This window comes from Vulpes lagopus, chromosome 12 (assembly GCF_018345385.1).
Source record: "Vulpes lagopus strain Blue_001 chromosome 12, ASM1834538v1, whole genome shotgun sequence".
NCBI lineage: Eukaryota > Metazoa > Chordata > Mammalia > Carnivora > Canidae > Vulpes > Vulpes lagopus.
Window position 1 is genome coordinate 33,427,321 of NC_054835.1, and position 72,089 is coordinate 33,499,409.

Genomic DNA, 72,089 nt, shown 5'->3' on the forward strand with positions numbered 1-72,089 from the left:
TCTAATCTGGATTAAAGGACATAAAAATTTACTTTAAAAAATTGACCAGTTGCCCTTTTTAAGTGGCATAGTATTTGAGCAAATTTACTAAACAGGTATCTATGAATATTAACTGAAGTTGCTATGAAGTCTGAGTATCACCCTTCTCTTTATCAACTTGAAAATTTTAATATAGTTGAAATCAGTAAGCAAAAATGCCTTATGAAGTAGTTGAATTTTTGAAAATGTAAAATTATCATTGATATTATGAACCTGGACACCTGAACATACAAATAAAAACTGATTTCAGGAGGACAATGGTATATTTATGCCAGAGGAACAGTGGAGAACATTGAATCATTATCAAACTCCAGAGAACAAAAATCTCCAGGGTTTAAGGAAGATAATTAGGTTTAGACAATGTGTGAAAAGGAGAAAAGCATTCTTTTCGCATATGCATGCTGTCAGCTGGCCATCAAAAGATAATTTACTTCCTTCTTTCAACACAAGCTGATGCATGTGAAATGCACATCATCTTTTGCCTGTACTGTAAACCTTTCGGTCTTTGTCAAGTTCTTAAGACAGAAATAATGGAAACAGAACTTTGAAGCTTCAGTACAATATGATTTGAGATATGGAAAGCAGACAAACTACCAAAGTATGGCTCACTTGAGCTAGCCATGAAAAGAACTTTTAATACAATAAACAATAGTAGAATATTCTATACCTGCCATGAAAAAAAACAAAGAATCTTTGTTATTTCTTCTTTTCTCGTTTAAAAAGTCCTTTAAAAAAAAGATGCTGTTTTGACCTATAGTGACATATAACCCATAAAACTTTCATTTAAACATCAATGGGAATCTCTCAAAGAATGATAGTAAAACCAGGCAAACAAAACCTATATTTTGAAGGAAAAATCAATCATGACACTTCTAGCTACTCTTAAAGAAACATTGCTCTTCCGTGCTGCCATTCCTTTGCTAGTATTATCACTGATTTCTAGAATGTCTGGAATTCTGGACTAAAATTTCAATTTCTGGATTTTCCTTTCTTCTTTTCCTGAAGCCCAATTTCAAATGTTTCCTGCTCTGATTTATCATAAATTTTATTATTATAAATTATTATTATGTATAAATTTATTAGTATAAGTTATTATAAATAGTCCTAGTCTCTCCTCAATGAGGCTTCTGCATTCAGACAAATTCCACACTTGCCATACTAGATTAGAATTATTTGTTTATGTTTCTGTATCACTTCACTTGCGTCAGATTGGACGCTGTGACCACAATTGCATTTCAGTATCTCAGACATGCTAGGCTGAAGCCCCTGTTCACTGAATGAAATGATTTCTCAAATTTAGAGTAGTTTAATAGTCATTCAACTACTTTAATGAGGAGTCTGCACTAAAAATGGCTGATTTTAGATTTTAAAATTTACTTTAATTATTTTTTAGGGTCATAAAATACTCTCAAACCTCTTGGTCTCAAAAACCTTTGTATTCTTCAAACTAACTAAAGACCCCAAAAGCCCCTATTTATGTGGGCTATGTCTATCAATATTTGCCATATTGGAAATTAAAACTGAGAAATTGTTCAAAGATGAACAATACACCTTCCATGATGTATTGCAGTGATGATGTCATCACAGATCACACAGCTTCCAGGAAACTCCACTGTTCACTCATGAAGGAATGAGAGTGAGTGAAACAAACACCTTAAATTTATTGTGAAAATAATTTGGCTTCATGGACCATCATAAAAGGGTTTTAGGAAACCCTCGAGGTCCCTAGACCATGCTTTGAGAAATCGGTGCAATAGGCTAATAAAACCAATAGGTAATAACTAATATTTTCATACCATTTTACAGTTTCACAATACTTTTTGTATCATCCCATGTGGGGGTCATAGCAATTCAGGAAAGGCATATAACAAACTGGAAAATCAAAGATTGGGCAAGACAGCTCACCTAAGAACACACTACAAAAATCAGAACCACACTTTAAAAGGAAGGTTTCTGATTTCAAATCCTTTATCCTTCATATAAGATTAAACAGTGCCTTTCATCATGGAGAAATCCTTAGGATATTAATGAGTAGGGCGTTCTTTTTTAATTTACTAAATTTATTTTTAGTTTTACTTATTTTGTTCTTTGGATTATAACTCAATACTGTATGTACGTATGTATGTATGCATAGCATTTTCTTACTTTTTTGGCATTGTACTCCATGCTTATCCTGTATTTTCTGTGCCATCCCCACTAATATCAGCCACTTCTTCAAGGAGCTCTGACTTCTCTGATTAGAGTATGGTGTTTAGAAATCAAGACCCAGGTGTTGAATGTGCTTGTTTCTACTGAGCTAGCACTGTTTCTAGGCCTCCTCAGTAGACAGACCTAAGAAACACACACACACACACACACACACACACACACTAATCCATGTATCCACACATAGCTATATCTATCCATCTTTCTATATTTATCTATAAATATGGGTTTATACTGACATTTCTTTTTTCTTTCTTCTTTCTTTCCTTTTTTAAATTTTTTTTTAGAGAAAGAGAAAGTGGAGGAGGAGGAGCAGAGGGAGAGAAAGAATCTTAAGTAGGCTCCCTGCTGGGAGCCCAACTCAGTCTCACAACCATGACCTGAGCCAAAATCAAGAGTCAGATGCTTAACTGACTGAGCCACCCAAACACCCCTATACTGACATTTCTGACTGCTACCCAGTGCCAAAGGGATTATTCTGGCCTTCTCCTCTTGCTCCTTTGTAAGTTCTCTAACAGTAAGAAACCTGTTGAGTCTGTATTTTTAACCATATGATATATCTTTCCAATTTACATAGGTGTGTTCTAAAAATTGACTTTGGAATCTGGGCTGCATTTTCCCATGGACAATAACAATTGTGGACATGGTACTCTATTTTATGTTGGAGATGGGTCCCCAGGCTCAACTACAGAAACCTAATAAGCTCTGGTACAGGATTGAGGACTCTCTGTCCATAGCTCAATTTACAGTGTGCTATCATACTTCAGTGAGTGCTATCCCCATTAATACTATTAATTACTACCACATTGTACTATTGAATAAAACTTATCATTTCAGAAAGTGCTTGCACATATACTATCTCGTCTAATCCTCATAAAAATCTCAAGAGCTTTGTAATTTCTACTATGTTAGAAACAGGAAACATGAGAATCAGAGTAAAAGATTAATTCTTAATCAGAGAAAATATTATATCTGTTTGCTATATATTCTACTAAGTTAACTGATACTTAACATCATTTGTGTGCAAAATTAGCAGACAATGATGCAGTAGCACTTTAGAACAGTACTACTCAGTGTACTCATCAGACCAGCAACAATATTTCCTGAGCACCTGTTGGAAATGCAACTATTTGGATTTCACTCTTGGCCTATTGAATCAAAATGGCTAGATTTGGGACCATGAATCCACATTTTAGCAAATTTTCTAGGCAACTTTGATGCTCACTAAAGGTTGAGAACCATTTGCTTTATATTTAGATAAACTTGCTAGGGGCTAGAAATCAAGATTCATTAGAATAGGGCTTAAGCTGGGCTTTCTTCAAGTCAGGGAGGGTTTTCTCATATTCTATTAGGTTTTTGGTTAGGTCATTCTTGACATATTTAAGATTATTTCAGACATTTTTAAGGATTTTAGAAAGCAAGTAGAAATTAAGTGTTCCTTTCCAGGCAGGCCTGCCTTGGTACAAAGAGGATTGAAAACACTCCTGGTGGGCTGGTAAATGTGTGATTCCTATTTATAAGGCTGGTCTATATTATCTTGGCTTTTCTAAAAGAAAAAAATCATTTTTATTGTTACCTATAATCATCCTGAAAAATGAGTCATGGATCTGAAAAAGAGTATTCCTGGATCTGAAGCTTAAGAGAAGGAAGATCCTGGTAGTCAATGGAGCTCATCCTATGAAATATCTAAATGCCCTCATTAGTATTCCCCAAACCCAATGAGCAGTACTTCCGAACACAGACTTTAAATCAAAAGCTTTGCTCAAAATTCTCATCTCTTTGCAAATCACAATGAATATCAATGATGAAAAAAATTACAGCATAGAAGATTGCAAATGGGTCTCAGAAATCATCTGGTCCAACTCTGTCACTTTACAAATGAGGAGCCTGAGATATAGAGAGATTCATTCGTTTGTCCATGGTCATACAGAATCAGTGGCCATGCTAGGACCAGACTGTGGCTTTCCTGCTTTCTGGGGCTGCTGTGGATATTTAAATCAGATCCTAAAACAGAATTTTCCTCAAGTGTCTCATCTAGCTTATCACTCACAACATAGCAATATTCTTTTTTTTTTTCATAGCAATATTCTTAAAAGAAAGGCTTTCTTAGATGCCTTCACATTATTGCTAGGCTGCTTGGAAAATAATGTAAGATAATACAGATGACAGGAAAGCCAGAGACCCTAGAGGATTCACATACACGGAACAAGCTGGAAATAGCACAGAAAGCTGGTGTTTGTGAATATCCTGAATCATTTTGCTGTAGTTCAACTCATTTTAGGTGAGTATACATATAAACATAGTTGGTTTAAGTTTTCATGGTCAAGTATTTATTTGAGAGTGAAATGAGAGTTGCAGGATTTTTTATAAGAATGTACCAAAGAGAGTGCTAGAGAATTAAGGGGCAGAGTACTTCACAGAGAAATATATGGGCACAGAAAATAACTCTCCAGAGACAAAAGGATTTAAAGGAATAAGGAAACATAACAATTGTTGGCAAAGTGGGTTTGATTCTTGCCATTCCGGCAGGACAATCAAGAATTCATTGATAGGAAGCTGCAAGTTGAAGAAAAACCATATCAGCAGCCTGAAATAATGACATGAATCATCAAATCCTGAAAGCTCATAATTGAACTTGACCAAAGCACAAATATTCAAAAGACTAGCCGCGTATGTTCTGGGAATATCTAAACCTTCAGAAAAACATTAATGTACAAACTTTAAATTCTGCATGTAGATGAGGTGATTTTAGAGGCTGAAGTTGCTCAGAAACCATTAGTGTCTATATATAGCCCATATGCTTAATATTAAATAAATGTGTTATTTAATATTTCTGGTTAATTAAATGCCTTAATGTAGGTTTATGTTAAGAGTACTTACACTATATTGAACCTCTTCAGTAGTCCTGTAAAAATTTTATATACCAGACAATATCCCATGAAAATAACAACCTGATAGAATTCATGTAAATGTGCATAGAAGGATGTGCTACAAAAATAAACAACTCTCCCTGGGCCTAAACATTGGGTTTCCTGTCTCCTTAGACAGCTGTAGATATTTAAATCAGAATCAGACTTTAAAAACAAGACCCTAAAGGCAATTTTCTGAACCTTATAACATTTTTATTTTATTTAGAATGGACTATATGCCTATCACTTTCCCAGGCTCTGCAAGAGATTAAGAGAAAAATAGGATACAAATGAGCACATATGAGTTGAATTGCACAATCATGAAAAACTTTGAATCCTGAAATTCAGTTCTTATCTACTAAGTTAGGAGAAAGATTGAACATGAAACAAGGAAAAACCAAGAAAAGTGCTAAACTAGGCACAGGAAATGAAAAGATTAGCATGGCCCGGATAGACAAAGAATGTTTCACAGAGATAGTATAGAGGTTGGTTCTTAAGGGTAAATAGGATCCGGGTAGGTGAATAAAAGAGTTGGTGCCATTTAGGCTAGGAAAAGATCACTGGCCTGTTTGTATGGGAGATGGAGGAAGATGGTGGAAATTATGAGGGAAATGGCCTGTCCAAATTATGGGGATCATGCTGGAGAGCAATCATAATGGTAAATCTAATTTGTCAACTTGCTTGAGCCACAATTTGCCCAGGTAACTGGTTAAACGCTATTTCTGGGTGTCAGTGAGGGTATCTCTAGAAGAGATTAGCATTTGAATTCGTGGACTGGGTAAAGCAGATGATCCTCCCCAGTGTGAGTTGGCATTATCCAATCCATTGAGAAAACCAGATGAGTTTGGAATTTACTTTCTGCCCCACTGCCTAAGATGGGACATCTATCATTTGCCCACAGCATTCCTGGTCCTCAGGCCTTTAGATCCACACTGAGATTTACACTGTCAGCTATCTGGCTCTCAGGCCTTTGAACTACACCACCAGCTCTCCTAGGTCTCCAGCTTGCAGACAGCAGATGCATTCATAGTCATGTGAGCTGACACAATAGAATAAACCTCTTTCTAAATAGAGATGTAGATGTTAGAGACAAACCTAGACATAGACATTCTATTGGTTTTGTTTCTCTGAAGAGTCCTGACTACTACAGCAATGGAAGGTCAAGTCCTCTGGGTGGTATGGGACGAGATTATGCAAGATTCTGAGGTCCTTGAGAATTCAGGCTTGATCCTGAGAAAAACATGCAGGGGAGAGAAGTAAAGGAAACATTGCTTTAAGAAGACATTTCCAGAAAAACAAAACAGGATAAACTGAAAAGAGAAATGATATAATGAGATATCTGAAGTAATACGAGCAAAAGTTTATGACTAGGTAGTCAAAGACAGCAATACTGAACATGTATGACTCATATTTTAAAAGAAAAAAATAATAAATTTTGGTGTCAAATTTTATGTAAGGAATAAAGTAGAATGACTTGTTAAAGATAATGTTTTTAATCTTGAGATACTTACGAAAAAGTAGTGGAAGACTATTGGAAATAGTTTGTAATAATTGGTTAACTATAGTTTGGAAGGGAAGACGATGAATTAGATTTGAGTTAGGTTGGACTTTAGAGAGAATGTTGTAGTAGAAAAAATATTGTTTCCTCTGGTGCTTACATGAAGACTACATTTATAGTCTCCCTCAAGTTAGGCTGGGATCATGTGACTGGGTTCTGGCCAATCAGATGTGGTTGGAAGAGATGTATGCCGCTTCCACCTCTGGTCTGGGTTGGATACCATATGTTTAAAAATGAAAGGATCTGGGGACACCTGGGTGGCTCAGAGGTTGAGCATCTACCTTTAGCTCAGGGCGTGGTCCCAGAATCCTGGGATCAAGTCCCATATCGGGCTCCCCTCAAGGAGCCTACTTCTCTCTCTGCCTGTTTCTCTGCCTCTGTGTGTGTGTGTGTCACTCATGAATAAATACATTAAAATCTTTTTTAAAAGATAATAAATAAATAAAAAGGGAAGGGTCTGGATCCTTGAGTTTCTGCTTAAAAGAAAGCAATTGGCTCCACATTAGGTGTGACATGAGCAGCAATAAAATTTCACTGTATTGTCACTAATTTGCCAGGTTTATTTTTTTGTGCAACAGTCTGTCCTGCCCTGACTACTATAGATGTGCCATCTATCCAGACATATCCTATAGACAGTGCTAGATATGTATAAACAGTCAATATGCTCATCAGGATGGACAGTAAATAATAAGATCCATGGTTTGAGATTTAGATTTGGAACCCATTTTCCAGGGAGTAATAGTTTAGAAAACAATAATGGATAAGTTTCTGAGGAAGTGAGTGCCCAGAAATAAAGGCATGAAAGATAGGGTGTGAGTAGACATTAATAGCTAATAGTAGACATTAACAGCTAAGTAATATTAAGGTAGGGGAATCTGAAAGTTCTGTCCACCCAAATCCCTCAATAGACACCGAACTGTCCAGTTGGAACTATGTATTTATTAAAATGGCTGAACAGAAAGCAGCCCTCCTATAAAAGAATTCTAAAAGACAAACCTAAGCTAAGATGTTCTTTTGATCACTTGGAGACTTCCAGGTTGAGATTGGCCCACACGGTGCCTTCCACCTGCAGCTGTCCTCCTGACAAGTTTCTTTAGAGCACACACTTCCTGAAAATGACTTAGTTCTAATCATTGTATTCTCTCATCTATCCAAAAGCAGGTTGGTGATTTTTTTTCCTTTTTCATCTTCCAATTCCATCAATGTGAAAAGACATCTTATCTTATGCTAGATGCAGCTAAACAGATCCATTCATTTTAATCCCAGACTTTGCCACATCTAAGCTGTCTTTGAGGGACTTGGTATAATCATGTCTTTGTTCTTATCATTCTTGGGCAAATCACATTTCCAAAACTCTGGCAAGCTCTTCAACCCTGTCATATTCTGTACACCAAATTCTGTTTCTCTTCTCTGCTTTGTTATTTAGATACGGTTTCTCTCCCACACATCTGAGGCAAAGTTGAAAGCCTACTGTGTAGGTGGCAGTTTCCAACAGAACAGAAACCTAATTTCACCTGGATACTCAGTATTGTTTACTGGAATGTTATTGTTCAAGTTCAAGTGAATTTTAATAACTGCCTTACAAACATATTAAGGGCTGCCTATCAAAGAATATCACCATTAATATATGTTTGCTTAATTTTAATGCCTTACAAAATTATATTCCCCTTGGACACAAATGCATGAAATTTTTATCCCTCCTTTATATATTCATTTCAGAATAGTCCTAATATGAGTTAGTACCTTGAGAAACGTACAGATTAAAATAAAATTATAGCATTTCAGTATTTTAAGCAACTTAAATTTCATTTAATCTACTTTTTTAAGAATACATCTCTTCTACAAAAATTTTATGCATTGCTTTTAATAGGGTGGTAGAAGCACATAACTAACTTGTTAAATCTGAACTGTTGAAGTCCAAACAAAATGATTATTGATTTATGGATAAATAATATGGTTATCATGCTCACACTCAACAGATAAAAGACCTATTTCTGCTTAGATTGAAATTGGGAAGTAATTCTTTCTACTCAAATTATTCCTCACCATGGTAATAGATGTAGCACTGTGGGACACCATAGTTTGGGATACCATGTATTCCATCTAGACACCAGAGACAAAGAAACTGTACACACAGAGAAGGCTTTTCCAGGTTAACCTAAGTGGGAGCAAGTATTTTTCAGAGAGCTTTACAGGGTGCCAACTTCTCTAGAAATCACTTTATAATGGCTTTCCCTAACATGAATCTTGGGAAAATTCATAAGTAGAAGCTCAGGATATGGCCTTGGTAACAATATCAAAGTAATAGTAAATATTTATTGCCATTTACTAAACACCCAGAGCTGTGTGCAGTGTTTTGCACTTATTATATTATTCAATATCTGTAACAACTCTTAGGGGTAGTAAGATGAAAAAGTAGATCAAATGAAGAAATGGAGGCACAGTGACTTTTAAATTTAACCCAAATGACATAATCAGCAAGTGTCAGAGCTGGGATTTCAACCCAGGTATGTGTTGAGCCTTTGACTCTGCCTCTTGGCCGTTACATTGTTCCACAATGTGGGATGTGACATCCCATTGCAGCCTTATGTAGCACAAGAACAGAATGAGACCCAGAAAAGGATCATCGTAGAACAGGAAAGAGGACCCCAGACAAGACCAGAAGAGAGGCTGTGTGTGGTAGATTAAGGTCAGCCACAAATTCTTTGCCTTTCTTCCTTTAAGAGGTAGAATTATTTTCCCTCTCCTTCAGTCTGGGCTGCTATGTGACTTACTTTGATTGAAAGAATGTGACAAAAGTAATGGTCTGGGACATCTGGGCCCAAGCCTTGAAACCACTGGGAGCTTCCTCTTTCTCTTTCTGGGAAGCCAGGTGCCATGCCTAAAAATCTTGGTTGGGCCAGACTGATGGTTCTCAATCTGGGGGCAAATTTGCCTCAGGATATTTGACTGTCATGATGTGGGGGAGAGGAGGAAGAGCTGCCACGCATCTGGTGGATAGAGGCCAGGGAGGCTGCTACACATCTTATAAAGCACAGAACTGCACCTGGCAGAAAAAAAAATTGTTCAGCCCAAAACATCAGTAGTGCAGGAGCTGAGAAATCCTGGCACAGACTACAAATGAAGAGAACATGAACATGAGAGAGGCCACATGGAGCACATTGGGGCACCGGACTTTGGAGCAGAAGACTTACTGGCCCTTTGTCCTGCCCAGTCGTGGTGCTGGTTGAACACAGCTGAAACAGTGAATCTCCTCAGTGGCTATAACTTAGAGAATCACGCAGCTGAACCCTGACCACATCCTCATCCTACAGAATTGTGGAAAATAGTACATTAAAGCCACCAAGTTTGGGGCTGGTTTTTTACACAGCAGTGGATGGTGGAAACACTATCCTCTCAGCCATTTGTGGATGTATTCACTCATTTGTTAAAAAAGGTTTACACTAAAATGCAGCTGTCCAACCTCCAGACGGTGACATATTCACATGCTTAAATTAGTAACATCATTCAAGTGTATACATTTCATACTACTGTCCTGAATTTAAGTTCATTCATTCCCATTAAAGTGTTTATTTTCTTTGCGACATCCCAAGCTGTGTCATTACTCCGATGACCTTGTTGATTAAAATGTCTAATTTTTCTCAAATGTGGTATTCCTGACACCTATCTGCCCCATTTTCTATTTGAGTAGCTGGTTTTTCAACTCAGATGTAACCGCTAACATTTAGTTCTTTTAAATTCCATGTTGTATCTGCACTGGTGTTGAGCATAACATAAGGTATAAATTTGTCAAATTGTAATGTGATACACCTGAAACCAATTTAATGTTGCATGTCAACTATACTCAAATAAAAAAACCCTTTTTAAAAAAATAAATAAATTCCACTTTGTTTTATTCATATATCATTCCAAGCTGTCAGGTTTCTTTTCTTTTTCCTTTTTTTTCCATATGAAAATATTTTTTTGTAACTCCGAGAGACTCCTGTCATTTGCAAATTTGATTAGCTTTCCTTCAACCTGGTGTAAAACTCCCAAAGAGGTCAGCGCTGTAGACAATACTCTGTATCATGCTCTTAAAAAATGCCTGTCTCCTAGACTGACATTTTGGAATATACCATGTGACAGGCACACACACAGTGGAAAATTATGATACACGGAGAATTTTTAAGGCGCAGGTGCAGCCATTTGGAGAAAAGAGTTGTAAGGGTAAAGTTTTAGAAGGATGCTGTCCTCTTGTGAATTGATCCAAAATAAACAAACGAGCCTAAAGTCATTAATATGAGCATTTCAGGATGATGTTCCGTTGTTAAAACCACAGGTTTCTAGTTTATGATGATTACTTTGGTAATAATGAAAACATCCCATTTAAAGTTGAGTCACATCATCTTCTCAATTAACTCATGTAAATTCTATTGTATTTGCTTGGTCTATGAAGACAAAGGAGAGATTTAAATAGCAAGTGATTCCAACTACTATTCCACTCACTGAGTGCATACCTGACAGTAACTGTGGCAGGGAGGACAAAGATATGTTCCCCTCTATTCTTAACACAGGTTGTTATCCCACCACACAGTGCATTTGTCTGCTATTATGTTGGTAGTGATTTATTGATTCAGTCAGTTAACCAGCATTTTTAAAATGTTTTATGTAACTAATCCCTACCCCCAAAGTGGGGCTCAAACTCACGACCCCAACCAAGATCAAGAGCCACACAATTCTCCATCTGAGCCAGCCAGTCACCCCCTGAACCAGCATTTTCAAATATCTGCTATCTGCTTATTCAGGGTAATTTAGCTTCAAGGAACTCGGTTTTCTCACATGGAATCCCTTGTTGCACACTAGCTTAAGTGGTCTAGAGAATAAGGAGGATTTATACTCAACCTCTGGGGAGACTGATAAGTAAAGGGTTGTTGTACATTCTTTTGCTGCATTGAACTGAAATCACTCAAAGATATGGTCATGCTGCTCCTATTGTCAGGCTGTGGGCCTTCACCTCCTCCTGCTCTTTGTCTTTCACTTCAACATCTATAAAGTTCTCAAGTATCAATTTAAGCAGGAATATATCAAATACATAAACAATGAAAAATAAAGAATGGGAAATAAAGTTATGGACACACATATACCCACCACTTGCTTTAATACTTTATCATTCTGGCACATTTGCTTCAGATCATATTTTTAAGGAAATAACAATGAAAGTGGTTGGATTCCTCCACTCCACCCCTTCCTCCATAGAGGTAAACATGATCTCAAAATTGGTGACTACCCTTTATACCCATGATTTTATATTTTCACTACATATATATCCCCAAACTATACAGAATGTTTTCTTTTTTTAGAGCAAATGCAACATGACACAATTTCAGTATGCCATTTCATTTTTTTTTTTTTGGTCACTCAACATTGTTTTGACATTTATCCTTTGTGCATATTTGTTAATCCATTTTAACTACATGGAATTTCATTGACTAAAAAAATGGAATAATTTATATATTTATCCTTCTATTGACTCCCTGGGTTGTTGCCAAGCCTTCAATATTATAAACATCTTTGTACATGCCTCCTGGAGCATTTAGAAAGGGCTTCTCCAGAGTACATACTTGTTCCATAATAGGTATGCACAGCTTCCCTTGATACAAGGTGTGCTCTTCCACATGGTTGGACCAATTTACATCAGCAATTTGTGCATCACAATTCCATTTACATCACAATTCCATTAGCAATTGTGATAAGTTCTCCTTTACAACATTTCTCCTTTGGTTGGTCTTAGTAGATTTTTAATGTTGCCTTCTGTGGTGAATGTGAAGCATTATCTCCTTGTTTAATTTGCATTTCCCTGCATACCAGTGCTGTTGAGCATCTTCTCTTCTACTAGTTAGCCATTCAGTTCAGGTCTTCTTCTCTGAATTGCCTGTTCATTTTTAAATTCTTTTATTGATTTGGTAAGTGTTCTTTATATAGTCTGGATATGAATTGTATTACTCATTCTTCTTACCTGGAGGCAGAAGAATAGACTCTAGCCAGTTTAAGCAGAAAGCTATATAATAAAAGGATATTGGGCAGCTAATAGGATCTGTGGAAGGACAGAGGTCAGACTTGGAGTGCCTATGGTTCACCCAAGTCACACTGCAGGATTGCCACAGCAAAGGCCTCACTGCTGCACGGCTAGGTTCAAACATTGTGAGTGTGTCCTTAAATGAACCTCAAGACTGAAGGCTGAAAAATTGCTTGCTGTCCTCTACAGTTGGAACTTTGTTCCTGCTCAGAGTCTTGCCTGGTGCATCTGATCACTAACACCTAAGCTCCCTGCCTTTGCCCCCACCTGGTTTCTGCCTTGGAAAAGCAGCACTCACATAATGGGAAATATGCCAAATGTCAGCAAGGACAAGCAAAACATGCCAGGAGGGGTTAATGTCCATCTCGCTAATCATTTATTGCCAATATATGTGGTAAAATACCTATTTCTTTGTCAGTGGCTCAACTTTTCACTGTTTTATTATTTTTTGGTGTGTAGTAGTTTTATATTTTGATTCAGAGTTATCAATCCTTTCCTTTATGTATGGTGCTTCATGTGACATTTATGAAACCTTTCTCCATGTGAATTTTTTTTTCCAAAAATTGAAGTGTTGCTGTTCATATTTCTGTTGTTATTCTATCTGGAATTGATTTTCATGTCTCATTGGAGAAAGAGACTGGAACTTTTCCCCCAATATTCAACCCAGTTGTCCTGGTAACATTTACTGAATGTCCCTGATTTTCTCACTAATCTATGCTGTTATCTGACTCATATACCGATATTCTCTGTTTACATAGATTTCTCTCTGGACGTTCCATTGTGTCCTATTTATCTATGTGGCTATTTTTGCATACTACCGCAAGGTTTTAATTACTAGAGCTTTATAATAGGTCATTGTCTTGCAGAATGAATGCCACTTTTTATTATTTTTCTTGTTTTGGTTATTCTTGGTCCTGCCATATAAATTTCCTTAATATATCAACCCATGATGTGATTTTAGTTGCAACTGTTTTAAATGCATGAACTTATAACAATTTTTATTGTGTAAATTACATCTTTTTATTACTAAATTTTCTAATTGGTTTTTGCTTCTGCATCAGAAAGTCATTGATTTTGACGTATTCAACTTGTATCAGATAAACATGTCAGATCTTTTATTAATTCTGTTCATCATTAGATTCTTGGGGGGTAATTTCTATAAATGCAATTATTTCTCTTCAGATAAAATATATTTTATGTTTTCCTTTCCACTTTTATAACATTTGTTTATTATGTATTAATGGATTGACTATGACTGTAAGGGTGGTAGAGAAGAGAAGCAGCAACAGTGGGCATCCTTGCCTTGTTCCTTCAAGGGAATGCTCTCGACATTTCATAAGAAAGCACAATGCTTGGAGAAAGTTCCTGGTGGTTACCCTCTATCAGATTAAGCATGTTAGATTCTGTTATTAAGAATAGATGTTGGATTTCATCCAGTGCTTTTTTTCCCTATCTCTTTAGGTAATCATATTTTTCTCCTTTCTCCTATTATTGTGATCAGTTATGTTAACAGATTCTTGCTTTCCTAGAATAATTGTATGTGTATGTTTGTGGACCTCTGTATGTAAGGAGACAATCCAGGTTCTATGGGACCTGAAACTTCCACAATTTGGGGGACCCCCTTTAAGAAAAAAGATCCCAAATTAAATTAAAAATCCAAAATTAAATAATATGACCTAGACTGACCCTGAGATTTAAATTTCATTATTACCATGGTAAATCCACTTCTATCTGCGTATAACAACTGGATTCTGTTTGCTCAATACCTATTTAAGACTTTATTGTTAGAAGATGAAATTGGCCTATAATTTGCTTCACTCACATTTTCCTTTGGTTTTAGTATCAAGATCAGACAATCATCATAAGTCAGGTAGCTTTTCATCATTTTTTTCATCTCTACAGCAATTTAAATAAGATTGGAGTTAGCAATTTCTTGAAGTTTTCAGTCTGGAGCTGGTGCTTTCATTAGTCCAATTTTGACAAGAGGTCTATACTTCAAAGAGGATGGGGAAAAGGGGCAGGAGAGCAAGGCAAGAGGGAAGCACATTGTGTGCCATAACTATGTCTTATTCTCAACTTTGGCTTTAACAAGTAATAAAATTCTTCATTTCTCCTTCTTCCTTAATCTTTTGTCTATCTCAATTGATTCAGAACTCAGAAAAAGAGAATGGGCATATCATTTGTCAGCATCCCTACTCCCAAACTCTAATACTTAAGTTCTTACTAGCATGACTCACATTCAGACGCCTGAAATATGGGCATAATCAACTGCATTAACTATGGAAGCTTCTGCATTTCTATAAGTGGCTAGCCAACTAACTGTTTACTAAGAACCTGAAAGAGGGTGGCAGGCTCTCTCTCTTCCTCTTCCTCTGTCCTTCCCCACCATGCCTTCTCTCTCTCAAATAAATAAATAAAATATTTCTAAAAAATAATTAGTAATATTCATTTGAAATATAAGTAATGAATATTATATTAACATAAATATGATCAGTATTCATTACAAAATTAATTTTTTTTTCATCAGTTGCCATTTTTATAGTAAGTTGGTATCCACCACATCCAAAGATGTATAGTAGTTATACGAGGCTGAGTCTAGAATTGAATGAATGAGTAATGGGAGCACAAATACTCATTCACATATAAATATTTATTGAGTTACCATGATGTCCTGAGTAGGAGATATTGGGTAAAACCAAATAAGCATGGTTTTAACCTATCATAGTTTTAACCATTGAGTCTTAACCATTGAGAAAGAGGTCGGATGTATTTTAAATAATCACATGAAAACTACAGAGTAAATGTTTCGAAGGCAGAGCACATGGTAACAGGAGAGAGGAAAGTAGAAAAGACAGTAGATCTTCTCTGGGAAGGACAAGTCTCTCTGTGAGAAAGGGGCACATCATGAGGTGAGAGGTTGGCTAGACATGGCGAAGCAAGTGAAACAGAGACAGGAGCAGTCTGTACAAAGATGCTTAGTCTGGAAGAGAGGAGACGAGGGTATATGAGAGTGGTAGAGAAACTTCAGACAAAATGGAGGAAGAAGAAAGAGTCAGATCATTTGGAATCTTTTGGAGATTACTCTGTGGATAGAGATTGCAAGTCATAAACCCAGTGCCCTTCATTTCTGGGATGGATTGCTTTTTTATGAGGTTTGACCCCTGGCAAGTTTTTTTAATAAATGATTTTACATATTCATAGAGTAGGAAAATATTGATCCTTCTTTCAAGCTCTTCTCCTCACATCACACAGCCAGAAAGTATAATAGAAGGCATCTATAACAGCACATTGTCTAGGACACTTTGTCCACCCCTAAAGGCATATCTATTTCATATAAGCCTGCCACAACATATAACATATCTAATTCTTCCAAGACAATGATGCCCCCCACTGTATGCCAAACTGCCTTACCACAGTCCCAATTTGGGTGCATGATACAAGCTGCAGTGTTAAAACGTATGCTATTGAACAAAATGCCAAATAAAGAATCATTAGACAATAAATGTATGTCTAACAGCAAATCTCAGTCTTGCAATTATCCAGTTAAATATATAATTGACACAGTAATGATATGTAGCATCTCTAACTAGTGTGGGTGTCTTTAGGAGAAAGGCTTTGCTCATAATGTACCAGAGTGATCCAGAACAAACCTTGCTGAGTTGAAGGCTACAGAGGCTGACAGTAAGAACAAGAACAACAAATTCAGCTGGGGAAGAAAAGTTTGATGGATTTCAAAACAAGAGCTACGTGCTGGGGAAGGAGGAAACCAAACTGATGGGCTGTGACCATTTGATGACCAGAGCAAATTTAGTAAAATAACTTTCATAGGCTATTTGGCCCATTTTATTGCTGCTGCTGTTACTGCTGCTGCTGCCACAAAGGACAGGACCAGGGACAAAAGGCAGCATCTTCTGATAAACCCATGTTGCAGCAGCAGAGACAAGGACTTGAATAAAAGTCACTTTAAAAGTCTTAGGGGTAGATAAACCTAAGAGGTCCTCTACTACAAACCTTCTTCTCCACTTTTGGCATATGACAAGTGTGGAGTGGATGAAGATAGATGTCATTTTCAGCTATCATCAGAGAATGTTTGAATTTGGAGGGGCCATCAAAATGCTTGTTCATGAAATGTCCCATCAAAATGCTTGTTCATAAAATGTCCCATTTTATAGGTAGAGAAGGACTAACAGGTGAAATGACTTGCTCAAGGCCACAGCAAGTGAGTGGACCAGAATCAGAATCAGAACTCAACTCTGATCCCCAAACCTAATGTGAGTACATTTACGTGCTACCTTCTGTGGAAAGTTGATACTGTACTCCACAGTTCATGAGATGCTACCTTCAATTATCCTAGAAAGAATATTCACTGGTTTATTATTTCTCCACTTCCATCCCAGATCCAAATGCCCATTACCATCTACCTAGTGTGTCACCCATGACATGGGCCACTTTCCTTTTTCTTTTAAATAATATGATAAACAATGTGATAGAAATATTTGACTATCTCTTATATAAACTGCTCTGTAAACAATTAGTTTTAAGCAAGATTGTGAGGTTATTTGGGATGGATAGGAAAGGAGACTTGGGAAGAACTCATGAAAGGTAGGAGATAGGAAATTTTTCACGTAAGAGTTTCTACTCACTTATCTTACATGACATCATGGATATGAGAATAACATAACCCAATTCTGTGTTAAGTACCCAATATGCTGTCATTTATTCACTTGGCAGAATGATTTCTGGCAAGCCCTAACCCTTCACTGGTTTGAGTTCACTCTAGTATCAAATGAGGGGTCGTGACAGGTCATTGGTTTGCAGACCTCAGGTCCGTCGATATTTGCTTTGTTAGTAGTGTCACCCATTCTTTTAAACAAAAAACAGCTTAAAATGAAGAACCCTGCCATCCCTCAGGTGGCACTGAGGACAACTCTGAGAAACTTCCAGGGATTCATGTGATAGAACTTTGAAATTCTGGGGGAGATGATTCCCATGAGCCTGTTCAGCTATAATACTTTAAAGTGATTAATTCCCAGTCTACTAACGAAAACCAACAATAAAATTCAAGTTGGGGAGAAAATTAAATTGTCATGCCCCCTCTAGGTGTCAGGTGCCCTATTAGCTGCTTTATGCGCATTATCAAATTTAAAGAAAAAGATCACTTCAGAACCACCTTATGAGGTAAGTACTCTACTGCACTTTTACCAACAAAATAACTGTACTCAGAGAGGTTGGTCTCTTCATTTCAAAGGGATTAGATGACTGTGGGGCCATTGGGGTTAGGAAGGTAGCTGAGCCAGAACTGAACCTCGTTCTTGTTGGCTACAAAAGCCCCTGATCTTTCCACCATCATAGTCTGAGTCATGAGTTAAGAGGCTAGTCTCAGTATTAGACATGCCCTATTCATTTTAGCTATCCGGTGGTTTCAGCTGCTGCACCAATAGGGCCATAAGATTAAGCAGACCCTCTGATTTCTCTCAATTTAAAATAAGTCCGAAGTGGTTTAGTAAGCTCCTGAGTGATCTTACCTCCTTATGCATATTTGATTCCACTTCATCCCCATTTCTGAATCAGCTGTTTTTCCCAGGCTCACGAAGGACACAGAGATATAACAAATGTCCTGTCAGAATGTTCCCTTTTTGAAGGAGAAATGAAGGGACATATTTGAGCACCAACCGCCCGCCAGATTTGGAGCTTACATTGATACTATTGCATTTTAGCATCGACAGTGCTGCCATGTAGAAATTCATACGTACAATTAATGGACAAAAGAAATGGAGGCAGCTGAGGTGGCACAGCTGAGAACAGGTGAAGCTGGGACTTCAAATCCAGACCAAACCTGGCTCTAAGCCTAATCCTCTTTTCATTTCTCCATGCTACCTCCCTAATGGTTCCCTGTCTGAGCAAAATCACAATTCAGCTGCTCTTTCATCCCGCTGCTTTAAGGTTTGTATGCTTAACCAGGTTTCAAAATAGTTGCAATACTTGCCTGACTTTTCAAAGAAATGTGTATTTCATCCCGACACCTTTACTCTCATTAGTTCTAAATGCTGTTAAATTAACTGCCAGTTTACTCTGAAATTCTCGTACCACCAGATAATGATCACCAGCGAAGGGTTCAAACCCAGTGACAAAGCAGAAAGATTAATGCGTGGATGTTAATTATGTAGCACGGAGGGTCCCAAATGCTCTTTCATGTCACTGAAAAAGATCATTTCATTTTAAAAGATGAGCCTCTTTCAGGGGAGCACCATATTACTGCCAGAAAGTTGTTGCTTGGTGATATGCAGATGACACAACTCTTGGCAACTGAGGTGCTAGCCTAGGTAGAGGCTCTCAATTCCTGATCACGTGGGTGGATTATGGCTAAGCTCGAGTCTAGAGCTGCGACAATCTGCTTAAAGAAGAAGTATCCACAAGGGTGAAGCTTTCCGATCCTACACGTGTTACTCATTGAAACACCACTCATTGATAGTTTCCTTCTTTAGGCAAATGTTTAACTGCCTGCTGTCTTCCAGGCACTGTGTAGGGGCACTGGAAACACAAAGATGCCTCAGCCATCTGCTTTCAGAAAGTACACCTGCTAGATGAGGGGACAGACAGACACCTGACCGTAATTCCATTAATATGAATAACCTTAATAAAATTCAAGAGCATGGCAAATGTCTTGATGATGCCACAGCTCATGCAGTTTGAAAAATGGAGGGTATGATAAGTAAATAAATCTTTTTAGAAAATGGAGGGGGTGGAGAAGTTTCCAAGGGGTAGGGATCACTGGGCTGGACTGGAAAAGAAGAGAAATTACTCAGTCTTGCAGGACACACGGGAAGGGATCAAAAGGCAGAGAAAACATCATATGTAGGAGACTGGAAAAACCTAAAATGACCTAGAAATAATAATGGTAATGATCTCAGATGACCAGCAGGTTGATTTGGAGACTGAAAGTGTTGGAAGATAAACCCAAAGAGTAGATAGATAACAGATTATGAGAGTCCTTGAATGCCCTACTGAAGCCTGCAGACATTATTACATAGATGTTTGGAAGCTAGTTTCCTTTCTGATCAAGTGTCCCTGTGATCACCAGTGGGAAGGAAGGAGGCGAAGGTCGCCAGGACTTTGGACAGCTGTTTTCAGCTTACACCAATCACCCAGCTCCTGAGCTAGCATCATATATTAGAAAAAAAGACATGATGTTCTCTCCATTTCAATTTTCATTTGCACTAAAATGGATGGCCTTTTTACACACTATCAATAATGCCTGTGCTGGAGGAGCTTTTAATAGGACAAACATTCATCATTTTAAGGTTACTCTTTCCCCAAAAGCATGAGAGCAATCTGTTGGTAAAATGGAAAAACCTTGTGCACTAGGCTGCCCTGCTGCCTTTTTTCCAGGTGGTGCCCACTGATAGGAGAGAGCGGCAGTGAGTGGAGACAAAGTCATATGAATTATCATTTTTCTGAGCCTCCCTCCCTCCAAAGAAGCTGTGCGGTGTAGCAGAAAGGTTCAGCACAAGAGCAGTTGACCAGGGCTCTAACTCCAGCTCTGCTACTGAATAACTGTGTCATCTTAGGTAAATTACTTCCTCTCCTCAAACCCAAACGTCCTTATCTTTAAAGTAGGACTGAACTAGGATTCTCAGTGTCCTCTCATAATCACGAGGTCCCATGCAATCTCGATATTAGTTTAGAAATGAAAAGCACCATGTTCAAAGCTCCTGGTATGTTATGCACAGCACCAGTGCAGCTCACACACCTTACTTGAACAGAACAGCTGCTTTCCAATCATATTATCACTCAGACTGAACACTCTTTCAATTCAAATATACCCAACATTGTTACCATAATGAACTGTGATTCACTCACTTATATTTAATAGAAGAATTGTAGACGGGCTGTCAGTCCAAATCAAAAGACCAAATATATATGGTGCTCAGACATTCTTTACCAATAAGATTTTAAACTCCAATTCCCAGTTAGTCCACTGGGTGGTGACTATGGTGTAGAGAAGGTGCCTTGAGTCAGATCATATAACAGTATAATAGGTGCATTGGATTCAAATTCAATTCACCTTCTCTCCGTCAGCATTTAGAGACTACATGGGGTGTGCTAGACTCTGTGGGAAGTCTTGGTAACCACTGGAAAGGAGCAGAAAACAACATTCCTGACATTAGGGACACTAGAGTCTAGTTTGGAGAGGCAAAACAAACACCCATGAGAAAGAGAGTAAGTCCAAAGCATTCTCTAATGATGCCCCAAGAATTCAAGGTAATAAAGGTCAACAAGGGTTGGAGTTGTCCTGGAGTGCTTCAGCTGAAAGAGATCTTCTTTCTCCCCCCACCCCACATTAAAAAAAAAAAAGCTTCATAACAAGTGTTCCTTTTCAATGGTCCATCCCATTTCTAGCATTATATGATAGTGATTGGTATCTTCTCCTTTTCATGTAAGGGCTCTGAGAGCAGGAACCATACTGTTTTCATTTTAGTGTCCTCCAAATGCCTAGTGAAGTGCATTGCATGCATCAGACATTAAAAAATGGATTTTAAGTTTGTGGTTAAATCAACAAAGAACATGAATTGAGCATTGGAGGATACAGAAGCAGGAGTTACAGTAACAGTAAGGAGGATGGAGAGACTGAAGCAAGGAACCCATTTTGGGGCATCCTGGGAGTCAAGTTTGCGTAGGAAGAAGAGGGCTACCTGAGGAGGGGTTGACAGATGAACATTCAAGCTGAGGGCTTGGCTTTTGAGCTGGCAAAGCTAATAAAGGCTCTTGAGAAGAGAAAAGGTATATGATAAAATGTGTGCATTAGGAAGATCTATATGGCAATCTTGCACATGATGGCTGAGGCAAGAAAATCAACCAGGAGTCTATTACCATAGTACAGATGTAGAAATACTGCCTTTAATATATAGCTTTTGATCTTTAATTTATTAAGACTTATCCTTATTTTCTCTTTTCCTGGCTACTTCTCTAACCTCATGCTTCCTTATCCACCCCATCTCTCCTTTCTACTAATTCCTAGTCACTGGATAGGTCTCATTGTGAATCTTTCCTTAGGGAGATTATCCCAGGTCTCTCAGCGAGGCTGCACACCATGTCCTTTTATCCTCTTAAAGATTTTATATTTGTGTTTGAGAGAGATATTGAGTAAGAGAGAGAGCATGAGCAAGGGGAGGGAGAGGGTGAAGCAGACTCCCCACTGAGCAGGGAGCCCAAAGTGGGATTCGATCCCAGGACCCTGGAGTCATGATCTGAGCCAAAGGCAGACACTTAGCCTATGGAGCCATCCACGTACCGTCAACATACCTTTCTTTATAACAGCATACTTTCCCCCCATTAATATCAATTATTTTAAATTAACATTATATAATCAAAATAACATAAACAGATAGTTATTTCTAAATAATAGGCTTATACTTCTCTCTTATCTCTTGACCTCTTAGGAGGGGAAATGAAGATTTAGCTCTCTTACTCTCTTACACTGCTATTTTTTATTTTTTTGGTGCCCCCTCATCCTCTCAATAGGGTTATAGTATGCATTTTGGTTTGGAAATAAGCAGTATTTGTATTCCTAAGGCTAGACAAAAACTATTAACAGCTGAGCATTATTGGGCACCATGATTACACTTCCTTTTTTAAAAAAATAATAGTCTCATTTTTTTCATTAAAAATTTCTTTGTGTCTATTTACAACTCTTTCCACCTTTTGATAACCTTTCATTATAATTTTCCATCAACTCAATCCTACTAGAGGCTCTATCAGATCTGAGTTTTATTTTTCTCAAAGTCATTTCTCAGATAGACTTCTGGTCTTCTTCCATCCAGGCTGGTTTCTCTCCAGGCCCGGAGAGTAGATGCAGGACACAGCTGTTACCCCAGCTTTCCCTTCTGCTCTTGATTCTGAATTCCCTTAGCCTGTCTCTTAGATTTTATTCTGTTTCCTAGAACTTGGTTTTGATTTTGATTATGTTCTTTTTGTTATTTTCTCTTCCAGGATTTATTTTCTTGTGTTCACAGAGTACTTTCTCTAGTCCATGTCTCAGGTTAAAAAGATGGTAGCATAACAGAGTGGATGAGGATGGCAGCCCTTGGCTCTTGAGTCACGTTCTCCAGATGGACTGGTCACCCTCCATGCCTAGGTCCCAGCTGTCATCTGGTGTTCTCCCTGCACCAACATCCTAGAGGAGCTATTTGCATACTCCTATGTCTCCCTTCTTCTTGCCTTCTTGGGTTACTCATTGTAGTGGAAGTAATCCTCCAGAAGTTTCCAGAGAAAGAGTTCATGGGAGATTATTTCCTAAGATATTAAAAATGCCATTATTCTACCAATACATTTAATTGGTATTTTGGCTAAATAGGATTTTAAATGTGAAATAATCATCTTTTTTCAAAATTTTGAGAACATAGCTCCATTATCTTCATGTTTCCAGCTTTAAGAAAGCTGAAGCCATTTGGAATTCCGTTTTATGTTGTTGCTTTTCCCTCTTTCTTTCCGAAAGCTCATTTGTCCTCTGTACTCTGAAATTATAGAATATTTGCCTTGGTCTGGGGCTATTTTGATCCTTAATTCTGGGCCTTCAGTGATGACTTTCATTTTGAAAATTCAGGTCCTTCAGCTCTATAGACTTACTATAGATAGATGATAGATGATAGATAGATAGATAGATAGATAGATAGATAGATAGATAGATAAACTCTATTCCAAATTCTCAGTCTTCCCCTCCAGAGTGCCTATAATTCAAATGTCCTGAAACTGATTCCCTTTTTTTTAAATTTCTTTCATATTACTCCCTAGCTCTTTTTGCTTTACTTTCTGAGAGATATCTCCAACTTTGTCTTTCAAATCTTCCAGGTAGCTTTTCAATTTTGCAATATATTTTCAATTCCCTAAGTCTTTTTTATTGTTCTCTCTGAACACATCTTTATATATGCATAAATATATTTACACACATAGTTTCTAAATCATGATACATAGAATCTGTGTGTGTACATATATATGTATATTATGTACATTTATATATGGTTTTTAATTCACCCAATTTGTTTTTTGACACCCCTCCCCCTTTTTTTCTTTTTGTCTCCTCTGTTGGAGGCTTTCTTCAGTTGTCTCAGGTATCAATGGATTGTGATCTGCACACAGTTAATAGCAGGCAACTAAAAATCCGATCATGATCTCTGAGGGTGTATGTCATTTGAGTTTCACTTTAGGATGATCCAGGTGGGCTTTGTTGGGGAGCCCTTGATGTTGATGTACTAGACTGCTACATCAGTGACCTCTGATGAATGATGCCTCTTGGAATTATGAATGTCCACAAGGACGCAGGGCTGGGTTTATGACTGATTTCATCAATAGAATATGGCAGAAATGAGACTGTACCATTTCTTAGCCCTTTCTAGGCTTCCCTCTTAAACTGCTCCCTCTTGAAACACTACTTGGAAACTCCATGATGGGAGGCAGCCCAGGCAGCCACATGGAGAGACCCACAGGGGGTCAGGAGGGAACGAATGCCTCTCACTGACAGCTCCAACTGAGCTCCCAGTTGAGGTTTCATAGGACTCCATCCATCCTTGAACCTCAGCCAATGCCAGAAGCTGAAGAACTGCTCACTCGATCCACAGAATTTTGGGAAATGATAAACTGTTACTTTAAGCCACCAAGTTTTCCAGTGGTTTGTTATGCAGCATTGGATAATGTAAACAGTATGCTTAACTCTTTTTAAATTTGGACTTGTCAGATTTCCAGGAAGGAGTCTTTCAGTCCCCTATCTGGACATCAACATTTGTCAGCCTGTATTTTGAGACCTAACTGGAAAAAGTGCCAGAGGGTTTTAGAATTCAGTATGTGCATGGTCAGCTACTGCCCCCACACCCCACCCCCTGTATTTCAGATGGTACTCTGGTAACTATGCCCCTTGATCCTGATAAGAATAAATCTCACCAAAAAATAAATACCCATTCTTCTGCCAGGGAGGAGGATGGGCAGTCACTCACTATCATGAGATGAGAAGAAGACCTAGATTTCTCATTTTCAAAAATATTTTATTCAAGAAAATATATTTTAGCTCCCCCACATCCATTTCCCCTAATTCTAAAAGTTCCTGGAACTGCCAGAGCCTAAGCCTTTTAGAGGTTTTGCAGTATTAATTGAGTTGCTTTCCAACTATATTGCTGGCTATGGATTTGTCTTTCTTTGGTGTAGTAAGCCCATTATAACTGGTTCATCTGCTTTTCAGGTTCCAAAACCCCATTAATGTTACTTTGCTTCTGTTTTCCTTGTACTTTTGGATTTAAATCCTAAGAAAGATAAATGTTTCCAGTAGTTTTAATGGTATTTTTGGAGAAGTAGAAATTATAAATTAGGTGTATGTGTTCAATCTGTCATCCTAACAAACAATTCCTGATGATTATTATTATAGCTGTTTGTTTTTTACTTTTATTTTGAAATAATTATAGATGCTTTGGAAATTGCAAAAAAAAAAAAAAAAAGTACAAGGAGGTCTCATGTGTCCTTTACCCAATTATCCTCAATGGTAACACCCTGCATAGCTAGTAAAATATCAAAACCAGGAATTTGACATGGGGACAGCCCACAGAGACTATTTAGTTTCACTCCTACATACTCTTTGTGTGTGTGGGGGGGGTGTGATTCTATGCAATTTTATACTGTATGATGCAGAACAGTTCTAGTACCACAAGACTCCCTGTGCCACCCCTTTAGAGGCCACCCCACCCACCCCCAACCCTAACCCCTGGCAATCACTAATGTGCTCTCCATTTCCATCATTTCATTACTTTAAAAATGCCATCTAACCAAAATCATGCTGTATGTAGCCATTTTCTGAGACTGATGTTTTTTACTCAGCATGATTCCCTTGAGATCCTATTGTGTTTTAAAAGTCTGTAATCCTCACTAAGCTATAGGCTCCATGAAAAAGGAACTGTGTCTGGGTCATACATAGTAGGAGCAAACTCAAGATTGTTCTAAGTGACTGAGTAAAGCTCTGGTTCCTAATCCTCTTTATTAAGGATAATTTTGGCTCAAAGTACTAGAAAAATAATAACTTAAAAAGGCTTAAACAACACAGGGATGTTTTATCTTACATATCAAGGGGTCTAGAGGCAGAGTATTTCTAGCTGACCCCCACATTATTAAATAGTGGGGCTCTTCCTGAGCTCCTTGCCCTAATGGTCCCAGGATGCTCACCACATTTCTAGACATTACAATGCAGATACTACAATATTCTTGTAGATGTTATAGGAATATCAGCGATAAAATGGAAGTATTACTCCAACAGAATAGCAAAAAAATCATTTTCACCTCTGACTACTCTGATTATAGTCTAGAAGTTTTGAAAATATATCCATACCCTTCCATGTTCATAGCAATATTATTTACAATAGCCAAGAGATGGAAATAACCTAAGTGTCAATCAATAGATAAATGGATAAAGATGTGTGTATTTTAGCCATAAAAAATGAGACTATCCTTCCATTTGGAACAACATGGATGGATCTTAAGGGCATCATGTTAAATGAAATAAGTCCGAGAAAGACAAATACCACATGATCTCACTCATATGTGAAATTAAAAAAAAATCATAGAAAAAGAGATTAGACTTGCGGTGACCACAGGTGTGTAGGTGTGTGTGTGAGTGGGACAAGGAATTGGAGAAAGGGGGGATCCCTGGGTGGCTCAGCGGTTTAGTGCCTGCCTTCAGCCGACGGTGTCAACCTGGAGACCTGGGATCGAGTCTTGCATGGGGCTCCCTGCATGGAGCCTGCTTCTCCCTCTGCCTGTGTCTCTGCCTCTCTCTCTCTCTCTCTCTCTCTCTCTCTCTCTCTCTCTGTCTCTCATGGATAAATAAATAAAATCTTTAAAAAAAAAAAAGGAAAAAAAGGAATTGGAGAAAGGTGGTCAAAAATGTGCACATTTCCAGTTACAAGATAAACAAGTACTAGGAAGGTTCAGGATGTAATGTACAACATGATGCCTTTAGCTAACACTGCTGTATATACGCAGGAAAATTGAGAGAATAAATCCTAAGGGTTCTCATCACTGGGAAACGTGGGCCTTTTGTTTTTTGTTTTTGTTTTTGTTTTTGTTTTTGTTTTCTTAAAAGGCAGAAAAGGATTATGGGCACCTGCCGAGGCCTGGGATCAAACCAGGGACCTTCAGATCTTCAGGCTAACGCTCCCAACTGAGCTATCTCGGCTAACTTTTTTTTTTTTTTTTTTTTTGGCTTTTTTGCTTTCTCTTTTCATGTGTGTGTACTCAATGGATGCTAATTAAATTTTGTGATGATCATTTCACAACATATATAAGTCAAACTATTATGCTGTACACCTTAAACATGTCAATTATATCTCATTAATACTGAAAAAAATCTAGAAGTTTCAATAGAGCTCTTAATGCCTATAAACTCAAGATCTGCATTGTTTTGAAATTTAAATTGTTCTAAAAAATAAATTCAAAACTGTGAGATGGCTTATATGAATGATGCAGGAAGGAAAAGTGAAGGCTTTTCATCTTCCTAAGGAAATATTACCCTCAGTTTCTCCCTGAACTTTTCAGGACAACTTCCCATTGTCCATTTGTTGATTACATTCACTCTTCTCTTCAGATGGCACTGCTCTATCCAAAAGGACTAACAAGATATTCATGAAATACTGCTAATGGAGGTTCCTCAGAAGCATACCAACCAGCGTCAGCCATCCCAGAGGCGGCTGAGATAGTGGGTGGTTTTGCATTTTTACTTCTTAGATCCGATTTTCTCCATTATGAAAAGAACAATCATTAAAGGAGTCTGCTCTGTCCATAATGTTCTTCCTAGACCCTTCATTTCAGTCCAGTTTCATTAATTTGGTGCTTAAATTTATTGCTCTGGAGTCTAATGGGTATTACTCCTGTCAGCATTAAATTTAATTTACTGCAACGGGGCAGAGGGGTGGCTGAAACCAGATTTTAATTCCCAAGCCATTAAAACATGTTGCCCTTGATAAACAAGATCTTTATTATAGACCAGTACAATGTGTGTGCCTACAGGGCTACAACTCTGCAGAATGTGCTTTTGGGATAGCTTTCTTTTTTTTTTAAATGGGGTTTAGTCTCTTTCTTCTGCATATATGAATGTTCTAGAAATGTTGAGTTGTTGAAGCATTTTGTTCTATGATTTTTTTTTCAAATGATGAAATAGGAAATCTAAGCCCAGCCAGACTATAGAATTTTGCTGAATTTTCCTGCTGGGACCTTCTCACCAGTGGATTATAGCCAAAGACACAATGTTGACATTTTTTGTAAGGGCAGATACTAGAGACAGCAGGGATTTCCTTATTGTCAAAATGAAAATAGATTTTTTTAATCTTTAAAAATTTCAAAGAATCCATTGTTGTTAAAATAATATGTGCTTGTAAAAATTGCAGTTGGTACGAAATGTTACATACTATCAGCATTTTGTCCTATATCCTTCCAAATTTCTCCTATTTTTTCCTGTCTACCCTCTGTGTATATGCATACATTTGCTGCATATATAAATTTGTGTATATATGTGTGTGTACATTTGCTGCATATGTATTTACTAAACTTTCTATGCATAGTACATAATCATTTGAGAAATGCTTATAGAATTATTTAGTTGACTTATTCTTTTTACTTGATCTTAGCCAAAAAGCCAAGAAGTGATTACTTATTCTTTTCATTAATTGTATCAGTTAGATGCATAACACTGCATGTAAACAAAGCAAACAAAAACAACCTCAAATTGACTGGAGATGAGAACTCTAGTAGCTCACCTTAAAGGGAGCTCATCTGTCGGATGGACTTACAGGTTGGCTTATGAGCAGTCCAATGATGTTTTCAAGGCTTAACGTTTTCCATGTTTCTCTACACTGTGCTCTCCAGTAGAGACTGTGTTCTGAGATGAAGCTCCGTGTTTCTCTGGCAGTTAGGGCTTCATGTCTCCTCATTCACAACCTGCCATTCTCTGGCTCACTTAAGAGCAAGGAAAAACTTTCCTGGAAGTCTATAGCATGCCTCTTCTCCCATATTGTTAGCCAGAATTGGTTCCCATGACCATTCCTCAACCTGTCCCTAGCCAAGGGGGTGAGAGTTCCATTGTACCCATCAGGCCAATCCCCAGCTTTTCCTGAGAAAGAGAACTGCAGGTCTGAGGCATAGCAAAATCTGGTTTCTAGGAAGAGGAAAAAGCACAATATACCCAGATTTACCACTAGCAAAATCCACTAGGGTAATATAAGTGTTTAAAGTTCTGAATGTTCTCAGGTTTTCCTTTGGATTCACTCACTGACCTCAAGAGGTATTGGAGAGAACTGTTTTCCATTTTATTTTTAGGTGTCTGCTTTAGGTTTTTTTTTTTTTCAAGATTTTATTTTTAAGTAATCTCTACGCCCAACACGAGGCTTCAATTTTTAATTCCAAGATCAAGAGTTGCATGGTCTATTGACTGAGACAGCCACACACCCCCGTCTTGTTTTTAATGTGTTTGGGGTTTTAAACATTTGCTTTGTGATTTAGGTTTCTTTATTGTGGTCTCTTTTTTGCCTTTTCCCCCTTTTGGTAATTTCAAAGCTCTGAATTAAAATTCTGAATTTTCCAGTGGCTCTCTTAATACCTAATAACTTTAAAATAATGCACCTAAATTTTATTTACTAGTTTAGCAATTTCAACAATATCTATTGGTAACCTACCCTGAAAAATATGGACAACATTGTACTTAAAATGCCTCCTACTTATGGTGTCTTCCCTTCCTTGATTTTTATTTGTATAAAATTTTACATAGTCTGATCTGATACCCTTTGCATTATATTCTGTAAATGATTTAATATGTATTCTAAAGTCTAATTTCAGTATTTATGTACATTCAGTGATCCTTGCTATTTCTTTTATTGTTCAGTTCCCAAATTTCCAAGTTACTCATTTTGATTCTCTACCTCTTTCTCCTCCTCTTTCTTTTGATTGGCTATATTTCAAAAAGATATTTATCCAGTCATCCTAGCTGAAATGTGATTTTTCTTTAAATTCTTAAATTACAGACATTACATTTCTATGCTATTTACAAGAACAATAACTTAGCAGGGTATGAAATCCTTGTATTCACTCTTCTCATAATTCTGAAAGTATTATTTCAACGTGTCATTCTGTTGAAGTGTGGCTAAGGAGAATTATGAAGCCAACCTGATTTTCTTCTTTGTTTAGATATTTTTGTTATATTTAGATTATAAATAGTGTTATTTTCATATCCAAGAATTACAGTAACTTGATCAGGATACATTTCAGTGATTGTCACTCTTTACTACTTTTTCTCCCTTGGATCACATAGTATTCTTTCAATCTGTGCATTTATCACTTTATTCGTCTTAGGAAAGCTTTCTTGTATTATATTTCTGAATATTTTTTCTGGGCCATATGCAATGTGTGTGGTGTGGTGTTTTCTCTATTTCAGCAACAAGCATAATGGTTATCTATATGTTGAATAATATATTTTTTGTGTCCTCCAAATATTCCTGCCTCTACCTTCTGTTATTACCACCTACCTCCTGTTTTATATAATTTTCACAATCCAATTCACCATGCCCCTGTGTTTTATCAGTATCTACTCAAACTCCTTCTACATTTTCATGTGGCTGTCATTTACATAAAATATCTTATTTCTGTCTCCTCTAACATATGGCAGCTCACTCCTTCTCTTTCTGAATACTGAATAACCTTTTTTTGACTCCTTGTAATTTTTGAAACGCGTATGTTTCTTTGACTGAGAGTATGAGTGGTTATCTAAAATGTCCTTTCAGGCTAGTATCCAAGATCTATAAAGAGTTTATCAAACTCAACATCCAAGAAACAAACAATCCAGTCATGAAATGGGCAGAAGACATGAACAGACATTTCTCCAAAGACCTACACATGACCAACAAGTACATGAAAAAATGTTCCACATCACTTTTCATCAGCGAAATACAAATCAAAACCACAATGAGATACCACCTCACACCCAGTGAGAATGGCAAAAATTAATAAGACAGGAAACAACAATTGTTGGAGAGGATATGGAGAAAGGGGAACCCTCTTGCACTATTGGTGGGCATGCAAACTGGTACAGCCATTCTGGAAAACACTGTGGAGTTTACTCAAGAAGTTAAAAATACAAGACGCCTGGGTGGTTCAGCAGTTGAGCATCTGCCTTTGGCTCAGGGCATGATCCCGGAGTCCTAGGATCGAGTCCCACATCGGGCTTCCTGCAGGGAGCCTGCTTCTCTCTCTGCCTGTGTCTCTGCCTTTCTCTCTGTGTGTCTCTCATGAATGAATAAATAAAATCTTTAAAGAGAAAAATTGCTCTCTGGGTATTTACCCCAAAGATACAGATGTAGTGAAACACCGGGACACTTACACCCCAATGTTCATAGCAGCAATGTCCACACTAGCCAAACTGTGGAAGGAGCCACGATGTCCTTCGACAGATGAATGGATAAAGAAGAATACCCAGTGGAATATTACTCAGCCATCAGAAAGGACAAATACCTACCATTTGCTTTGATGTGGATGAAACTGGAAGGTATTATGCTGAGTAAAATAAGTTAATTGGAGAAAGACAATCATCATATGGTTTCACTCATATGTAGAATATAAGAAATAGTGAAAGGGACCACAAAGGAAAGGAGGGAAACTGAGTGGGGCAAAACTAAAGAGGAAGTCAAACCATGAGAGACTACTAACTCTGGGAAATGAAGGGTTGCAGAATGGGAGCCAGGAGGGGAGACGGGGTGACTGGGTGACAGGCACTAAGTAGGGCACATGATGGGATGAGCACTGGGTATTATACTACATGTTGGCAAATTAAATTTAAATTTTAAAAAAATAAAAAATAAAATATCCTTTTATTAATTAAATAACTTTTAAGATACATATTTTCCATTTGTCTTTTTTTAACTCTCCTTTTTCTTAGGTTAGTTTTGCATATTTGCTTTCTGACTAAGAATAGTTCACGTGTAACCTCTATTTTTCAAAACAGGAGGGAACAAGAGGGTTATTTGGGGTAAGCAGTCCCTCACTTCTGACTTGTTGTCTCTTACCCAAAGGGCAATGCACTCTGTAGTGTGAGTACACACCCTCTCAGGGTTCAGAGTTCCCTCTTTTTTTTTTAAGATTTTTATGTATTTATTCATGAGAGACAGAGACAGAGAGAGAGAGAGAGAGAAAGAAAGAAAGAGAGAGAGGCAGAGACACAAGCAGGTTCCTTGCAGGGAGCCTGAGGTGGGACTCGATCCCCGGTCTCCAGGATCATGCCCTGGGCTGAAGGCAGCGCTAAACCACTGAGCCACCCGGGCTGCCCAGAGTTCCCTCTTTTATTGGTCATCATATCAGTCAGAAAGGGGAATAGCTTTAATCAGTGAATTTCTATAGCTCATAGGAATTTTTGATGATAAACTAGCTCTGATGGATTACCACTGGTCAGGAACTACTGACAACACTGACATTTTCCCATCTGTTCTCTACCAAATCTGGATCTGATAAAGCTGTCATTCCTCACATCACCTCATTTCTCCCTGCCTCTTCCACCAATCCAAATGTGGATTTGGCTTCCCAAAATGTTTTCCTCATAAATAATTGTGACTGTAGGCTCTGGAATCAGACGGTCTCAGTTGAATCCTGGCTTCACCTTGTGTCTTAGGTAAGTTGGCTTGCCCCGTTGTGTTTCATAGACATCACCTCCTCTGTAAAATGGGGTTACTAATAGTACCCGCCTTATGGGGAGTAAGATGATTACATAAGTAAGATGATTACTTATGTACTTATGTACATAAGTGTACATAAAACACTTAGAACAATATCTGGAACACAGCGGGTATTCAAGTGCTCCTTGGACCCCTTCCTCATTACAAGATGCTTACTCATTTGGCCTCCCAGGATAATTTAACTTTCAGTTATATACATTTTATTTGAAATCTGGAGAGGTATGAATATACTTGACAGCCTTCTTGATTTGAGAGAAAAGTCACTGTACTGCAAGTACTCTTCATAGCTTGGGGACAAAAGTTTCAGTTGCTTCTTGTGGTTACTGTTGATGACGTTTTATTTCCTATTCAGTGTGTTGATCATTTATTTAATATAGTTTCAAGCCCCAGTGGAATTAACAGGTTGTTTTTGTACTTGAGGGGAATTCTATTTATTTTTTATTTCTATTCTAGAAATATACATGTTCTTTGTTTTAAAAATAAACAAATAAATCCCTACAAGTCTCACCAATCACAACTAGTGCCATCAATAATTTGCTGAACATCTTTTCAAGCACTCATGTGCACAAATGTGCATGTGCATATGCACACACACTCACACATTTACACATTCATGCTATTAATTTGAATATCCTTCTGCATCCTCTTTTTTCCTCCCACAAGGTTATGAACTTCCTTCCATGTAAAGAAATACATAACTTTAAGTGGTTGCATGTAATTCCAATGGATAAAAATAATGTAATCACTTGATAGACATTCAATTTGCTTCCAGATTTTATGAGACTTTTCTTCTTATGGCAAATAATGTTTTAATGAGCATATTTGTCCAGTGATATATGTAATGCTATAGTCCAAAATGTAGAATAAGACAGCAGGTCTGTGCCTTGCTCCATTTAGTTTGCTCTTTGAAAGTGCACCTTTTGGCCAAGTGGCTGATAGCTCTCTCTTTTTCTCTAAGAGATAAGTCATATGCTTTAAAAAAAATGCCATATCAGCCGCCACAAAGATGGACTGTGACTCAAGCCTAGAATGAAACCTGTTTTCTCTTTTCAGGGGAACTCTGAAGTATTAAAAGGATGGATGTAGGGTGCTAAAAGAACAATTACAGTCTCTGATTTTTCCCTAAACTGGCATCTCTACCCGAGGAAGCTCTAAATATGAAATCCACTTGTTCGGCTAAAGCCTTACTTTGTTCAGTAAAATTCAAGCTTGAGGGCTGTCAAGAATCGTGAGTCTCATCACTTGTCAAAAGCCCAGGGAAAAGACAGGGCTATTGAAATCAGCTGGAAAGGAGAGAAAGGAAACTCTCAGAGGTTCAGAAACCAAAATTCAAAAAAGTTAAAAACTCTGCTGCTTCTTTTTTGTATTTATATAAATTTCTATTTCTGGACATTTTGGGAAATTAATGTGCAAGTCTGCAGTGTCTGTGTTAATGACTCTAGCTGTATAAGCAGTGAATCATCTCATATGGTTCTATCATGTAAATTCCCTTTATACAGTGTATATTCTTTTAGATACAAATTCTGTTAATATTTTTTATGTAGTTGCTCTTTCCTTGTGTTGTTCTCATGCAGAAATATCTGTTTCCCTGTAGATATTTATCAGGCAGATCATGCCTACATTGCAGAGAGAGAGATTACTCTGCTATCATTTTTCTGCGTGGTAAATTGATAGCTGTGAAAGAGTAACTGTGGGTATAAAATTTTCCAGGAAGAGTACTAAGACAAAGAGGGTAGGGGATATATAAACTAGTATCATGAGTCTTCTCTGTTAATGGACATTATTGTACTCTTTGAAAAGTATTTTGGCTGATTCCAGCACCACTTTCAGATTTCTCTTTTTCCATAATAATTATTTTCTTTACCAAAAAAAAAGTTAAACCATCCAAATAAAGTAAAAGTAGTTTTACTTAGATTCATCTTATAGCCAGTTTTGTTACAATACTTGTAAAAATATAAATTTATTCCAAGATGATTAATATATTGAGGAATAATTTAAGTATACCTCAAATATCACATTTGCTTATTTGTGATTTTATTGGGAAGAAACATCAGTGAATGCAGAAAACCACATGCAGTTGAACCCGCTCAAAGAGAAATACATAAGATGTGGCACACACACACACACATACAAATAGATTCCAAAGATCTGTAGCTGCTTCAATTCATTGTTAGAAGCCTCAACCATCCACATCTGGCATATAGTTTTCTCTCTGGTTTCAGATAACCCTCCTTCCACGTGATAGGATACGAGAAGGAATAAGCACCATGTGGGTATTATTCCTGCCAAAGATGCATGAAATGAATCTAATTTGAAATATCAAACAAACCCAAATAAAAGGATATTCTCCCAAATAATTGACCTGTAATCTTCAAAAGGAGAGAGTGAGAAGCTTTTCCAGACTGGAGACTAAAGAGAAATGAGAACTGAATGCAATTCCTGATCCTGAGTGGGATCCTTTTGACATATAAAACATTATGAGGATACTTGAATGGGGAATAAAGATTGGTATAGTAATGTGACAGTGTTAGTCTCTTGGTTTTAGTAGTTGGATTGAGTTTATGTAGGCGAATGACCATGTTTGTACAAAACATCGCAAAGTATTCGATAATGATCAGATTAGGTTGACAACCTATTCTATATTGATTTAGGGAAAAATAAAGTTTTTTGTACTGTACTTTCAGGGTTTCTGTATGTTTATAATTATTTTAAAATGTTTAAGTCAATAACTCTTTTTAATAAATAAAGTAAAAAGATAGCTACTTGTAATGTATCACAAGCTGCTTGTACTTTAGAAGCCAACTTGGCTAAGTCAGGGTACCCAGATATTTGGTCAAATATTATTCTAGTGTTTCTGTGAAGGTATTTTGTAGATTAGATGTTTAGATGAGATGACATTTAAGTATAAAGACTGGGTAAAGCAGATTACCTTCCATAATATGAATGAGATTACCTTCATCAGAGGCATCCAGACTTGAGCTACAATTCTCTGGGCCAAATTATATAAGACAATTCCTTAAAAATAACCAATGTCTCTCTGTAGATTGATCAATTGATCGATTGAAAGATAGACGACAGACATGTGGAGATGCATGGATATAAGAATGCATACATCCATCCTACTGGTCCTATTTCTCTGGAGAACTCTAATCAACTATTCTTCTTTTCTTAACTGTGTTGTTGTGTGAGAATTCAAGACCCATATTGAATGACCTTCAAAATATTCAGAAGAAAGTAGGAAACTAAAACTTATAATGTGAATTATGTCATTTAAAAAACATTGACTCAAGTTTTTTTTAAAAGAACATTATGATATCCAAAAAAGACACATTTATGTGCCAGATCCAGCCCTCAAGATGCCAGTTCGTATCCTCTGCTCTATGGACATGACACTGACAGCTTTGCCAGCCTTGGGTGGTCACAATAGTGAGAAGACCAGAGAGGAAAGCCAGTGGCCAGGGCTCAGGCACCACACAATTCCTTCAACCTGAGAAGCTCTGTTTTGGATGTTTTCCATCTTTATTTTCTATATGAGGTTTCCCTTGACAGAGGGTTTCAAGGCTGAATTTTTAAGATGTTTAAAAACTACTCCTAAGAACCAGTAACAAATATCAATATATCACCACAGAGATGCTCTCAATGATTCTCTTGCTCAGCACCCAAGCCACGAGTACTGCTTTTCACTTTGTCACTATGAAATGTGATGGTCCCATTGCAGGATTGGCTTCTGCCACAGCCTCTTCAAAGTCTTCCGAACCTCCTTCTCCTGGGAAGACTGGAGTGCTTTTGTTTGTATGTCTGCAGATCAAATGAAAAACAAAAATCTGAGTATTTACTGGGAACCTCAAATATATGGTGATGTGTGGGATATCTGCTCTCTCTGTTTATCTTTCTTTCAATTCCTTCTCCACAGCTCTAATCCTATGCCTTACTAGCTCCTGACTGGATTCCTTCCATGTTGTAAAGGAGGCTTCGAGGACATGATCTGAAGAAAGTGAGTGTGATGATGTAACCATCTCCAAATCCTAAAGGGGTCAGTGCTCAGACATCAAGCACATCAAGACAATACTCCAAAGATCACGGCAGCATCATGATTTAAGAGCCAAGCATCCTGATTCATGTGTCTTATGAATGATTTGCTCATATGTATCAGTTCATCAGAAAACATGGTAAGAACATGAAATACAGAATTTAGCAGTCAGTGGGAAGTTAAGCCGGTATTAGAACCCCAATCTAGTGTTTGGAATGGTGTGGTGGGAATCCCAGTTCTAGAATAAAAGTAGAGGTCTGCTCCAGAAAAAAGAATAGTCTATGGATGAAGACCCAGTCTATAGGAGTGAACAAATCCAGGAGACAACATGGGAGCCACATGTCTGTCCATGACTTACTCAGTAGTGGAGTCTAGATGATGTCAGCAGAGGTAGACTCAAGTAAAACAAGGATATGGCAAAGCATGTGGTGGCCCATAGGTCATGGCTCAGCCTTTACATCCAAGGATTGGAGAATATGACTTATCCAAGCCCCGAACCAACAGTTCAGTCTGGTGGAGCCAACCAAAGTAGGGTAGATCCTAATACTCAGTGGCCAATTCTAATAGTTCAACAGAAGGGTAGAAAACAAACCAGAAGCTGAAAGTAGCCTCTGATGGTAACTCTTTTCTAGAGCATAGTTACATACCTTTCTTTAGAATAAGTCTCATTTCCTCGGAAAAATGATAAACCCTTGAGGCAAGGACAGATTTTCTGCCTTTTTACATCACATGTGCCTGTCACTGTGACCACCATGTAGATGCTTTCCACCCAATCTTGCCTCTTTCCCTAGCACTGTCAGGAGCCTGTTATATTTTTCTACTTAAAGATATATATGTAATGGTTCTAATAAGTACATAAAATAATCACAGCACACAGAAGCTTTACAACCTGACTCCCATCCAACTTTCCAAACTCCCCTTTTTCCATGCAAGCTATGCAAACCACTCAAACTTCCCCATGTGCATCAAGCCAGAAATAAGCATTGAATTTTACTCTGAAAACTTATATGCAAGAAATATCTCTTGATTTTTTTCTCCTTGAATCAAATTAAAGCTAATGTTGTACCCATTTTACTCAGTTGAAGGTAAATTCAATCTTAGTTATTATGGGGCTGTCTCCCCCATCACCCTCTCCCTTAGGGCCCTCTAAAGTTCTATATTGAGTGGAGTATTCAGAGAAGCTACTGTGTGCTGTCCACACTCACTGGTGACATGCCTGCTATCCAAACCCAGGAGGTCTGCAGACCTCAGCTTCCCCTGCTCTCCCCACGCCCACACACCCCAGCTCTGCATTTCCACTTCTCACATGTCCCACTAGCATCCCTTCCACTAGGAAGGAGGTTGCCTTCAGATAACACCTTTCAGCCCCAAATACAAAACTCTTCTGATTTATTTATTCAGTTGTTTGTTTGGCTGTCTTCTTAAAAATGGAAAGAAAGTGGTGTGGGAGTGGGAAACAAAAACAAAAAAACACTACAATCAATCCTTTAATAAACTATGCTTCTCTTACTTCCAGTGTTCTCTCTACCTAGGCAACACTTTCTCTCCTTCCAGTAATTTCTCTCCTTCCTTCCAAGACCAGCTCAAAAATCATCTCCTTGGTGAAATCTTGCACTTTTTTTTTCCCTACCAGAATTTATAGCTCCCTCTTCTGGTCTTTGGCACTTTATACCAACCTTTCCTGTAGCACTCATCCACCTGAACTGTGTGTTTTATTAATCACATGTCTGTCCTGCTTCACATATTGTGAGTTTCTCAAGGGTAAGAAATACATATTATTTTTGTATAATGCTAGAAACTGATGAATGCTCAATAAATGCTAGAGGGAATGAATGCATGGACTTAAAATAAGTTTTTCAATATTTATTTGGCTGACTCTATGTGTGTGTGAGTGTGTGTGTGTGTGTGTGTGTGTGTGTTTAGAGCAACCATAGACAACATCCAAATAAATAAATCCAATTTATTTTTCCTGCCAGTCAGGGTTGGATAAGCCTGATATCTAAGAGACAGCCAAGGAACACCCTCAAGGACCAGTCCTGACCAGCAGCAAGCAGCTTCTTCCAAAATGGCAGAACTGAGTCCAGGTGGCAAATACTTTCCCATTCTTGGGGAAAACATTTTCATTAATTCTTTCAACTAGGAGACTATCTTCAGCTGGATTCCTCAAGTCAGACCCTGAGATAAGAATTTGTGAGCCAGTGATTTTATTAAGTAAATTTGAGGAAAAATCCATAAGAGAGTGGAGAAAGGAAAAAAAAAAAAAAGGCTAAGGGAAGAGGTCAGGCAAGGGTGCAATCTGAGGCAAGTTTCCTGAACTTACACGCAGCCTGAGCAGCCCTGGCAATGGGGGTGGGGAGGAGACTTACTCTCAGGTACTTCCCATTTTTTGTAATCGAGGCACAAGTAGCTCCAGTGGCTTGAATGTGGCCTCCGAAGAGAAGCCACAGACACAAGCCACTGAAGGCAAAAGCTCACAGAAGCCTAGAGAGGGGCTGGAAACAACAAATGAGATCTGATTTGCAACATGGAGAGTGTTCATTAGGAGATCACCACTTCCTCTGGGCAGCAGGGCTGCATTTCCTCTGGGAGGGGATAAGTTGAAGCAGTTATTTCAAATCAGCAAACATCCTCTGCCCACACCAGGCTTGTGTCAGTGTCATCCAAACATAGTCATCAAATGTTCCAAAGTGACTTGTTCTCAGACATCAGGATTTTACACAAAGCTAGAATATATTGCATATTGCTTATGACATGTACATTGGGATTGAAAAGATGGAGATTAAATCCACAAGTACCCTTCAACAGCGTAGTGTTTTCAGTTTACTCATACTTTAATAGGAATAATAATATCCTTCATGTAAAACGATCATAAGGATTAAATGCAGGTAACAATAATTTATGTAAAATACTCAGTAAAACATAGGTACTCAACTTATGACTTACCAACGTTGTTGTTTTTCTGTTTTGTTCAATGTTGTTCCCCAGTGCCCAGAGCTCTGACCAGTAGGTTCTTGCTAAACAAATGAGTAAATGAGTAAATGAATAGATTTATTATGTTACAGCCATTCATTTATTCCAATACTTAATTAACATAAGTCAAATGATTATAGGGGATTCAAATTTTAATCAAACAGCCCACATCTTTGAGGAACTTCCAGTCTAATCAAGAAGATGAGATGGTAATAACTATTATATATAGAAAAACTAGGCATACAATCAGGTAAGGAAGTGTTCAATGTTTTAATAAAGTGTTATAGAGGCAGAGGAAGAGAGGAGAAAACCAAAGTCAGAGGTTGGGGATGAGAGATGGCTTAATGAAGTAAGGAGAATTTTAGCTGAGATTTTGAGAAAGAGGTTGCATTGCATTCTATATTTGGCAATATTTGAATTGCTTCTCTATAGCAGCAGTGAAAAAATAGACAACAATCTCAGTTCTCATGGAACTCACATTCCAAATACAGGGACAATGACAAACAGTTGATAAAGCAATTCATAAATAAGTATATAAGTAAGCAGTGATGACTGTTATGGAGAAAAATAAAACAGGGAAATGGAAATGGAGGGGAGGGTAGTGTTTCTTACACATCAACAGGCAAAGGATAGAGCAAGTCTTACACATATCCCAGAGAAGAGCATTTCAAGCAGAGAAGAGTAATAGTGAAGACTCTGGGACAGAGCTGGTTGGTGGGTTTGGAGACTGACAAAGAGGCTAGGGGCGCTGGGGTAAATTAACAGGTAAGAGATGAGGTCAGAGAAGTGATGGGCAGATTATGAACTTGAAGCAATAGAGAAAGGATATTTTAAGTCAAAAGGTCACTTGGATAAAGTACAGGGTATGACCAGGAATAGCAAGCTAACAATTGATACCAGCAAGGACAACAGGCCTCTCTCAGGCCATATTAAATCTCTCACACAAATAAGGGCTACCTAGAGAGTCTGGATTCCCTTTGCTCATTCCCAGAACCCTGACATGCTGCTCCCTCTTAAATCTTTCCTGTCACCGTGTGTCTTCAAAAAGACTACTATTCTTGGCCTTGTGAGCCAAGTAGGTGGGCATCTTGGAAAGAAAAAAGGTCTGCTAAGGATGTTTCATTGACAGTGTTGCCTTTGACTTCACCATCTTAATGCAGCATAAGATCTGCATTTTCAGAGCGGGAGAGTTGGCAGAGAGCATATTGGCCCAAGTTGTGTTTGGTGATGCGGTTATTTATCATCGTTGAGCTTTCATCTGCTGACATGTGTGACAACTAAATGGTAGTTTTTAAGGGGTCCCTGTGATGCTGAGGAATGACTTAAAAGCAATGAGGGGACCATGGGCTTGGCTATTAGGTTAGACTTATTGCCAGCATATGGTATTCAAAGGTACCTGAGTCCCTTTATGATAGCTGGAAGAATTCTGTGGCAGGATGTACCGGACTTTATTGGCACAAATGAATGATACTAACCATGCCAGGGGTTTCGGAATTATGGAGATGAATTGGCTGGCAAACAGGAGGTCTGCAAGTCCTTCCCACACAGCTTTATTTTGGGAAACATGTGTACAATTCCTCCAGATTTAGATTCAAGGGAATATATCCTCTTGTTCATGGAAAGGAGCATCTGAGAGAAGAAAAAAAATGCATATAATCTACCTTCTCACACTATTTTGACTTTCTAGATCTAATTCTGTTATCAAATCAGAGTGCCAGCAGTAAAATAAAGAAAAGTCTCTAGATAGCTAGGCCCAGAACTTAGTAAAAGGAATAGAGATTTGCCATTTACAAAGCCTGTATGTGTGTATTTAAAATTATGTTATTCATCTGATTATCATAAAAATCCAGCAGGGTATGTGTGCCAGATATATTCTCATTCTAGAGGTAAAAAACAAACAAACAAACATAGAAACCAGCAAACAAAAACAAAACCTGGGTCCAGTAATACTATGTGACTTTCCAGAAGGTGAAGATTGACAAAACCAAATACTCTTATGCTTACTCTTTTGCATACAGTTTACCTGATGCATTATAATTCAATATTAAGCACAGAATATAATAGAGGGAATGTCTAGTATTAGCTTTCCTGACTTGTATGTACACATTTTTGAAAAAAACTAAAGAACTCACAAATAAATAGAATAACATTCATGATCATGGATTGGAAGAATTAATATTGTTAAAGTGTTCATATTACCCAAAGCGATCTACAGAGTCAATGCAATACCTATTAAAATTCCAATGGCATTTTTCACAGAAATAGAAAAAACAATCCTAAACTTTATATGGAACCACGAGACCCCAAATAGCCAAAGCAATCTTAGCAAGAACAAAGCTGGAGGCATCATACTTCCTGATTTCAAAATATATTATGAATCTACAGCATTAATGTAAATAGTGTAGTATCGGCATAAAAACAGACATATAGATCAATGGAACAGAACAAATATCCCAGAAATAAACCAAAAGTGTGAAAAGAGAGCAATTAAAAATAATCACATAGGTAATGATATAGTGATAGACAAACCAATGGGAGAAAATACTGAATCTAGATGGAGAGCCATTCATGTAAGGTCACCTGATTGCATATACACCACTGCAATTCACTGAGGGAAACAGTGGTATTTCTAATAAGTAATAAAATAATATTGATCCCTACCTTAATTTTTATTTTCCCAGATTTATTAAGATATAATTAACACATAGCATTATAGAAATTTAAAGTGTTCAACATGATTATTTGATAAACAAATATATTGTGAATAATTACCACAATAAGGTAAATTGACATACTCATCATTTCACAGAGTTACCTTTTTTATGGTAAGAACTTTACAATTTTTTAGCAACTTTCTTGTTTATAAAAGAGTATTGCTAGTTTTAGTCACCATATTGTACATTAAATCCCAAAAACATATTCAGCTCATAACCAGGAATTTGTACCCTTTGACCAACTTCACCCATATGCCCTACCTTCTCATCCTGGCAAGCACCAATCTACTCTGTTTCTATGAGTTCACATATAAATGAAATTACATAATACTTGTGTTTCTCTTTCTGGCTTATTTCACATAGCATAGTATCCTCAAGATTTATCCAAGTTGTTGCAAATGGCAGGAGAGGGCCACAGATTGTATCCCAAAATTGAATGGGGACACAAGCTGGGCTTTGTGATTGGGTAGACCTTTGGCTGCGCTAAGCCATTGAGTGAGGTTGCTGGCTGGGCTCTCTGGTTGGGTCGGGCAGCAGGCTATGCTTCCTGACTGGGCAGGGTCTCTAGATGGGCTCCCTTCCTAGGGGAAGCCATTCTCTATGTTCAGCAATTAGGCAAGGTTGTATGCTGGACTCTGTTGCTTGGTAGGGTTATAGTTTTGACTCCACGGCTGGGTGGTACCATAGGCTGGGCTCTATATGGCTGTTAGGGGTCACTGTTCAGCCTCCCTGAATATAAGGACCAGAGGTTGTGGCCAGACTGCTGACTTGACTACCTGACTGAGTGGGCTGGAAGATGTGCTCTCCAGCTGGTGAATGTCTGTGGCCATGTTTCCTGGAAGGGTAACACCAGAGTTTATGCTCAGTAGTTAAACAAACTACATATCTGCTCCCTTGGTGACGCAGGACCTTAGGATGCACTCTACAGCTGGTACCCACAGGCTGGGTATCAGAATCAGGGTGATCTGCTAACTGAGCTCCAGGCCAGATGGGGCACTGGTTCTGCTCCACAGATGGGCAGAGCTGCTGGTTGTGGATCTGGGCTGTAGGTCTCATCCCCATTCTCAGTCTGATTCCCAGTGTTTTGGATCCATAGGTTCCTTCAGTGATCCCTGTGTGGTGAAGTCTCCCATAAGGTTTGGGTTTTCATTTTCCCACCAGAGAAACTGTAGGACCAGAGGAGCTACCCTGGTGCTGCATGGTCCAGGCTGCAGGAGGGGCAACAAGGTCATGAGGTTATTTATCATCCTTTAATTCAATTGTAGCCACTCCTCTTACCCTTCCAGGGCAGTCTGACTCAGTCTCTGCTATCCACAGAGGTGGTTCAGCCTCATCTCCTGAGTTCTGGGATTTTCATAATGGTGCTTTGTCCTTGGATATTTACTATATATCTGTTTTTATGCCAACACCATACTATTTTGACCTTTGCTATAGAATTACAATATAGTTTGAAATCAGAAAGAGTGATCCCTCCAACTTTGCTCTGTGAAGGGAACCAAAGTCAGTGATCCTCCTATGTTGCCATCTTGATGATGTCACTCCCCTATCTTAATTTATTAAAGATTTTATTTTTTATTTTTTTATTTATTCATGATAGACATATATAGAGAGGCAGAGACACAGGCAGAGGGAGAAGCAGGCTCCATGCTGGGAGCCCGACGCGGGACTCGATCCCGGGACTCCAGGATCGTGCCCTGTGCCAAAGGCAGGCGCTAAATCGCTGAGCCACCCAGGGATCCCCCCTATCTTAATTTAAATGGAACTCCAAACATCTTTGGAAAAGAAGAATAAAGTTAGAGAGCACACACTATTCAATGCCAAAATTTTTTTTTTAAGATTTTATTTATTTATTCATGAGAGACACAGAGAGAGAGAGAGAGAGAGAGGCAGAGACATAGGCAGAGGGAGAAGCAGGCCCCATGCAGGGACCCCTGTGGGACTCAATTCCAGGACTCTAGGATCACAGCCTGGTCTGATGGCAGATGCTCAACCGCTGAGCCACCCAGGCATCCCTCAATGTCAAGTTTTAGCATAAAGTTACAGTAATCAAGGCAGGGTAGTATTGGTGAAAGTATACACATATCAATTGAATAGAGTGTCCAGAAAAAGACCCACACAAATACAATCAACTGATTTTTTTTGCAAAGTTTCAGTTTATGGAGAAAGGATAGTCTTTTCAACAAATGGTATTGGGTCAATTGGACATCCATATGCAAACAAAATTTAACTTCAACTCATATCTCACACTTTATGTAAAAAATTAGCTAAACCTGTATTAGACTGTACATTTAGTATGTAATTTACTGATTTACTAAGTACATTTACTGATGTACTAAATGTACAATCTAATACCTATAACACTTGTAGAAGAAAACAAAGGAGAAAATTCTTATGACCTTCAGGTAAGCAAATCAAGTTTAGATTTGAAACCAAAAGTATGATCCAAAAAGAAAAACATGAAGATAAATTGGACCTTTTCAAAATTAGCAATTTGGCTGTGCAAAAGACACCATTCAGTGATACTATACATAAGAAATCCTAAAGATTCCACCAGAAAACCACTAGAAGTAATAGGTGAATTTAATAAAGTCACAAGATACAAAATTAGTACACAGAAATCAGTTGTATCTCTATACACTAATAATAAAGTAGCAGAAAGAGAAATTAAGAAAACAATTCCGTTTAAAATTACATCAAAAAGAATAAAATGCCTAGGAATAAATTTAATTAAGAAAGTAAAAGACTTTTACTATGAAAACTATAAACACTGATAAAAATATTGAAGATGATAAAAACAAATGCAAAGATATTCCATGCACATGGACTGGAAGAATTAATATTAAAATGTCCATACTACACAAAGCAATCTACAGATTCAATGCAATTCCTATCAAAATACAAACAGTATTTCTCACAGAATTAGAATAATACTAAAATTTGTATAAAATTACAAAAGACTGCAAGGAGCCAAAGAAATCTTGAGAAAGAAGAACAAAGCTGTAATAATCAAAACACTATGGTGCTAACAAAAATAGACACAAGATCAATGGAATAGAATAGAGAGCCCAAAAATAAACTCACACTTATATGGTCAACTAATCTATGACAGAAGAGGCAATAACATACAATCAGGAAAAGACAGTTTCTTCAATAAATGATTCTGGGAAAACTGGACAACTACACACAAAGAATGAAATTGGAACACTTTCTTATACCATACATTAAAAAAAAACTCAAAATGGATTAAAGACCTAAATGTGAGACCTGAAACCATAAAACTCTTAGAGGAAAATACAGGCAATAATTTCTTTAACATTGGCTGTCATCACATTTTTCTAATATGTCTCCTGAGGCAAGAGAAAGAAAAGAAAAATACATTATAGGACTACATCAAAATAAAAAGCTCTTGCAGAGTAAAGGAAACCATCAATAAAATGAAAAGACAACCTACTGAGTGGGAGAAGATATTTGCAAATCACATATCTGATAAAAGGTTAGTGCCCAAAGTATATAAAGAACTAATACAATTCAACAACAAAAAGACAAATAATCCATTAAAACATGGGCAGAGGATCTGAATAGGCATTTTCCCAAAGAAGGCCCATGATGGCCAACAGACACATGAAAAGATGCTCAACGTCACTTATCATCAGGGAAATGCAAATCAAAACCACAATGAGAATATCACTTTATACATGTCAGAATGGCTAACATCAAAAAGACAAGAAATAACAAGCATTGGTGAAGATGTGGAGAAAAAGGACCCCTTGTGCACTTTGATGCACTTTGTGCACAGCAAACTGCTACAGCCACTGTGGAAAATAGCATGGTTTCCTCAAAAAATTATAAATAGAAATATCAGATGATTCAGTATAATTCCACTACTGGGTATTTACACAAAGAAAATGAAATTATTAATTTGAAAAGATATATGCATCCATATAAGTATTGCAACATTATTTACAATAGCCAAAATATGGAAGCAACCCTTGTGTCCATCAGTAGATGAACAGATAAAGAAGATAGATAAACGTACACACAATGGAATATTGCTCAGCAATAAAAAAGAAGAGATCTTGCATTTGCAACAATGTAGATAGACTGAGAGGAAAGACAGATGAAATAAATCATAAGATGAAATAAGTCAGAGAAAGACAAATGCCATATGACTTCACTTATATGTGGAATCTGAAAAATAAAGCAAACAAAAAGCAGAAGCAGACCCATAGAGAATGAATTGATGGTTGCCAGAGAGGAGGAGGCTGGGGGAGGTGGTAGGCAAAATGGACAAAGGGGAATGGGAGATACAGGGTTCCAGTTACGAAATGAATAAGTCATGGGAATAAAAGGCACAGCAGAGGGAATATAGTCAATAGTACTGTAATAGCATCAGATGGTGACAGATGGTGGCTACATTTGCAGTGAGCACAACATCATTATGTTGTACACCTGAATACTGTATGCATTTAGTGTTGGCTATACTTCACTTTTTCAAAAACACCATCTAGAGAATGAGAAAACAAGTGACGGACTGGAAGAAAATATTTGCAGATCATATTTCTAACAAAGGACTCGTATTAAAAATATATAAAAAAAAACTTTCAAAGCTCAAAAAAAATGAGAAAACAATCTAGTTAAAGAAAATAGGCAAAAGTTTTAAATAGAAACTTCACCAAAATAGATATACAGATGGCAAGTAAGTATAAGAAAAGATGTTCCACAGTATTAGTCATTAGGAAAATGTAAATTAAACCCACAATGTGTTACCACTAACACCCATTATAGTAACCAAAAAAAAAAATTTTTTTTAGAGAGATATAGAGAGAGTGTGTGAGTGGGGGGAGGGGCAGAGGGAGAGGGAGAGGGAAAGAATTTTAAACCGGCTCCATACCCAGCTCAGAGCTCCATGTGGGGCTCAATCCATGAATCTGAGATCATGACCTGAGGTGAAATCAAGAGTTGGATGCTTAATTGACTGAGCCACTCAGGACCCCTAATTTTTTTAAAAATTACTATACCAAAGCAAAGATGAGGAGAAACTGTAACTCTCATACACTGTTGGTGGAAATGTAAAATTATATAGCCATTCAAAAACTCTCTGGCAGCTTCTTATAAAGTTAGATACACTTATGACATGATCCAGCAAAACCTCTCCTAGGTACATACCCAAAGGAAATAAAAACTTTTATTCACCCAAAGTTTTCTAGTACCTTTAGAAGTATAGCCAAAAATTGAAAACAAACCCCATGTGTTTCCATTGCTAAATGTATGACAAACTGTGATGCAGCCATACACAGAGTACTGCTATCAAAAACAAAAATAAAGGGGCACCTGGGTGGCTCAGTGATTGAGTGTCTGCCTTTGGCTCAGGTCATGATCCCGGGGTCCAGGGATAGAGTCCCATATTGGGCTTCCTATGAGGAGCCTGCTTCTCCCTCTATGTCTCACCTCTCTGTGTGGCTCTCATAAATAAATAAAATCTTCAAAAAAAAACTATTGATTTATATACAACCTCAAATGCATTTTCCTAAGTGAAAGAAATCCAACCAAAAAACTACATTTATATGATAAATCAGTAAGAAGAAGATAAACCCATCACAATTAAAAAAGGGAAATTGGGTAAAGAACACAAACTCGTGAAAGAGTGTCAGGGCCGATAAATATATGTCAGTCAACTATATTTAGAAAATGCAAATAAAAAAGCAAGATGTCATCATTTATATTTACCATTTTGGAAAAATACTTGAAATGACAAAATATCTAGTGTTAATTTTTTTTAAAGTGTGGAGTATGCCCACTTTATAACAGTATGCACTTTTAGTGGGAGTGTACTATGTTTCTGGAGGGCTGAGTGATGATGTATAGTAACATTTTACACTGAAAATCACTATACCAAAAATTGTTCACACACTGTTCACACACAAAATGTATATTAAAGAAATAATCACATATGCTTGCAAAATATAAACACAAATATAACCAATTTGGTATCTATAATAGTAAAAAAAATAAAACATAAATATGTCTCAGCAGGAAATTGGTTACATATCATTGTGCACAATAACAACAGACTCCCAGTTATTCCCAGGGCTAACACTTCATGGCTCTGAATATCCCAGTAACCTGATTTACACTAACATTCAATTTCTAAGAAGTTTCAGGATCCAGGGCAGGTAATACCATGGCACTAAGTGCTAGGGTTACAAAGATGAATAAGGCATAGACCAGAGTCTCAAGGATCTTATGGTTTAATAGAAGATCTAGCCTTGTAAATTAACAACTTCAATAAACCAGAAGTGCATGTGATAAAAGTATTTATAAGTCCCTAAGGGAATACAGAGGAAGGACATTTAATTCAGACTCTAATGAAGACATACTTGCCAAAGAGTTAATACTTTCTGTATATTCCACTAATAATTTACCCCACATCACACAGAAGTAAGTTTTTTGTCAGTATTAGAGCATGTGTCTGGCTAACAGCAGATCCTTCAGACTTCCACTACATCACTTATGGTTGAGATCAAGGATATCCACAGGGAAGGGATCATTCCCAGGGCTAAAATAGAGTGAACTGTGTGATGAGTGCACTGGACTGGCTCAGTGCTGTTACAGAGTACGGTGAACAAAGTGGATTCTCGGTAAATGCTTGCTGGTTAAGTGATTTTTCCAAAATTCTCCAAAAAGAAGATTGTCATGAGGTATGCTAAGGCAAAATGCCAAGGCTTTAGCCAAGATTGGCAAGAACAGACTAAACTTGGGGGATATATCTGACACAGTTATACATTGATAAATATTGAGGATGAAAATTCTTCAACCAAATTTCCTCTTTATTGTTCAAAATATTGGGTCATGTGGACACTAATTTGCTCTCTTAAAAATCTGAACTCCAACAGACTGTCCAGAGAAAGATTTAGTATGAATCATATTAATCTTCCAGCAGCTGCCATGCCCAAAGAGAATTCTGAACACCAAAAATTCCATTGTTAATTCACCTTCCCTGAAGAAAACAACTAAAAACTTAAAAATGATAATGAAACTACTCATTGCAATAAGTTTAAAGATAAATCATTTGATTTGGCTTTTAGGAAGGAGGAGGGAAGGGAAGAAGCAATTAATTTATTTTTTTCTTCTATAGAACAATGTATAGGTAATAGCCCATTGTGTGTACAAATTACACTCAAGCTGCAAAGATGCTGTATAATTTTAACATTCTACTAGCCTTTCCCAATGAATCTCATTGATGTTCTTTCCAAGTATAAAAAATGGAAGCTTGGCTTCTTCAACTTAAAGAAAATATAAGATCTCATTCTGTGTTTCTTAGTTTCTTTGTTATGATGCTTTAATGCCACCAGTATAATTGATTTCTTTCTTTCTCCTCAAGTTGAATGCTCATTTTTGATTCTAAAATGATAGAATCTGCCTCTCTGAAGCTATGATGAATGAGGTATATGTACTTTTCTAACACTTCTGTTTACGTCCAAAAGATGCACTTGAAGAAGGGAATTGCTGGTTGTCAGAACTGGATGCTCATTTTTCCACACTGGTGAGATATTTCCTGACTGCCTCTGTCTCAGCTGGAGAACAAGCAAGCAAGACAGTCATCATAAAATCCCAAGGAAGCAGGCAAACATCCCATAAAATCCTAAGAAAGCAGGCAAACATCCCTTGCCCAGAAAAATCCAGATCAAAACCTGGGAAATGTACCAATTGCAATGATGGCTAAGCATTTTTAAACAATTTCTCTTCAGATGACTGTAGGCCACCCAAATTCCCAAAGAACATATGAAGCCCAAAATTCTCACAAGAGTCAAGCAATTTGGGGGAATGCTAGGAAGATCATATCAATTTCATTAATTCCTACAATGTCCTAGGAAATTGCTATCATTAAGCATCTTCCCAGATGAAAGCAATGTAACAGTCTCAAGGTCACTGAGCTAGTAAGTACTGAGTTGAGATTTGAGCCCAAAACCACATGTCTTCATGTGACAAGGATATGGAGATGACTGCAAGATACAGTCTTTAACACTTGTCTGGGCTCAAAAACACGTCAATGGTTATCTCCCCATTCCACTGCCCCTTGCACTAATCAAAAGATGCAATGCATCCTCTATTCCTATTTTAAAAAAATCAAGACCCAAAAATAATTATTCTTTTTTTTTTTAATTTTTTTTAATTTTATTTATTTATGATAGTCACACAGAGAGAGAGAGGCAGAGACACAGGCAGAGGGAGAAGCAGGCTCCATGCACCAGGAGCCCAATGTGGGATTCGATCCCGGGTCTCCAGGATCACGCCCTGGGCCAAAGACAGGCACTAAACCGCTGCGCCACCCAGGGATCCCCAAAAATAATTATTCTTAATACTTTTTTTGGACTCCAGTGAGACGTAATTTGAGTAAATACCATGACAAGCAATGAAACCTAGTTTAAAAGGATTTTGTTTTATAGAGTTGGCTCTTTGTGAACTTTGATTTTTACCTATTTGCTGCTGATATAAATTTAAATGCACTGCCAGCAAACAAATGGTAGGGTGTTGAGAACAGGATGGCACAGCAGCAAAAATGCATGCTTCCATATTATCCAAGATAGTGACTTTTATATTAACTCTTCCCTGAAACAATACTTTTTACTCCCAATACTTTGTGTTGATACTGCACCTTATAAAAAGAGTTTTCTTTCTTTATCTCCTTGAATCTGTTGCTATTTTTCTGTCATGGGCCTACTCTGCACCAAGAAATTTTCCGGTTATCTCATTTCATCTCCACTAGGAAAGAACTGTCATGTCTGTTTTCTGCTGTATGATTACATAGCCAATAGGAGGTGAACTTAGAATTTAAGCCCAGATACTTCTGATTTAAAAGCCCATGATTTTCTACAATATAATGACACATTTCTATTATCCCTTCTTGGTCTCTTTATTTCTCTACATAGCCCAGCTTAACTGGATTTCCTTTTACTGCCCCTCTGGCCAAAGATATGTCTTCACTTCTCTTCTGTCCATCTCTTTCTTTTTACCTTCCTATTCTACCTCTACTAAACTACCACCACCCAAATAGCTCTCTATTTCTAGGACTATATTATACACTTTTTCATTCAATCAATCATCCATTCATGAATCCCTTCATTTAATAATTCAACAAATATCTATGGAACATATATGTCAGGCCCCCGATGAGAGTCACAAATAAAGAATAATGAATCACACCTCTTCTTTCCAAGAGCTCATCATCAACCAAGACTAGCACACTCTAGTAGAAAGTGTAACCAGTTCTAAAAATGCAATGCTGAGGAAGCAAAAAGGCTGGGCATTCCATTTTATGGAAACAGGGAAGTCTTTTTACATATGCATTTTTCCCAAAAGTGAAAACCTTAATTATTCACATGATTTGAATCCTAAATAATTTTTAAATCTAACTTATAATGCATATTTTCTAATGAGATTAAATATTCTATGAAATATTCTTTTAATGACTCCATAATAATCAGTGCATGGATTTCTTACAATTTATTTTTAAATCCTACCCCTGTTGGCTATAGAGGTTGTTTCCATTTTTTCCCCAATTAGACTAGTAATATTGCAATGATTTATCCACATTTCTTATTGTACTTATAAGGTAGATACCAAGAAGTAGATCTTCTGATTAAAAAAAAGAAATATTGGAAAGTGTCCTCAATACATCTTGCTAAGGTGCTTTCCAGATGTTTCAAATGCGCATGCCCACTGGGAATCTGTGAAGGGCCCACCTTCCAGCACTCAGTATTAAGTGACATAAAATGTTTAAAATTTTAATTTAACACAAGCAAAATTACATGTTACATAAACTTCCATTTATTTGATTAATAAGGTTTAAAATATTCCCAAAGACTTCTTGGCTATTTGAATTTCTTCAGTTTATTTCTTTGCTCTGGTATTCCATTGAGTCATTACTGGTTTTTGTTTGTTTGTTTTTTAAGATTTATTTATTTTATTTGAGAGAGAGAAGGAGAGGGAGAGGAGGGGCTGAGGGAGAGGATCTTCAAGCAGATTCCCTGCTGAGCTCAGAGCCTGATGCAGGGCTTGATTTCAAGATGTGTGAGATCATGGTCTGAGCTGAAGCCAAGAGTTGGACACAACTGAGCCAACCAGGAGCCCCCTCATTACTGTTTTTTATATTGATCTTTTTAAAAAATCAGTTTGTGAAATGTTAATTTTTATTAGAATCATTTCATTGTTTGGCATTTTATTTAAATGTGGTAGAGTATACTTCCATTTCCATTAAATCATATTCCTACCACATTTATTAAAAGACTACTGGTTCCAGATGATTGAGCCAACAGTGTTTTTCTCCCTCTCTCTTGCGTTCCCACTAAAATGATACAGCAATAAAAAAGGAAATAAAATCAGAGGAACAAAAAGAACACAAGGGAATCATCAACAGAGGAGAAACTTCGGCAGATTTTTTTTTTCTATCAAAAATAAATGAGGCATATCACATAGTGCCATTTTGGGGTATATCAATTACATCTCAATAAAACTTTTAAAAAATAAATTAAAAAATAGATGGAAGCATGTAGATAATTGAAACAAATTGGAGGACCCACAGCCCAGAATGCTAGACGGGAGTAAGCAAAAGAGGAAACCCACCTGCACACCTGCCCAGGGGACCTCCAGGGAATGTCCTACTGATTAAAGGATGAAAGTGAAACAGAAGACTGTCTCTATTCCCTGAAAAACCCTGAGGGTCATCCCTTCCCATTGACAGAAAGAGCTGGATGTTTCTGCCCACCCAAGCAAACAAACAGGATCTGGAGAACACCAGGCTAACTGAAACAAGCCAGACTCAGAAAGAAAAAATCTGCATGACCTCATTTAAATGTAGAATGAAAAAAAGTTGTATACATAGAAGCAGAAAGTTGAATAGTGGTTACCAGGGGCGATGAGCTAGGTGTAATGGCAGATGTTGGTTGAAAGGTACAAAGTTTCAGTTACGGAGGATGAATAAATTTAGAAATCTAATGCACAGCACCCTGACTATAGTTAACAAAAGAGAAGTGAGTACTGGAAATCTGTTAAGAGATTAGATTCCAGGGACTACACACACACACACACACACACACACACACACACAGGGGTAACTATGTGAGAAGATAATCTGTTAATTACCTTGACTGTGATAATCATGTCTCTAAGTATATGGATATCAAATCATGATGTTCTAGATCTTAAATATAGATAATTATTATTTAAAAATTAAATTATTTTAAAAATTTAAAACAAAGAAATTGAATGGGTAAACTGGGAGAGCTAAGCTAGCTAGGGAGTAGAGGAGGACAGGGTGTCAGGGCAAACAAGCAAGTAAAGCGCACGTTGCTGTCGGGGCAGGGGGTTACCAGCCTAAGAGCCAGCCCTTGGCTACTCACCCTGAAGTCACACCTGATACACTGAGCGAGCAGAGGGTATTGTTCTGTTTTAACATTCAAAACTCTTCATTGTTATGCAGGGCAACCTATTTATCTTAGTGGTGGGATTACTTCCATTGGTTTTGATGCTTAGAAAATTCACCTAAACTTATGCTCAATTTAAACATTGCTTATCTTTCCTATAACCCATTGAGTTTTAAACATTTCACACTTAACTCCCTCAAAAATGTATTTTCTAATATATCAAACAATGTCATCTAATATTTCAAATATCAAAGTTCTCTTGTCAACTCTGGAGTTTTCTTCAAAGCTAATTACTCTTTTCCATTGTACTATCTCTTGGCTCATGTGTCAGTTCCACTCTGCTTCAATTTTAACTTCAAAATACCTCTTAATATCTGAAAAGGCAAATTCCCCCATTATTTTACTTTTTTTTTTTTTCAAAATTATCCTATTATTTCCAAGATTAAATTTAATATCATTTCACCAGTCTCCAAAACCTCCCATAATATTTTAATTTATACTGTCTTAAAACTATAAATAAAGAATAGACAATGTTAAAATATTTAGTCTTCCTACTAAGGAATACACTATGTTTCTTTATTAATATATATATTTTTTTTCCTTATGGTAAACTTTTGCCATTTTCTTCACATACCAGCAACACATTTTCCTTTATGGTTATCCCAGCTATTTTTGCTTCTCTTACTACTGTGAACCAATATTTCTCTTTGGTAATTCTTTTTAGTGATTGTCATTAAATTTTTATTTTTATCAAAATGTATACACATATAGAGAGGAAGAGGGTCAAATACATCTACAAACCTTGTTAGAGCTAAGAACACTCTGCCACCCACCTGCACATTTTCTCATTCCTAGGAGCAATCTTCATTCAAATCTTTGAGCTGATTCTTTTGGTAGTTACCTTCACATTTCTAAATAACCTGTTCGCATTACTATTGATTGATTTCTTTTAGTTTTAAGAACTATCCACTGATTTCCTCCCATAAAAAAGTCCAAATTAAGCTTTCTTTTACAACTCCTCCACTCTGTCCTTCAAAAGTTTTTTGAGATATAATTGACATATAATATTCTATTCATTTCAGGTGTACAGCTTGATGATATATACAAATATTTGTATATTGCAAAATGGTCACCACAGTAAGTCTACTTAACATGTCACCATAAATAGTTACAAAAAGTCTTTTTTCTTGTGATAGGCACTTTTAAGATTTACTCTTCCAGCGACTTTCAAATATGCAAGACAGTATTATTAAATGGAGTCACTATGCTGTATATTATATCTCCATGGCTTATAACTTTTGACCCCCTCCCCCTATTTTGCTCTATCTCTTAATTTTTATTTGATCAATAACAAATGTTATTGAGAGCTAAGTAATAGTTTAACTTTCCTGGGCAACTTTTTATTCTGACTTTATAGTTGTCTTATTTCTATTCGTTTATTTGTTTGGGTGGGTTCTTTTGAGAAGGAGGGAGGAGGGAATCATTTTCCATTTGCTGCTCTTTATCATCATATTCTTTCCCAGGGGTGGGAAACTGTCTCAAGATACCTGAAAACATACACTGTTCTTTCATGTTCGTCTTTTTTGGAGAAGCTTTTCCTGGAGATGTATGCTATTTTCCTGGAGGCATAAGCTATCTGATATTTGGCCTACTTCAAGTCTGGTCTCTCTACCTATAGTTTTCCTTTGATCTTTCTCTTCTGCTGAAGATCTTTCTGATATGTTGGGTCCATCATTTTCTGTATTTCAGTTCTTCCTCCTTCTCACTTTATTATTATAATTTTGGCAGAGCACATCCTCTGGTAGCTTCCTGAAGGAGGTAATTTTTTGCCTACCTATAAATGTCTTTATTCTATCTTCAGATAGAATATCTGAAGTTGATAGTGCCATTGATTGATAGTGGCCATTGAGCATAGAATTCTAAATTGGAAATTATTTTCACTCAAATATGTTTAAGGCATTTCTAGTGTCTTCCAGTTTCTAGAGTCTCTCTTGAAAAATATTTTGCCATTCAGTCTCTTGGTCCTTTGCATAAATGTATTTCCTGTGAAAGCTTTTAAGATGCCCTTTTTTGCTGCCTTTTTTGAGGTACCTGGGTGGCTCAGTTGGTTGGCTAAGCATTTAACTCTTGATTTCAGGTCAGGTCATGATCTCAGGGTTGTGAGATCGAGCCTGATTCAACATGGAATCTGCTTGAGATTCTCTCTCTCCCTCTGCCCCTCCCTGCTCATGCCCAATCAGTCAATCAATCAATCAATCAAATCTTAAAAAAAAAAAAAAGACGCCCTCTTTTTCCCATGTGCTTTGAAATTTCATAATGAGATTTCAGTTTATTTTCATCAACTCTGCAGTGTACTCAGTAGGCCTTTTAAACTCTGGCGTTGTGAGTTGTTCATGACCTCTTCCATTCTAGATCATCCTTCATTTTCTTGAATTATTTCATTTTTTATCTCCTTGTCCATTTTTTCTTTTCTCTTTTTCTAAAACTCTTCTCTGCTGTTGTACTTCTCAGTCTCTTCCTCTAATTCTTTTTCTTTCACTCTTCTCTTTCCCATCTGAGATTTGACTCTACTTTCTGAGATATAGCCTTAATTCTATTGTCCAATTCTTTTAAATTTTACCTTTCTGCAGTTATAGTTTTAATTTCTTAAAGCTTTATTTTGCTGTCAAAATGTTACTTGATTTAACTCCTATTCTTGATGGCTGGGTGAGTTTTCCGGTTTATTTATTTTTAAAAATATCTTTAAAAACATCAGCATTATTTTCAATAGCCAAGAGATGGAAGCAACCCAAGTGTCCATTGATGGATGAATGGATAAAGAAGATGTGGCTATATTGACAATAGAATATTACTTGGCCATAAAAAAGAAATGAAACTTTGCCATTTGCAATGACATGGATGGAGCTAGAGAGTATTATGCCAAGTGAAATAAGTCAGTCAGAGAAAGACAGATACTATATGGTTTTACTCATGTGGAAATAAGAAACAAATGAACAAAAACCAGACTCTTAAATACAGAGAACTGGTTGTTGTCAGAGAGGAGTGTGTGGGGGAAATAAAGGGGATCAGAATACACTTATCGTGGTGATGAGCACTGAAAAATGTATAGAATTGTTGAATCATCATATTAACATTTAAAACAAATTTAACACTGTATGTTAATTATACTTGAATCAAAAACTTAATCAAAAATTTTTTAAATTAAAAATAAATAAAAATATCTCTTGGAATAATTTGTTTCTTCCAAGTTCCTTTAATGTTTATGGGGGACTTGATCTTTGTGTTGTCTCATATTTTAGAAACACAAACTAAAAAACTGATTGGAAACATTGTGGATACCAGTAGGACCTCTTCACAGTGGAATGACCTGATTGAACCTTTTTTTAAATAACTCCTCAGTGTAATATTTTTTAGACTTTTCCTCCTGAACTGGTCAAATTCACTAGAAACGCCTCTTTCAGTCTTCTGCCTGGAGGATGCAAACTCCTCTGTCTTCAAGGGCCCCCAGGAAAGAAGAAAGTTGAAGATCTCAATAGTTTGTGAACAAACATGTACCCATCTTCTTCTTGAGCCAACACTCTTAATTGAGGCTGGGAGCTCCCATATTTATCCTCTACAGAGAATACATTCAGTCTTCTGCTACCACAATAGTGAGGGGCAATCATGTGTCTGTGTGAGGATAGGGACAAGCTGGGAAGTTTACACAGCCATCTAATCCCTCTTCCTGTTTGAAGGTCCATATCACCCACACCTACTACCATTCATTTCTGAGCCTTTTGATCTACAGTAAAAATTAGTTTGCTTCACTATTTTCCCTACTGGAAGCCTAGAATTCACACTTCTTGCATCTATGAATTTTGCATGATAAATGGTCGATGCTAACCTAACCAATAATGTTCTCCCATATACTTGTATGCTTCCAAGAGATCCTCCATGTTCTTGTGGGTGAATGCCTCCAGGTGGTAGTCTCATTACTCTTTTTTAGTCTGATATATATATATATATATATATATATATATATATATACACATATATATATACACACACACATATATATCAGACTTGCTGATATATATTCAGCAAATACATATTTTTATTTATATATTTATAAAATATTATAAGATTATATAAAATATTAATTATATACACACATATGACTATATAAATACATAATTTAATATAAATTACATAAAATATTATATACAGTATAAAATGCATGTTATATATTAACATATTAAAATATGAATAATTAAAATACTCAAATTATATATAATATGTAAATATATAGTATATAATATAAATATATATTAGTAATGATTAAAATATTAACATGTTATATATAATATAAAATATGTCTATGTAACATATATATATTTGCTGTTGTTCTATTCTTCATGTATTATTGCATTTGCTAGAACTGTCAGGAAAATACTATATAATAATAGTTTTATTGGCCATTATTTTTCTATTGCTAAGTTTCTAATGTTTTACTATTAAGGTTTTGTTTCACCATTAGTTGTTGGTAGTATACGTTTTTCATTATCTTAAGAGATAGTATCTTAAGAAAGTATCAAAGCTATATATTTACAGAAGAGTAAAAAGCAAATTCTGTAGGTCACATTACATCTATACACATTTTAAAAGCATTTACAACTAACCTATATTGGTTTTGGAAATTGCTTTCAGCATGAATCACCTAAAATTTAAAACTCTCCCATCTAAGATCTATAAGAAATATCTATTGAATTTTATTTTGTCAGATGCACATTCCTTCATTAAACATTCATTTACCAACAATATGGAGGTCTCACTACCTGGCAGGCAGTCTGGTAGGCACTGGGCAAAACAAATTCCTTGAAGCCACGGAGCTGACATCTTAGTCATGTTAAAATGCAAGGGTCCAGATATTCAGATTGGGTAAGTCAGGACAGACTTCTTAGAGTGCTTGGACATTTAAGCAGAGGTTTGGAGCCTGAGAAATAGGGTAAATGATGGTGCTATTTATTGAAATATGGTGCAGGTGTGGATGGAGGGGTCAGTAAGGGAAGGGATCACATGTTATATTCGGGTATATTATATACAAATGTCCCTTAGGCAGTGTGGTGGAAAAGTCAAGTAAGTGGTCTGACAGAGAAATCTGGAGCTCAAGGGAGATGCTAGAACTGTAGATATTGACTTTGAATTTTTCAGGATAAATTATATTTAAAAACATGAGCCTGCATGATATTCCAAGGGAGTGAATGTCACTAGAGAGAAGATGAACGAGGATGGAACCCTGAACACACCAGGAAGTGAAAGGATTGGAAAGGACCCAGCAAGAGAGTCTGAGAAGGAGCACCCACAGAGACGGGAGGAAAAATGGGAGAGTGGAAAATAAAGCAGCATCCCCAGAGGAAGGAGATGCTCATCAGTCATAAATAGTTGGACTTGCGGTTATGCAAAATGCTAACATTTGAGATGTCTGGGCGAAGAGTACAAGGGAATTCCTTGCACTATTTTTGTGATTTTTGTCCAGAAAAGAAAAGTTAACATTTTTAAAATAAATTAAAAACTCAAGTGTTGAAAACCTAAAAAGCCATGAAAAGGTAAAATTAAATGTAAGAATGTTATAATATTCAGACAAGCCTTGCAAGTCAGTGTTTTCTCTTTAGGCTCCAAATAAAAGTCACTGTATAGAATTTTAACAAGTTTCAAATTAAAGGATTAAATGTCCAGGGCTTTACAAATCAAATAAATAAAAATTTACTGAAGATTTACTGCATGCAGATAATAGGGCTACATAGTAGATGTAGTACATAAATGAAGAAGATGCCATTTCTTTCCTCAGTGAACTTCCAGCCCAATAAAGAGCTAAGATCTAAAATAATGCGATAAATTCAACAACTATCAATTTGTGATCAAATAAACACAGATAAACAAGAATTAAGAGATGTCCTTATTGGGTGGCAATGCCCAATATATCTTTTTGGTCTGCAAGACAGGCTCACAAGGAACTTTTCCCTGTGGTACTGTTGTTCCTGCCCATCTCAGCAGATTATAGGTCCTTCTATCTAATGGCTCAACCCACACCTTTAGGTCATAGGAATGTCATAAGAACAACACATATAGCACAAAAAATAGAACAACATAATAAGTGTAAGCATGGGGGCACCTGGGTAGCTCAGTTAGGTGTCTACCTTCCACTTGGGTCATGACTTTGGGGTCCTGGGATCAAGCCCTGCATTAGGCTTCTTGCTCAGCAAGGAGCCTACTTCTCTCTCTCCTTCTGCCTGCCACTCCCCCTGCTTGTGGTCTCTCTCTCTCTCTCTCATTCTCTGTCAAATAAATATCTAAAATCGAAGAAAAAGAAGAAGAAGAAGAAGAGAGAAAAGACAAAAAGAAAGAGAAAGAAAGAAAGAAAGAAAGAAAGAAAGAAAGAAAGAAAGAAAGAAAGAAAAAGAACAAAGAAAAAAGAAGAAAGAAGGAAGAAGTATAAGCATGGATTCTGCAGCCAAATGCCTAAGTTCAGATCATAGCTCTTCCACTTACCAGCTGTATGCCTTTGGACATGTAACTTGACTACTCTGTGCCTCAATTCTTTATTTAAAAAGTGAGAATGGGGACACATGGGTGGTTCAGTTGGATAAGTGTCCAATTCATGATTTGGCTCATGAGATCAAGCTCCTCCTTAGGTTCTATGCTCAGTGGGAAGTCTGCTTTAGATTCTCTCCCTCTGCCTCTCCCCACATGTGTGTGCATGCTCTCTTTCTCTTTCTCTGTCAAATAAATAAATCTTTAAAAAATAAAAAATGAGAAATAAAGTGCAGAGTGGTTAAAAGGGCAAAATGAATTACTATGCACAAAAACCTGGCATGAAATAAATGCTATATAAGTATAATTATTCTGCATTTCTCTTTCTCATACCTGCCCCACCTACATTAGCCCCCACATGCACAGATACATGATCTTTCAGAGAATCCTTTCGATATTCCTCAAAATGTATTTCCTAAACCTACTTTTCTCTGCCTTCACTGCTGACTTGTCAGTCATGATCATCTCTTGCCCGTAGTAGGGTAATTGTGTCCCAACCAGTCTCTCTGCTTCCACTTTTGCCACCGCTAAGCCATTCTGCACACACAACCAGAGTATCTTCCTAATGTGAAACAGATGTCACCCTTCTAAATAAACCAGAAGCTTCCACCTGCACTTCGAATAGATTCCAACTTTCTTGCCGTGGTCCCAATGCCCTTCATCTGTGGTCTGAATGGTTCCTCCTCTTTTTTTTTTTTAAGATTTTATTTATTTAATCGTGAGAGACAGAGAGAGGGAGAGGCACAGGCACAGGCAAAGGGAGAAGCAGGCTCCATGCAGGGAGCCTGATGTGGGACTCGATCCTGGGTCTCCAGGATCACGTCCTGGGCCGAAGGTGGCGCTAAATCACTGAGCGACCCGGGCTGCCCAGTTCCTCCTCTTTGAACACATGTGAACTCTCTCCTGATGGTGGCCACACTCCAGGGGAGGGCCCTCCCTGTCCCAGCCTCACTGGCAGCTCATCACTTTCACTGTACTTGTTCTTCCCTCACCTGTGCTCTTCCTTCACTTCTTGCAGGACCTCCTTCCTATGGCTCGTTGCACACACTGTTGGGTACATCAGCAGCAATTCCCTCCTTTAGTGAGAATCCAACATTATTCAGGTATCCAGCCTTACTTTACATAACCCATAGAAGAAGACTTTAGAACAGCCCCAGTTTATGTCTGTTGCTTAAGTATAAGAATTATAGCATTCCCCTTTTATTGTCAAAGTGTCCAGATCTGAACTAAAAATTGCATAGTCACCCTATCCATGGGCAAATACTGATTAGTGTCAGGCAGTGGTCAGCAAACTATGTATGGCGTGGTTAAACACAATGCCTGCTTTTGTAAATAAAGTTTTATTGGACACAGCCACACTCATTCCAGTGCATATTGTCTATGGTGTTGTTTGTGCTACAACAACAGAGGCAAGTGGTTACAACAGAAATTTCAGGGGTGCCTGGGTGGCTTAGTGGTTGAGTGTCTGCCTTCAGCTCAGATCATGTTCCCAGGGTTCTGGGATCAAGTCCTGCATCAGACTCCCCACAGGGAGCCTGCTTCTCCCTCTGCCTGTGTCTCTGCCTCTCTCTCTCTCTCTCTCTCTCTCTCTCTCTGTGTGTGTGTGTGTGTGTGTGTGTGTCTCATGAATAAATAAATAAAATCTTTTTTAAAAAAGAGAGATTTCACAGCATACAATGCTGAAAACATTTATAGTAGCCCCTGCCTTTATCCATGGGGGATACATTCCAAGACCCCCAGTAAATGCCTGAAACTGCACAGAACTAAATGCTATGCTTTTTCCTACACAAACATATTTATGATGAAGCTTAATTTATAAAGTAGGCTCAGTTAGAGATCAACAATGATAAAATAGAATAATTACACAATATCCAGTAATAAAAGTTATGTGAAGTTATGTGAAGATGGTCTTTTATTATACTATACTCACCCTTCTTCTTGTGATGAAGTGAAATGATAAAATGCCTCTGTGATGAGATGAGGTGAGGTGAATTACATAGGCAATGTAACATAGCATTAGGCTCTACTGACCTTCTGAACTTACCTCAGAAGGAGGATCATGTTTCTGGTCTGCAGCTGACCTTGGGTAACTGGCACAGTGGAGCGCCAAACCACAGATGGGGGTAGGAGAGAGGGCTTACTGTATTCTTTTGCCCTTTACAGAGGAGGTTTGCTGATACCCCTGTTCTAAGTCAATCAACGTTACCCTATTTCCCCTGACAGTGATGGGTTTAGGAATGTGTATAAAACACAATCCTGGGGCAGCCGGGGTAGCTCAGTGGTTTAGCGCTGCCTTCAGCCCAGGGTGTCATCCTGGAGACCTGGAATCGAGTCCCACATCAGGCTCCCTGCATGGAGCCTGCTTCTCCCTCTGCCTGTGTCTGTGCCTCTCTCTCTCTCTCTCTCTCTCTCTCTCTCTCTCATGAATAAATAAATAAAATCTTAAAAAAGAAAAAAAAAAAACCACAAACCCAATCCTGGCCAACGAATTGTGAGAGGACATCCAAGAACCTCCTATGAATCCTTAGCTAATCAAAGAGACATACAGGGGAAGTTGCTACCCCTGTCTTCCAGATGACCCCGGTAGGTGGATAGGATATCCTGAACACTGCAGCCATCTTTCAACCAGCCTGAGGATCACCCCTCCAGGCTAAAGTCAGAGCTGGGAGATTTTCAGGGAAGTGGAGCTAACTCCCCAAAGTACCATGCTCGGATGCTGTCATATGTATATCTCATTAACCTTACAAATAAAACTGCTGGGGTGCCTGGGTGGCTCAGTGGGTTAAGCTATGACTGACTATTGATTTCAGCTCAGGTCATGATCTCAGGGTTGTGAAATCGAGCCCCACCTCAGGCTCCATGCTCAGTGTTGCGATCTGCTTGACATTTTCTCTCCTCTCTGTCCCTTCCCCCTACTCGTTCTCACTCTCTTCCTCTCTGTCTCTCAAATAAATTAAATAAAATTGCCAGTTATTTTACCAGCAAAAATGGGTTTATTCAGGAATAGCAGAGAATTATAACACCAGAAAAGGGAATTACAGTGAAACCATAAGCAAGTCTGGAGAACAGAGGAGACTACACTCTTTTACACTAGTAAGGGGGAAGTTGGGAAGTCTGCTCAAAAAAAAAAAAAAAAAATCCATTGGAGTAAACTGGGGGAGTTCCAAGTGTAGTGGCTTTTCATTTGGCTGAGTTGTGTCAGTCTCTCATTGGCTGGACTGTTGCCAGGGAGAAGAGAGAGTAGAGGAGGAAAGCCTATCTTCCTCCTGCTGGGATTGTAAGTTAGCAGCTAAAACAGTAGGGACGTGCAAGGTCTCTCTCTTCCTGTTGGGTCTACAACTGACCAGGCATAGTAGTATATAAGAGCTTCTACTTCTGGCTTCCTGACTCCATTTTAAATGAAGTCTCCTCATTAATTTTCATAGTCTTCTCATTTGAGAAGAAAATCCAGTTATTTAAGCTGATTGAGTGTTTGTTATTAAAACCGAAGTCACTTTGACTAACATAAGATCAGGCCATCCAAATGTCACTGCCACACAGAGTCACTAAATTTTCTCTTGTTCCTGTCTAACCCCATTGGTGATCTTATTGCCCTATTTTTATTTTTAGCACTTATAAAATTCTCTGAAATCATTATTTTTCATTTACATACTCTGTCACTCATTAGTTGACTCTGCCACTAGAGTGACATTCCCATTAAAGAAGAGATTTCATCTGTATTGTTCTACCCTAAACCTCTGTCACCCTGTTTACTCCATCACATAGGAGTACTTAAAAAATCCTTGCTAAATGAATAAATAAAAAAGAAAATTCTACAGAGGTAGGAGTTAAGTTAGGAAGGATGCCAGGAACTGAGGTAGCCTGGGAAGAGTGGGAGTTAGTGGTTTTTCTGGGGACATGTAGCAGGATAAACACACTGGTCACATCCCTGGGTTGCGACTGTCCCACTCCCTCCAGCTACAAGGCTTGTTAAGATTTTGGTAGTGGCTTGAGCAGCAAGGGGTAGGTACTGGAAATGGGCATAACTGGAGCTGGGAAATTGACCAGCCTGTAGGGTAAACTGTTGAAGGCACTGTCCAAAAATCTAATGAGAGTGTACAGCCACAGTCTTGAGTATTTGAACAATAATAATGCCCAAGAAAGTCTCAATAGTGAGTTTAGAGAGAGAGAAAGAGGCTTAGATAGCTGTCTGCCGACCCAAGAGATTACACTTTCTCTGATTTCAATGTAGTTTATCTTTGCTGAGCAGGGCAAAAAGATAGCAGTTCTCCTGCTTCTGGAAGAAGAGACTCAACAAAAGCTCAGCAAATAGCCAGTGCTCCAGCCAAGCAGGCTGAGTTTCTGAGCAGTACTCCAGAACTAACACGTGACCCAAAATGTATGGTTAAAATGTATGGAATCGCATGGGCCAGATCAGGGGTGGTGAGCTCACATTTCTAAAGCACCAGTTTAAGTGGGATACAGTGAATCAATGAGCATGTGCCACCTCTAAACTACATAGTGGCTACTCAGATCCATCTGATTAACACTGTGTGCAAAAATAAAAGCAAGGGCCTTGCTAGATATGAGCTAGAAATCTAAATATTTTTTATCTGAGAACCCCAGTTCTAAATGTTGGCAACTCCCTTGAATGTTCAAACACCATGCTACTCAAACCACATGGGGGCCAAAGACATTTTTTCTATGTCTGAGCAAAATAGACATGGCAGTAGTTAGGCTGCAGCTCAATGAAATGTGGGAGTCCAAGAAAACCATACAGGAAGCTAGACTCCAAACCTAGGGAAGATGACTCCTGACGCCACCTATAGGTAGAGATGTGGTTCAGGACATACTCTTTTTCTTTTTTGTTTCTAAACTTTAAAATTTGTATTTATTTTAAATTTAAATTTTATTTACTTTTATTTAAATTAAATTTATTTCTAATTTAAATTTAATTCAATTTTAATAAAAAATTTATTTTTAATTTAAATCTCAATTTAAATTAATTTAACATACAGTGCAATGTTGGTTTCTGGAGTAGAATTCAGTGATTCATCACTTACATATAACACCCAGTGCTCATCACAAGCACTTCTTTAAAACCCATCACCCATCTAGCCCATCCCCTACCCACTTCCCTCCATCAACCCTTAGTTTGTTCTCTATTGTTAAGAGTCACTTATGGTTTATTTCCCTCTCTCCTTTTTTTCTTTTCCCCCTTCCCACATGTTCATGTTTTCTTTCTTAAATTCCACATATGACTGAGGTCATATGGTATTTGTCTTTTTCTGACTGACTTATTTCACTTATAATACATACTGGTTCCACCTACGTTATTGCAAATGGCAAGATTTCATTGTTTTTGGTGGCTGAATAATATACCATTGTATATATATGTATACCATATCTTCTTTATCCATTCATCCATCAATGGGCATTTGGGCTCTCTCCATAATTTTGCTATTTTGATAATGTTGCTACAAACATTGGGGTACATGTACCTGAAGAATCCATATTTTTGTATCCTTTGGGTAAATATCTAGGAACACAATTGCTGGGTCATAGGGTAGTTCTATTTTTAACCTTTTGAGAACTCTCCAAACTGTTCACAAGTGATTGCACCAGTATGCATTCCCACCAACAGCGTAAGAGAGTTCCCCCTTTTCTGCATTCTTGCCAATATCTCTTGTTTCTTGTGTTAATTTTAGCCATTCTGACAGGTGTGAGATGGTATCTCATAGCTTTGATTTGTATTTCCCTGATGATAAGTGATGTTAAGCATCTTTTATGTGCCTGTTAGCCATCTGGATATCTTCTTTGGAAAAGTGTCCATTCATGTCTTCTGTCCATTTCTTAACTGGATTATTTGGTTTCTTTGGGTGTTGAGTTTGAAAAGTTCTTTATAGATTTTTGGCTACAACCCTTTACCCAAGCAGGACTAATTCAGTAATGGATCAGCCCTGAACCTGTGACTCAGATCTTAGTGAATCCATCTGCTGCCAACATAGGAAGCCAAGTCTAGTTCAAGTATAGAAGGTTTGTGTATTAGGGAATGAGAGGTAAGGCTAAGGACTTAAGGCAATGTAAATCCAATTTGTTGTAGAGGAATATTTTCAGAGAATAAGAATAATCAAAAAAAGACAGAGATCCATTTACAAGTAGAAATATAATGAATACTCCAGACCTTAGTCTACCTAATAGAAACATTATCACACAAGTGAGTAAATATACCTGTCTTATTAACAGGCAGCCCGGGACCAAATGAACCAGAAAAAAATCATATCACAAACGTTACAATTAAAATTCTCATTTTTTTAAATGTCACTATGCTGAGCTGGCCCAAAAGCTATGGGGATCAACATCAGAAGGTTTGGAAATAAAGTCTGTAAAAAGTGAGCTGTGAGCTCCCATTCCCCCTAAATTCCTGAATTTATTCTCAAAGTTAAAAAAGGAATTATTCAGGAAAAAGTGTCTCTTCCCTCTTGCCCTCAATCTGCCTGACATCAGCTTATATCTCTATGGAGAAAGAGTGACAGTATTTGAACAGAAAACAGTCTTTGGAGCTTTGTCACTTACCTAGTAAAGTGAAAGAGGAGGAAATCTGTGTCCTCACTGCTGTATGGACATACTGATGAGTACCTGAGAGTACACAGCATTGGCACAATCGCTGGCTGAACCAGTCTCCATCCTCCCTCAGCAGGTAACACAACCGGCTAATGAGAGGCTGGGGGAAACCTGCCTACAACTACTTAGGTCTTTGCTGATCAATTTCAAACCCACAGAAAAAGATCCAGAGGGGTGATTCATGTGTAAACGTAATTACCTCATGAGATCTGAGTCTGCTATAAAAGAAGCTGAAGGTCTTTCACCAGGTAAATTCATGCCTCGGGAAATTCAAACTGGCTAGCCAGATGCTTTAACCTAAGTGTACAAATTATTTCGGTCTAATCTGTTTTCATAAATACCAATTTTTCTTTATCAATACAGCTACCATCATCACTGCCATCAGCAGCAGCATTAATAAACAGGCATCATTTACATCATGCCAGACACTTTACCAAGCCTTTTATATGATGTATCCCAATACAATGCTGTGGATAGGTACTATTTTTATTCCCCATTTAACAGATGGGGGGAAATAAGGCTGAATAACTAAGGATCTGACCAAGGTTCCAAGCTAATCCATGGCAACATCAAGATTTGAATTTGAGTCCCTCTGAGATTCATCTTCCCTCGCTCTCCCCTTCAATTTCTGATTGTTTCTTTGGCACCATTTGCCTCTGACACTCTGTTTTGACTTTCCTCTCCAGCTTCTAAGTTTACCTTTGAACATTCCCTTTTCCCTCACTCCAATTCTGAGTTCCCAAAGGACTCAGACCACCTGGATCTACCCTACCCAGACTTCCCCTTAAGAAAGAGAAAAGTGACAATGGATAACCAGTTACAGAATTTCAGCTAATTTTACTCAAAACTTCATACCTTTTCCTCCTGCTTCAGTAACTGGTAATAACATACGGAGATCCCACGCAGCAAATGTCAAAATCCAGGAGACCCTGCCAGCTTTGCAGGTCATTATTCAGTCTACACCTGGGTCAGGCATTCCAGGCAGCCAATTACAATAAGCCAATTATAGGGCCCTGACCAAGGGCTGAGTCTGACCCATGTTTACGACAGCGTGAGGTAAGAGATTTAATGAGAAGTAAGAAAAACAGTTTTGCTTTCTATTTCCTGCCTTTCCCTGACTGAGAACCCACTGCCTGATTCCTTGTGTTCAAGCACCAGTAAGGCAGGGCTTTTAATGGGCTGGTTGCCATTCCCGAGGGAATGCAACTTAGCTGGAACTGGAGTCAGCTTAATAAGGTCAGAGTGTGAATGCCCAGCCCCAAATGGAATAATAATACATGGTCACTCAGAGGGAGATGATTAAATTCCCATAATTCGCATCATTAAATAATAACAATAAAGCACCAGTAGTCTCTGGTCTAATGATATGTCCGGTTCCTCAAAGAGAGTGAAAAGCAATGCCTGGCAATGAGTCCTTTGGTTCACACTACTAGATATTTATTGCACTGTAGATATTGACTGTAGATATTTACTATCTGCTTCATTAAGTTAACATAATTTCTCCTAAAAACATCTGATTAATAAGATCGCTAACTGATCTTTCCTGCTGTTATCCCCTATACATATTTTTCTCTATATAAATACACACTCGTACATGTGTATGCACACGTGCATATACACACAGTAGCTCCTGTTTTCTGCACCTTGAAGACTTGCTCATAATTCTATAACCAATATGAATGTTGCTTCTCTGGAAATTCTTCCCTAGCTCCTCAGGTGGAACTCACTATTTCCTACTGTTAAGATCTCAGGTATAACTATAATCATATTGAAAACTTTTCTTCTCTTTTTTGCTTTATGGGCAAATCTGTTCAAAGCCGCAAAAGTCTGTAGTTTCCTTTGACATTCACCAGCCTTTGATTCTGTACATAGGAACCAAAGAACTTAGTGTGTGCTAAGTTTGTTTACCAAATAGTAATATTTATTACCATTTATTCAAAATCTGTACTCTAAAAATATTGCCCAAACAAGGAATGATCCACAAATGGAAGATGACATTTTTCATAATCTATACAAATGTGGTTCAAAACTTCTTTATTTTAAAATTTATATTTATGTTAAAGTGAATCAGGGTCTATGTCTCCTCACCATACTGAAATACAATGCTAAACATTCTTCTGTATTCCAAGCAAATATCTGCAGGAAAAATAGTCCTGGTGATGTATCCATTGCTACTGATATGTGGGCAGATCATTACTGTAAAAATAAAGCATTGCTTTTGTATAATATGTCTAACAAAGAGTCTGTATTGACCAGTGGGACTCTGTGCTTGGGGTCACCAAAGAGAGTGTCAGTGCTGGTCAGGGAATCAGAGGTATTCCTTCAGGCAAATGTCCACATGAGGGAAAACTTCACATTCACATCACAACCCATTCAAATAATCACCCAAACTCATGTTAGACTGAAACGCAAAAATGCAAATTCCAAGTGTATATTAACAAGAAAGCTATAACTTTTGAGGACCTGAAATGCTTACATTGCCTACCCTGGGCAGGAGTTAGAATTTGGGTAATGTTTCATCTAAGCTCTGGGAAAGCCCAAGTGACTGTTCTGTTTCTGATATTCCAGATTACTTCCTTCCAACAAGGCTGTATTCATACTGATAAAATTAATGTCTCCTGATCCTGTTTTATTTTTGGCTAATGATGACCTCTGTATCAGCCATCTATTGTTGCATAACAACTATGCTAAGATTCAGTGGATTAAAACAACAAATATTTATTAGTGCTCACAAGTTTACAGGATAGCTGGGTGTTATGCTTCTCTAGGTAAGTCTCAGCTGATCTTGGCTGAACTTGATCCTGTTCCCATGTCAATTAGCAGGATGGCTAGAGATTGACATGTCTGATGATCTCACTCATATGCCTGGTAGCTGGCTAGCTAGAAGCTGTGGTGATGCATCTAACTGAGCCATGTGCTTCTCTTTCTCCAGCAAGCCTGGACTTGCTCACATGGCAGCGTTCCAAGAGAGCAAGTGGAAGTGCTGATGCTTAGCTTTGGAAGTGACATACCATTGCTTCTATTGTATCCCATTGGCCAAATCACAAGTTTAGTTTTTATTCTGCAGCTTGACAATGGTAGTTATCAAGCCTCATCACCAATGTTGTTTCCATAGGCAATTTAGAGTCAAGATATATAGGCAAAAAAAAATCTTTAGTTCAAATAGATTAAGGCTAAGCTGATCTTGTTGGGAGGATTATAAGCATAATGCCTAAGTGAAAGAAAGAGCTTCATCAAATATTTCATCGTCTATAGCTGGTTCTAATAATAGTGCAATAGAAAGCAACTGGTTGGAGTGAGACGAGGGGATCTGAAGGCAAGTCTTTTGAAAAACACAATTCTTCTTTAGGAAAAAAGCATTGTATATGCTATCCCCTGGTGGATCTGCTCTATCCTGGGTGTTTTGATAAAGAAGATATTTCAGACAGTGAGCACCAGGCTCTAGTTTCAAAAAAGCTGCTTATGAATTTACCCCAGCCAGAAGCAATAAGGTAAAAGGGATGCCATGCTGGCTGCAGTGATACCGGGGAAACGCAAAGAACCAAGTCATAGATAGGCCACAGAGTCAAAGAAGGATAGAGGATAGGCAGGCAAAGGATTTGGCCAGAAATTATTCAACCCATAAGAAATGCAGCATCCTGTATCCATAATCACATACCATATTTGCATAGCATTTTAAAATAAAAGACATTTTCTGCAGAATTTTCACAACTTTCAGTTTATTTTATCCACACACCTTCCCTTGAGAACTGTTTAGAGCAAGTTCCATAAAATGTGCTACATTTTGCAAGAGAGGAAATGAAGGCAAAGAGAGGTAAAGTTATTTGTTCAATGCCAATCAATTTGTCAGGAACAAATTCCGAATTAGGACTTCTCCAGGACTCTGCTTCTTAAAGTCACCATTCTTCCAGAAGCGTGGTACATTTCTTGAACATATCTAGTAACACCCCCTCCAAGGAGAATTCCTAAATGTGGCTAATTAAATTCCTAACTGCAGCTAATCCTGAATTCTTATTCTTCATCCCTTCCTTCTTCCCATTCAATCTCTGGTCAGGTTTGATTCACTTCCCCTACACCAACCCTCCTTGAGACCAGTTAACTGACTCTGGGGGGGAGGGAATATGCCTTTAGCATCTACTTATTCTATTTTATTAACTTAATCTCATTCTAAAATTAGACTGGAGTGATATTGAAAAGTTAAGCGGACCAATCAATATCAGATATGGTCATTTGCTACAATTCCTTGGGCATGATAAGTCTGCTGTTCATTGGTGGACAATGACCATAGGCAAAAGTGGTCCAGTGAAGGTAAATTCAAGCCTTGGAATCAGCTAGATCCATTCAAATCTTTGGACAGGTTAATTAATCTCTCTGAGCTTCAATTCCTTCAGCTACAAGAATTAGTATAATAACCCCCATCTCACAGGATTCTTGGGAATGCTGAATGATCAAATGTACAATCCCCAAAACACTCCAACAATTATCACTCCCTTTATGCAAAGTCAGTTGTAAAACAATCTATGAGGTAACCCACTAGCTAATTCAAATAAAATAAAAGGAAAAATTTGTCTGAAATATCTAATATAGCTATTATTTTTTATTTTTTAAATATATTCAGAAACATAATGGCTAAATACTTCCAAACTAGAAGTAATACTAGACATTATGTCATTTGAACATTGCATGTAAATATCAATAAAGTTATGAAGGATTAAATGAGATAGCTATCTCTTCTTCACTGAAGTTTTTTTTTTTATTTTTTTAATACTTTTTTCTTTATTTATTTATGATAGTCACACACAGAGAGAGAGAGAGAGGCAGAGACACAGGCAGAGAGAGAAGCAAGCTCCATGCACCGGGAGCCCGACGTGGGATTCGATCCTGGGTCTCCAGGATCGCGCCCTGGGCCAAAGGCAGGCGCCAAACCGCTGCGCCACCCAGGGATCCCTGAAGTTTATTGATTTAATCATTTATTATCTAAACTTCCGTAATAGTCTTTTTGATACGTCATTTGGCTTGACTACACTCCCCAGTGTGAAACTAAAGAAAACCTCACAATATGGAGCCAAGAAGCCCTGAAGGGGAAGCTCTCCTGCACATCCCATCCAGGCCAGCCTGCATGACCAGCCGGAAGAGGGAAAAGGAGAATTACTTTGATAAGAGAGGACATTTTTCACATAAGAATTTCATCTCCTGCTTCTAAGAAAAATTAGGAAGATCCCTCTCTGCCCCAGCAACAACACCCTGACCACTGAAGTAGCCAATGAGAAG